Below are 72,089 nucleotides of genomic sequence, written 5' to 3' on the forward strand. Positions count from 1 at the left end.
CCGAGGCCACCTATGTTTGAGATAATGGTATGACACCGCGAAGAATTATCCTTGGGTTCATGACCAATGCTCGTCTTTGAAGCACAAGTGCCATGTGACAATGGCTAAAGTGAAAGACTAGATTGATTTACGCATAATGGGGGGAGGGAGAGTTCATTGAGAGAACAACACTCCCCCTATGTCCATGCCTACATCTAGACCAAGATGAAATGTAAAGTGAGGTGCAACATGCCTAGTTTCAATCCACATTACTTGAATCAATGATATTTAGCTCATGCCTTAACTCCCGGAACCTTGCTTCATCTAGTGGCTTGGTGAAAATATCTGCAAGTTGCTCTTCAGTGTGGATGAAGTGAACCTCAATATCACCTAGCTTGATATGTTCACGGATGAAGTGATGACGAATATCAATATGTTTGGTTTTGCTATGTTGCACTGGGTTGAGGGAAATCTTGATGGCGCTTTGGTTGTCACATAGAAGAGGCACTTTGTCACAAGTGACACCATAATCCTTTAAAGTTTGCCTCATCCATAGCAATTGTGCACAACAACTTGCAGCTGCCACATACTCAGCTTCGGTGGATGATAAGGAGACACAGTTCTGCTTCTTTGAAGACCAACTTACCAAAGAGCGACCAAGGAATTGGCATCCTCCAGATCTTGACTTCCTCTCCACACAATCTCCAGCCCAATCTGAGTCAGAATAGCCAACTAGATTGAAGTTTGCTCCTTTGGGATACCAGAGGCCAAAGTTTGGGGTATGAGCCAAATATCGAAAGATTCGTTTGAAAGACATGTAATGACTTTCTTTTGGTGCGGATTGAAACCGTGCACATATCCCTACACTCAACATAAGATCCGGTCTAGATGCACAGAGGTAAAGGAGGGATCCAATCATGGAGCGGTATACCTTTTGATCCACTGCTTTACCATTGAGATCACTGTCAAGCTTGCATCTGGTTGGCACGGGGAACTTGACCGGTTTGACATCTTCGAGCTCGAACCGTTTGAGCATGTCTTGGGTGTACTTGGCTTGTTTGATGAATGTCCCTTCTAGACCTTGTTTAATCTCGAACCCGAGGAAAAACTTCAACTCTCCTATCATGGACATCTCAAACTTCCCAGTCATTAGCGCAACAAATTCTTCATTGAATGAAATGTTAGGAGAGCCAAAGATAATATCATCAACATATAGTTGGCATATGAACAAATCCCCTTTAACCCTCTTAGTAAAAAGAGTGGGATCAATCTTCCCAATTTCAAACCCACGATCTTGTAACAACTCAGTAAGGTACTCATACCACGCGGGTGGGGCTTGTTTAAGGCCATAGAGTGCCTTATTGAGTTTGTACACATGATTGGGGAGCTTGGGATGTTCGAATCCCGGGGGTTGTTTGACATATACCAACTCATTCAAAGGACCATTAAGAAATGCACTTTTCACATCCATTTGCTGTAATTTGAAGTTATGATGAGAAGCAAATGCAAGTAACATGCGAATAGATTCTAGACGAGCAACAGGGGCAAAGGTTTCACCGTAGTCGATACCCTCGACTTGGGAGTAGCCTTGAGCCACCAATCTTGCCTTGTTTCGAATCACAATTCCATTTGCATCTTGCTTGTTCTTAAATATCCATTTGGTCCCAATGACATTATGTTCCTTCGTTTGTCGAGGCACTAAATCCCAGACTTGGTTGCGCTCGAAGTTGTTAAGTTCTTTCATGCATGGCCATAAGCCAATCCTCATCATCGAGCGCTTCCTGTACCTGTTGAGGTTCACAATACGAGGCAAACGCGTGATGCTCACAATAATTCCAAAGCTGTTGACGGGTAGATACTCCCCTTTTTAAACTGCCAAGAACATTCTTCATAAGATGTGACTTGGCTCTCAGCTTGTTCGCATTCTTGGCTGCTCGACGCTCCAAGAGTTCTTCATTAGATAACGGAGGAGCATCGACTTGTTTCTTTTGTTTGCCCTTGCATCTTGAGCCGGTTGTTGGAGCTCCAGACGGGAATTGTGAGACGGTCTCCTGATCATCTTGTCCTTCGACTTGAGAAAGTTCACTAGTTTGATCTTGTATTAGTGGTTGCTCTTGATCTTGATCTTGTGCTGGTTCAGGGTCTTGGAGTAGTGCTTGAATATCATGGGGCATATCACCATTGTTAGGCAATTGATCTTGACTGTGAGCTTGATCAACTTGTTGAGAGTCTTCTCTTTGTTCATCGGAAGCGTGTGGGGCTTGTGGGGGTGATGGCTCCACTTGAGTAGAGCATTGTCCTTCTCCTTCGGCCACAAGGGGTTCCTCAATGGGGAGTATTTGACCAATCCCCATTCTTCTTATGGCTTCGGGAGGAATTTCATCACCTATATCACAAAGACCACTTTGCTCCACTTGGGAGCCATTATTTTCGTCAAACTCTACGTTACACGTCTCCTCAACTAGTCCGGTGGACTTGTTGAGGACACGGTAAGCATGAGAGTTTGTAGCATAACCAACAAAGATACCCCCATGTGCTCTAGAATCAAATTTAGCTAACCGAGCTCCCTTTTTAAGAATGAAACACTTACAACCGAATACCCGGAAGTACTTGAGATTGGGTTTGTTTCCAGTTAGAATCTCATACGGAGTCTTCTTCAAGCCTTTGCGGATGTAGAGCCGATTGGACGCATGACATGCTATGTTGATGGCCTCTGCCCAGAAGTTGTATGGAGATTTGAATTCTGCCATCATTGTTCTTGCAGCGTCTATCAAGGTCCGGTTCTTCCTTTCTACCATGCCGTTTTGCTGAGGGGTATATGGTGCAGAATATTGGTGCTTTATTCCCTCATCACCTAGAAACTCATCTAGGGTGTAGTTCTTGAACTCGGTGCCGTTGTCACTCCTAATCATCAAGATCTTTGCTTCATGTTGACGTTGCGCTTCATTAGCAAAGTTGATGACCGTTTGTTGAGTTTCACTCTTCCTTTTGAAGAAATATGCCCAGGTATATCTTGAGTAGTCGTCAACAATCACTAAGCAATATTTTCTGCCTCCAAGACTATCAAATGTTGGAGGACCAAACAGATCCATATGGAGAAGTTCCAATGGCCTCTTAGTGTAGATAAGAGTCATTGGACGATGAGCAGTTTCATGAATCTTTCCTTCAATGCAAGCACTGCAAACACGATCTTTACCAAATCTCACATTTGTTAGTCCACGAACATGGTCCCCTGTCAGAAGACTTTGCAAAGATCTCATATTGACATGAGCTAAACGGCGATGCCAAAGCCAACCCACGTCAACTTTAGCCATTAAACATGTCGCAGTCTTAGTGGGTCGCTTTGAGAAGTTCACCACATAGAGACCATTTTCGACATGTCCAACATAGGCTACTTTAAGAGTCTTGCTCCTTAGGAGGACCACAGTGTCGATATTAAAGAATGTGGAAAAACCCATGATTGCAAGTTGACGAACCGAAAGTAAATTGTAGGCAAGTGACTCAACAAGCATGACCTTCTCAATAGATAAATTTTGAGAGACGACCACCTTACCAAATCCCAATACCTTTGACGAGGATGCATCGGCGAATTGGACATGGGTGGGCATAGATGGAGAAGGATGCACATCCACCACTAAGTCCTTGCTTCTGGTCATATGATTTGTTGCTCCACTATCGAGCAACCATGACACCCCACCGGAAGCAAACTCCTGCAATAGATCAAGGCTTGGTTTTAGGTACCCATTTTTTTAATGGGTCCTTTCATGTTAGAGACAAGGGTCTTAGGAACCCAGATAGCCCATTCAATATCTTCATCGTAGGAACCAACAAATCTGGCATAAACATGCCCATCACTAGCACAATATAACACATAAGAGGAATTGAGTTTGCCGGCTGTGTTAGTAGGAGCGGTTTTGCCCTTCTTGGGGTTCCCATAGTCCACCTTGTTCCTGTTCACCTTCTGAGTCCCCTCACCCTCTTTGACAAATATGTCCATGAGGGTGAGAGATCGTTTGTCCTTGTTCTTCCTTTTACCTTTTGACTTGGAGGTAAGTCCAAGTCCTTCCTTTCCTACAACACCCTTTTGAGTGCTCAAAAGATCGTTCAGACTCTTCTCACCTTGTCTGTATGCCACAAGGCCCTTCTCAAGTTTCTCCTTTAACTTGGCATTTTCCTCCCCAAGATGAACATGCTCACAACAAGGGTTAGTTGCACAAGTATTATCAATTAACACAAAGGGAGGACAAGTAGAGATCTCCTTGGTAAGCTTTGCTTGGAGTTGATCATGAGACTCTTTCAGAGAGAAATGAACACCTTTCAAGGCTTTGTGGGCCTTGTCAAGTATGTCAAACTCTTCCTTGAGTCTGTCACGGCCAACTTCAAGAGCATGCTTTTCAGATTTAAGCATGCGAGTAAGAACAACATCATGATCTAGTTTCTTTTGCATTTTAGCGCAGTCATCGTTATATGACTCCTCAAGAGCCAAACGAAGAGTGCGCTCTTCTTCTAGAGCACTAGATAATTCGGCAATTTCATCGGCATAGTCACGGCTATGTCCCTGAAGCTCGGAGATGGTCTCCTCATGAGACTCAATGAGGTCAGTGGCCTCACCCAGTTGTTACAAGAGAGCAACAAAGTGCTTCTTGGGTTCTCCCTTAATAGTGCATAGAAACTTATCAAGATCATGCTCATTAAGTTCTCCAACATCACTACCTTCTACACAATTTAACAATGAAGGAGCAGAAGCAATGTTGGTCTTAATGATGGGACTTACCTGATTGGTACCTTTTGCCATGAGGCACTTGGTGATGTGGTTCTCATTGGGGGCGTTGAAGAGAGACACCTTCTGGGAAGAGGTAGTGGCGATAGCAACAGTTGCCGTTGCCACTGTATCATCACCATCGCCATCATCGTCAGAAGGATACTCCTCTAGGGCCACCATTCCTTTTGGGTGAGGTTTCTTCACAAAGTTGTTCTTGTTTGGAAATGATTTGGTTTTGTCTTTGCGAATGAGCTTGCCTCCGTTGTCTTCCCTCTTCTCATAGGGACATTCTGCCACAAAGTGACTCACGTTGCCACAGTTATAACATGTCCTCACTCGTTGTTTAGGTTTGAATCCACTCGAGTTGTTCTTGTTGAAGGTGGGTCTTGAGTTCCTTTTATTTCCCCAGAATTGCCTTGATGCAAGAGCCATGTGCTCATGATAAGCATACTTTGTGTCTTCAGGGCAGCTCTCCTCTTCCTCATCTTCTTCTTCTTCTTCAAGCATTGCTCTTGCTTTCAACGCAAGGTTGGGTGAAGTGGTTTTTGATCGGACACGAGCAAGTGCATTGTCGGCTGTTTCGTTCATGATTGACATTGCAATGAACTCATCCAACACTTCACTGGAAGACAAGGAGTGGAAGTCTGGCCACTGACGAATGACAGATGACATGGCTTTATTGAAAGGCATGATGGCTTTGAGAAACTTGCGCTTGACCCATGTATCATCCACATCCTTACTCCCATGATCCTTTAGTGCCACAGCAATAGCAGTCACCCTCCGATAGAGATCACGAGGGTCCTCGTCTTCCTTCATCACAAACTCATCGGCCTTATCAAGTATCACTTCATAGTTGGATCGTTGAATACTTGAGCTTCCCTTGTACAGTACCATAATATGCTCCCAACAATCCTTGGCCAATGTGAAGGGACGCAAGTGGGGAAGATCTTCAGGTGGCACAACAGACTGGAGAATAAACAATGCAGAGTGATTATATTGATTGTCTGCATCTTCTCTTGGAGTGAGGTTGCTTGGGTCATGGGGATAATATCCTTGCTCGATAATTCTCCACAAGTTGAAGAAAGGCCCCTTCCCAAGAAGACCCAATCCAACACTCCTCATGTTGAGAAATCAATAGGGAAGAAATTAAAGGGTAGATGTTGCTACTTATGTCGTCAGAAGGGTCACTTTGCTTCTTCTTGCACGAGAGGTAATTTATCCAACCCAATCATTATTGATGATATCTATTCTCTTGGGAAGGATAAGGTTGGCAATGTGTTTGCCAAGTTTGTTGGTACTCAAAGTGGTGTTAAGAAAAGTACCATTTGGGTTGCCAAGCCTATTGTGACTAACCTCTTAGGACCCAACGTGGTTGGGGACCAACAAGCTCAAACTTGATCAATAGGTGAACTTGGAGGACATTAGAGACTTGGATACATAATGAAGAATTAAGGGGTCTTCATCATTCATATTTTCTCAAGCCAAGTCATTTGGATTATCGAGTTTCTATCTTATATCCAATGTGCCTCCTTACGGTAACTTGTACTTAAACTGTTTACATTGTTAGTTGCTTGCCCCTTTGCATGTTGTGGTTTTGTACCTTGCATGTGTCTGTACATGTTATGCTTCCAACTTGCTTATGTTAAATAACCAAGTATGTGTATGTTGGTTTGCTTATCATGTACATGTGAGTCTTGTATTGAGCCTTGTTGCATCTTGTTTGTATCTTTGATTGGCTCTTGTGAGAGATTAATGGATTATTTCACTATGGGGGAGTGATGTGCTTTGCACACCTCACGATCCTATAAATGTGTATACATGGGGAATACCACTTAGTATTGATATTTCAACATTATCTAGTTTCTATGTGGTATGTCTTACTCATGAGAAATTCAAATTCTAAATGGTCCATTAATTATCTCTTGTTGGTTTTTTCGTTTGCCACTTGTTAATATTGTTGGGTTATCACATTATGGGGGAGTAATATGCTATGTGCATATTACAAGCCTAGAGAATGTGTACATTTGAGGTATTGCCACTTAGTGTTGATTTTGGAAATTATCTTGTTCCTAGGTGGCATGTTTGCTCTACAAGTGTCATTTGCTTGCGTTTTATGGGTAAAGATGATCTTGGATATATTTGCGATCTACCAATGAGTATCATTTCCAAAATACTCCTTGTCCTTGACAATTGGTATTCCCATCACGTGGTAGGAATTGCTAATCGTCTTTACATTGGATCTTGTGTTTCGTTTGTCTTCCTTGCCTCTTGTGGATCTATTTTAACTTGTCTAGTGTTTTTATAATTATAGACAAAGTGATGATCCCATCTTGTGCATTTTGTATCTAAATGCAAATTCTATATAATGTACAACCCTTGGGGGAGCTATCCTATTTTCTTTAGAACACTCTCTTTATACGCCCATCATAAAATCTTTTGATCCCCATCAAGTGTATGTTGATGAGAGGCAAGTCTTGCTCTTTATGATGCTTTGTGCCATAATGAAAATTAGTCGAGGGTTTGGTTTGTTGGAACCTAGCTCTCTTTTGGAAACTAGATACCTCGTGTTTCTTTTCCTTCAATTGGTATCTTGATTCCTTTTTATTTGGCATGTGTCAATGGATATCTCATACCTTGTTGAATATTTTAATTGATATCCCTCAAGTGATAGTTTTTCATTTGCTATCTTATTATCACTTGATACCTTGTCTTTTGGTATCTTATCAACTATATGTTGATTGGATTCTTGAAAGCCTTGAGCATGCATATTTACTATATGTATTTCCTTTGGCATGCTTTCTTTCTTTGACCCAATATATAGGGGAAACTTCACCTTCTCATAAAATGGCTAACGTGTGCATGAAATTCAAATTCATATCTATATGCACATTTGTATGTGGAGTTTGTCCTATGTATTGTCGGTTTTTCTAACTCTTTGGTCCCAATGAGTTTGGCACCATTTTGTTTGTTTTGTTGTTCCAGGAACAATTGGAGATGCATTGGATGCTCGGCTCACCTATAAGGAAGGTGTTGAGACTATGTTATTATTGGAGCCAAGTTAGGATGATCAAAGAACAACTATCTACTACATCAATCCAATGTTGTCTCGGTAACAAGTATCTACTTCATGCATTCTTTTCTTGCAAAGGCCCCTGTCTTTTCTTTACTGGGTGCATCATGGCATGAATCTCTTGATTCGTTCTTGTAGTACTTGTTTCCTTTCTCAAAGCATCCTAACGATGATGTCTTATTACTAGTTGGGATGTCTTTGATGTTCGTATGTTGGAAGTTCATATTGTACAATAAGAAAACATTAGTCCATGTGCTATGTTTCCAAGCAAAAGATCTTATTAATATATTTATGACTTCCTTCTGGATATCTAGTTTGTTCCTTCTTGTAACCATTTCGTGTGTACATTCTTCTTTGTGGATATATATCATCATGATTGTCTTCTACTTAGAATCTTTTACACATGAGAGAAGTTACATCTCTAATTGATATCCTCTTTTTTACGTCCACCGTTGCATTTCCTTTTTTAGTTTTTGGTGGCTTCGTGAAAGGATTTGTCTTGAGTGCGTATCTTATTTTCCTACTTCTTGATGCACTCTTTGGCCGTGAAGATAATTTTTCCTCATGCCTGTCTTGATGAGGGTTTTGCCATTTCGGTTGGTATCTCTCCTCTCTTGACAATATGCACTCTTTGGCCGTGAAGATAATTTTTCCTCATGCCTGTCTTGATGAGGGTTTTGCCATTTCGATTGGTATCCCTCCTCTCTTGACAAGGTTCTTATTTCCTATCTTCACCATGGGTTGTCACAAGCGTTGGTTCTTATTTTGTTTATTAGTAAGCTTGTGAACCCATTTTCTAGTAGGTGTGTGTGGGAATGATATGTCTTGCACTTTGTGTCTCATTTCATCAAAACTATGTTGATGAGTAATGTTCATCCTTATCTTAGTCTTCTCAAGTGCCTTGCCATGACTCACACACATTATTTTGGTTGAGCATAATCTTAAGTTGCTTGTTTTACATATGGCTCAACCACTTGTTTTGTGCAAGAGATTTGCTTATTGTCTCATCTTTCTTCTTGCACCCGTTGTGTGTTTTTATTAATTTTGGGGGAGCAACGATCCTATTTTGTGCACTTGTATCATATACGAAAATCTCTTATTAGTGCACAAATCATGGGGAGCTTCTCTAGTTTTGATAAAACACTCCGTTGCTTTTATCATAATATCTTTTATTCATGTGGTTCGAAGGACCATATGATTGTTTGTTCCATCCGGTATCTTTTGATTGCTTGCCTCTATTTTGGTATGTCCTTGTGGCATACGATTCCTTTATTTGCAATCTTTGGGTCCTCAATATAGTTTGTTTTCCTCCAACTACTTATCATTGTATTTGTGTATTTATTTGCACTCATTTGCTCAGAAGTACACACTTTTTGGAGGACCACCAAATATATTGGCTTTCTAAACTTTTCGTCCATTTTGGCAATCGATGCCAATGGGGGAGAAGTTTAGAGAGTTTAGTTTACTTTGGATATGTTTAGAGGGGTTTGCTTTTATTGCGTAAGCATTTACATCTTGCACGCATGCATTATTGTTTTGTATGTTGCGGTTGGTTATGCTTATTTCCTTATATAAACTCTCTTGAAGTAGTTGTCATCAATTACCAAAATGGGGGAGATTGTTGGAGCATATATCTCCATATGTGGTTTTGGTACTTGATGACAATTCCTATGGACTAATGGTTGCCTTAAGTTACATTTATAGGATTTGTCCATAGGCACTTCTTGAAGTCCATCTGTTGGGTTCAAGGAGTTTATATGATGACCAAGATGGTATTCAAGGTATTATCCAAAGAATGGTCATAGAGACACATGGTTGATCAAGATCTCAGACAAAGAGTAAATCAAGATGATCAACACACAAAGCGTACAAGATGTACCGAGAGGGATCAAGTGATCCCATGGTATGGTAAGCATTGTCCATTACGTGTTTGTGTACTAACCCATGGTATTCGTGAGAGTTCTATGTGGGGGTTAGGTGTGTTTACATGGGCTTGCGTCAAAGGGAAGATCTCATACAACCCATGGAGTATGACGTCAAGTTGTGATCATCATCAATGGTTGATCAAGATCTTAGACAAAGAGTAAACCAAGATGATCAACACACAAAGCGTACAAGATGTACCGAGAGGGATCAAGTGATCCCATGGTATGGTAAGCATTGTCCATTACGTGTTTGTGTACTAACCCATGGTCTTCGTGAGAGTTCTATGTGGGGGTTAGGTGTGTTTCCATGGGCTTGCGTCAAAGGGAAGATCTCATACAACCCATGGAGTATGACGTCAAGTTGTGATCGTCATCAAGATTGCGATGTGCAAGTTCAAGTGGATCAGCACGAAGATAGCATGCTTGAAGCTTGCCGTCCATTGTGGTGGCAATGGACTTGTGAAGATATGCTGAAGAGTGGCTCACCCATAGTGAGTATGGGGGAGCAATCAACTAGTCTTCATCAAGCAAACACAATCAAGAAAGGTGGTCCATCTTGAGGAAGCCAAGATCATTATCATCTAGCTCAAGAGGACGAGGTGCAAGGTATAGGTTTGCCCTTGATAGGTTTTCTGGTTAGGATAGATTGCTGTTCTATCAAGGGGGGCTCTCAAGTGAGTAGCTTGATTGTATCATTCGTTGAGAGCTCAAACCATTTTCATCCTTGCATCATACTTCTTGGTTCTTGTTTGGTGTTTCTCTTTGTGAGTTTTAGAGCTTATGGTCATCCTCGTGACAAGCTCGAGTTCATCGAAAACGGAGTCCATATGCATCTACTATGATGTTTTCGATGTTGGAGTTTTTGCCGGTTATTCATTCATAGAGATCTCACAACTCTATATCTTTGGCATATTCATAATTCATGGTCGCTGTTTGGATAGCCCTTGTCGTCCTGAATCCAACAAGCTTGGGTTTGCTCGATTCGGAGCTCGTATGCGAAAGTTATGGCTGTTTCAGTGGCGAGCGGTAGTACCGCTGGACCTAGCGGTAGTACCGCTGTACCTAGCGGTAGTACCGCTAGAGTTGGCGGTAGTATCGCTGGACCTAGCGGTAAGTACCGGTAGCTCGCGGTAGTACCACCCCTGGTCAGCGGTAGTACCGCTCCAGGAGCTTAGTACCGCCTGCCTAGCGGTTGTTCGTGGACGGACCTTTTTGCGAAGACTTTCTTGGCGGTGGTAGTGCCTTTGCACTACCATGGGCCCAGCGGTAGTACCGCTGGAGTGCCAGCGGTAGTACCGCTGCAGCTGGCGGTAGTACCGCTAGCTGGCGGTAGTACCGCTGGAGTGCCAGCGGTAGTACCGCTGCAGCCAGCGGTAGTACCACTGGAGCTCGGGCAGAAAGTGGGGGTAACGGTCTGATTCCTTCCCCCACTATATAAAGGGGGTCTTCTTCCCCCTTGGTCTTATCTATCCGTTGAGCTCTTGTTCTACCTCCATTGTTGACATTCTCAGAGCTTGATTACTCTCAATCCCTCCAATGATTCTTGCTTGTTCTTGAGGGAAAAGAGAGAGGAGATCTAGATCCACATCTCCACCAATCACTTTCTCCTCTATGTGAGGGGAACCCCTTGGATCTTGATCTTGGAGTTCTTTGTGAGCTCCTTGTTCTTCCTCTCATATTTCTCCATAGCTTTTGTTGTTGTGGAGGGATTTGAGTGTGAGGGACTTGACCACTTCGTGTGTTCTTGCCATTGCATTAGTTGCATCGGTTTGAGTTCTCCACGGTGATATGTGGAAGTGAGAAGTTGAGAAGCTTACTACCTTTGGTACTTAGTACCCTTGATATTGTTCTTCATGGATGTTTTGGCGTCCTAGAAGCTTGGTGGTGTCTCGGAGCTCAATCATTGTGGTGTGAAGCTCCGGGAAGTGTCGGGGTCTCCAATAAGGTTGTGGAGATTGCCCCGAGCAATTTGTACGGGTACCGGTAACCGCCCCCAAGGGTTTCCACGTGTACGGGTTCGGTGACCGCCCCCAAGGGTTGCCATTTGTACGGGTTCGGTGACCGCCCCCAAGGGTTGCCATTTGTACGGGTTCGGTGACCGCCCTCAAGGGTCCCTTAGTGGAATCATGGCATCTTGCATTGTGCGAGGGCGTGAGGAGATTACGGTGGCCTTAGTGGCATCTTGGGGAGCATTGTGCCTCCACACCGCTCTAACGGAGATTAGCATCCGCAAGGGTGTGAACTTCGGGATACATCATCGTCTCCCCGTGCCTCGGTTATCTCTTACCCGAACCCTTTACTTATGCACTTTACTTTGTGATAGACATATTGTTTATTGTAATATATCTTGCTATCACTTAGTTGTTTATCTTGCTTAGCATGAGTTGTTGGTGCACATAGGTGAGCCTAGTTGTTTGTAGGTTTTGTGCTTGACATATTAAACGTTAGTTTTATTCCGCATTTGTTCAAGCCTAAACCTTATCTATTTTAAAGCGCCTATTCACCTCCCCCCTCTAGGCGACATCCACGTCCTTTTCACAAGGAGTGGAAGTCTGGCCGCTGACGAATGACAAATGACATGGCTTTATTGAAAGGCATGATGGCTTTGAGAAACTTGCGCTTGACCCATGTATCATCCACATCCTTACTCCCATGATCCTTTAGTGCCACAGCAATAGCAGTCACCCTCCGATTGAGATCACGAGGGTCCTCGTCTTCCTTCATCACAAACTCATCGCCCTTATCAAGTATCACTTCATAGTTGGATCGTTGAATACTTGAGCTTGCCTTGTACAATACCATAATATGCTCCCAACAATCCTTGGCCAATGTGAAGGGATGCAAGTAGGGAAGATCTTCAGGTGGCACAGCAGACTGGAGAATAAACAACACAGAGTGATTATATTGATTGTCTGCATCTTCTCTTGGAGTGAGGTTGCTTGGGTCATGGGGATAATATCCTTGCTCGATAATTCTCCACAAGATTGTTGAGCTGTGATTCAAATGAGACTTAATAGAAAATACCTAGTTAGCAAAGTCACCTTTCACAAGTTTAGGAGGAGGACCAACAGGATTAAGACGAGGTGCGAGAACGGGTCCTCCATATGTCATGGGAGGTGGAACCGAAGCATATGTTCCAGTCCCATCCTTTTCGTGAGGTGAAGCAGGTTGCATACCTTTAGCCGCTTCCTTAGAGGAGTTGGCCTCCGAATCGGAAATGGTGGGTTTAACCACTAAAGCCGGTTCGGGTGAACTTTTAAGACCATCAATTAATTCTTTAAGCATGGTTTTGACTTCGCTCGTCAAGGACGTCTTGAGGGCTGCCATAGCCGTATTCAAGTCGTCCATTGTGACTGAAGTCAAGTCCATGTCCTCGGGTTGCCCATGGTTAACTTCCTCTCCGCCTTCCATACTCTTCGGATGGTTAAACCCTTAATAAAGAGACGTGGCTCTGATACCAATTGAAAGGATCGATATGGTTGGCTAGAGGGGGGGGGGGGGTGAATAGACAACGACCACTTTTTAATTAATCTTAACAAGTTAAGGTAAACACTATACGGATTCACAAATAATATGACAATGAGGTGAACCCTATAGAAGCTAACAACGAGAGCTATTAAGACAAGTAAGATATAGTCACAAGCATAAGCAAATACAAAGTAAAGGGTAGAGATAACCACAAGTGGAACCGATGGAGACGAGGATGTGTTACTGAAGTTCCTTCCCTTTGACAGGAAGTACGTCTCCGTTGGAGCGGTGTGGAGGCACAATGCTCCCCAAAAAGCCAGTAAGGCCACCGTATTCTCCTCACGCCCTCGCACGATGCAAGGTACCGTGATTCCACTATAGGTGCCCTTGAAGGCGGCGACCGAACCTTTACAAACAAGGTTGGGGCAACTCCACACAAAGCTTGGAGGCTCCCAACTAAACCACGAAGCTTCACCACAATGGAATATGGCTTCGAGGTGACCTCAACCGTCTAGGATGCTCAAACACCCAAGAGTAACAAGATCCGCAAGGGATTGGTGGGGGAATCAACTTTTCTCTTGGTGGAAGTGTGGATCTAGGCCTTCTCAACCAATCCCTAAAGAATCAACAAGTTTGATTGGCTAGGGAGAGAGATCAGGCACTTTAGAGCTTGTGGAGCAACAATGGAGCTTAGAGAGGTAAGAGATAGGGTTCCTCAGCTAGAAGAACCCTTTATATAGTGGGGGGAAAAATCAGACCGTTTTCCCACTCTCTGCCCGAGCACCAGCGGTACTACCGCTGTGCCGGAGCGGTACTACCGCTGGCTGCAGCCGTACTACCGCTGGGCCTCCAGCGGTACTACCGCTGACACCAGCGGTACTACCGCTGGCCCCTTGGTAGTGCACAAGCACTACTACCGCCGGGAAAGTCTTCGCAAAAGGGTCCGTCCACGAACTACCGCTAGGTAGGTGGAACAAAACACCTGGAGCGGTACTACCGCTGACCAGGGGCGGTACTACCGCTGGCTAGCGGTACTACCGCTGGCTGCAGTGGTACTACCGCTAGCAGTCGAGCGGTACTACCGATGGAACCAGCGGTACTACCGCTGGGGACCATTTTGCAGAAAAACTCAAGACGAATAGGCGAGGGCCGCTCCAAAAGATAAGGAAAGGGAGAATGTGAAGTGTGCGTGTGTAAAGATAGATTCCACCCAAACCTTTCCACTACGGATCCCCTCTTAATAGTACGGCTTTCCTATGACTCAAATAAAGAGAATCGTAGAGAGCACCGTGCTTCCGTTCCAGAAGAGAGGAGACGTGTCGTCTTGTGCCGTTGACGAGTGTTACCTGAAACCTTGACACACACGATTAGTCCTGTACGGTACTGTCATCAATCACCAAAATTACTTAGGCATAAACTATGCTCCAACAATCTCCCCCTTTTTGGTGGATTGATGACAATACCGGATTTGCACAGAGAATAATATGAGAACAAAAAAATAGAGATATATGACAATACGGGACATATGACTCACAACATATGATGGAAATAAATCTCACATAAGATCATGTCTCACAAAAGATAGCAAACGAGAATCAAACCAAGTTCGAAGCAAACCATACGAGATAAAGCAAAGCAATGCAAAGTTCGAAATGAAAGCAAATCCTAGACTCTCTCCCCCTTTGGCACAAGACACCAAAAAGGGGCACACATAATGCAAAAGGTAACTACTCCTCGTCTTCAGGATCACCAGACTCGTCTGTCCCCTCCTGGTCGGTCTGCTCCTCCTCTTCAGCCTCATCGCCAGACCACTGGTACCCCTGAGCCTGCATCCAAGTGGCCTCAGGAGTGATGTTGTCCTCTGAGCCGCTGGAGATGTCCACATCCAAGGTCCTGAGAACACGCTTATGTCTCTGGCGGCTCTGCTTCTGAGCCACATGTGTCTGGTACTGACCCTTGGCCTGCATACAGAAAAGTGTCTTCATCTTGTCCTGCAGTTTGATAGCCCAAGATGGCATGGCAGACGAGCGGGACTGAGAGGCAGTTCCTCTGTCAGCAGCGGTCTCTGTATCAGTATCCATGTGCTGAGAGGATGTAGATGGGTTGGCCCACTTGTCCTTGACGCGAAGCCTGATTGGGTCATGCACAATGTAATCAGACTGTGCGTAGAGCACCTCATTCGGAAAAGCCACTTCCCACTTATGGCAAATGTATGCGAACAGGTAAGGCCCGTAGATGGGAACCTTACGATTGATGATGCAGTTCCAGAGCTCTGTGAACATCACATCTGAAATATCCAGCTGAGCAGACTCCTGAGACATAGCCTCCTCACACAGTAACAGCATCTCAGCCAAGTAGCCATGGACCTCATCAAAGTTACCACTCCGAGGGAAGAGGGTGTTGCGAAAGATCCGATGCATGATGTCTAGGTGCTTGGGAAGCACCCCCTTCCTCAGATACAGTGACTGCAGTCTGTCCTTTGCGGGGGCCCTATCGGTGGGGGCTGCAGCATGAGGACGCAGCCCAAGAGGAGTGTCAGCACCCTGAAAGTCAATGTGAAGGAACTGCATGAACTCAGTCCAGGAACCGGTCATCTTCTTTGACCCAGTCATCCAGATCATGGAACGCTGTGCATCAGGAGAGAAATGGAGAATGTGAAGTGTGCGTGTGTAAAGATAGATTCCACCCAAACCTTTCCACTACGGATCCCCTCTTAATAGTACGGCTTTCCTATGACTCAAATAAAGAGAATCATAGAGAGCGCCGTGCTTCCGTTCCAGAAGAGAGGAGACATGTCGTCTTGTGCCGTTGACGAGTGTTACCTGAAACCTTGACACACACGATTAGTCCTGTACGGTAGTGTCATCAATCACCAAAATTACTTAGGCATAAACTATGCTCCAACAAATGGTTCAGGTTCAACCGTTGAGCTACTATAGCGCCCAAGCTATAAGTCTTATCGTTATAAAGGCCTTCGCGCAACACCGCAAGGTCTGGAGAACTAAGTGATCCAGCCTCCCCACGGCCAATCAAACATTTTCCCACAAATAGTGAGAAGTACCGAAGCACATGAAAATGTATGCTAGCAATTCCAGCGCGAGACACTCCTCTCTCCTCTCCAACAGCAATAGAACCAATGAAATCCTCCAAGTCCCGTGGATGAGGGTCACGGATATCCCCAACATAAGGTAATTTGCATACATTGCAAAAATCCTGCAGCGTCATGCACTGGGGGACATCGTATATCATGAACTCAACCATGGGAGGATTCTTCCTCGGATAAAATTTGAAGCTTTGAACGAAAATATTGGTGAGGAGGAGGTATTGTGAGCACTTATCTTCAACGAACGCAGTAAGACGTGCGTTCTCCACCAAGTAATAAAAGTCTTCATAAAATCCGGCGGCGCGCAAAATTTCATCACTTGGCCACTCGCACGCTCGAACTTCTGTGACTCGAGGGACTACGTACTTGGGGTGGTTCTTGTCATCCTCCTTGGGGTTACGGCTTGAGGAGCCTCTCAAGAACCTCCTCATCTTTTCCTTTTTCTAGCTCTGAAAAATTCTGAAATTTTAGAGACTTCGAAAGGAAAGTGAATAAAGATTAACCCAACTTGTAGCAACTATTCCTACTAGTGCCTAGAGACCATATCACACACTAAAACTACTTGGGACCAGCTAAAATCAACATTTCTAGCTCAAGAACAGGGTCACCAAGGTAGCAAGAATACGTGAAGGATAAAGCACTAGAGCAAAAACTAATTCGACCAATGGAGGAGTCACTTACCAAGGAGTAATTTCCCCAAAACGGTTCGGAGAATGGTGCTTTGAGCAAGGAGATCAAAAACCACAGCCAAATGAGCAAGAACATGGGTTTGAGCTGCGAAACAATTTTTTCTGGAGGTGGAAGAAGAGGCTGGGAGCTGGAATGAGTGGAGGGGTGCCTGTGGACCCCACAAGCTTGCACCTCGCCACCACGGGGGTAGGTGGCGGTGGCAGGGCTTGTGGCTCACTGGTCTGGCCCCCAGGCCAGCTCTCAGGCCCAGAAATTTTCAAAAATTCCAGAAAAAATCATACTAAATTTTCAGGACCATCGGAGAACTTTTATTTTCGAGGTATTTTTCTTCGGGATGCTAAAACAGAAAACAGGAAAAACTAAACTAATTCTATCATTTTTCTTCTAAGCAACAGAAAAGGAAAGCTCAAAACAGAGGTATGTGACTCTTTGATTCATCTGTTTCATGGTCATTGAAAGAAATCCGTCAGTGGGATTGATCAAGTCCTCATGACAAAACCTTCTCGAATCGCAAGAGAGAGCGGAGAATTTTCGAATAGCCACTAAGTCACCTCAATGGGGATATGTATCTCCCCAACAAGCAAATCATACTTCATCTTGGCACGAGGAATAGGGCATTCCAAGCTCCCAATGAGAATCGATGAAGTTTTTTCGATAGCATTGATGCAATGTACTTGATATCGTTTCTTCGGGAAGTGCAATCTGTGCTCATTACCGTTGACATGGAAAGTGACATTGCCTTTGTTGCAATCTATAACAGCCCCTGCAGTGTTTAAAAAGGGTCTTCCGAGGATGACAACCATGGCATCATCCTCGGGAATATCCAAGATAACAAAGTCTGTTAAGATAGTGGTGTTAGCAACCACATCAGGCACATCCTCACAAATGCCGATAGGGAAAGGAGTTGATTTGTCGGCCATTTGCAGAGAAATTTCAATGGGTGTCAACTTATCCAACTCAAGTCTATGATAAAGAGAGAGAGGCATAACACTAACACCGGCTCCAAGGTCACATAAGGCAGTTCTTACGTAGTTTCCTTTAATGGAGCAAGGTATAGTGGGCACTCCGGGATCACCAAGTTTCTTAGGAGTTCCACCTTTGAAAGTGTAATTGGCAAGCATGGTGAAGATCTCAAGATCTGGTATCTTCCATTTATTAGTCACGATATCTTTCATGTACTTGGCACACGGAGACATCTTGAGCATATCAGTTAACCGCATCTGCAGAAAGACGGGTCTTATCATCTCAGCGAAGCGCTCAAAATCCTCATCATCCTTTTTCTTGGATGGTTAGGAGGAAAGGGCATAGGTCTCTGCACCCATGGCTCCCTTTCTTTACCATGCTTCATAGCAGTGAAGTCATTCTTATCATATTTCTTAGGTTGTGGGTTATCAGGATTAACTGTAGGTTTAATCTCCACATCCTCATCATTGCTAGGTTGAGCATTATTATGAACATCACTGTCCGTATTGTCACCGGGTTCATGTTCATCACCAGATTGTGTTTCTGCATCAGACGCAGAAATATCATTAGGTTCTTCAGGTGTGACCGTATCTGGTGAACTGGCGTGTATGTTTCTACCATCCTTCTTCTTCTCCTTAGGATGACTAGGTGTATCAGCATTGTTTCCTTGAGAATCTTGATTAATTCTCTTAGGATGACCTTCAGGATACAAAGGTTCCTGAGTCATTTTACCTCCTCTAGTAATGACTCTGACAGAGTTGTCATTTAGTTCATTGAGCAAGTCATTCTGAGCTTTAAGTACTTGTTCTACCTGAGTAGTAATCATAGATGCATGTTTACTCAGAAGCTTCAGATAGTTGACATTTCTGTCTACACAAGCACTTAAATGGCTAAGCATACGAGTACTTTGTTCCAAATGTCTGCTAACATAATCATTGAAACTCTGTTGTTTGGCAACAAAGTTGTCAAATTCATGAAAGCATATGCTAGCAGGTTTATCAAAAGGAATATCACTCTCATCAAACCTACGCAGATAATTCACTTCTACTACCTGTATCAGGTTATCGAGACCATGGATCTCTTTGATAGGTGGTAGATTTTTGACATCTTCGGATCTAATGCCTTTCTCTTGCATAGATGTCTTGGCTTCTTGCATATCTTCGGGACTGAGGAATAGAATACCTCTTTTCTTAGGAGTTGGCCTAGGAGGTGGTTCGGGAATAGTCCAAGCATTATCGTTGACCAAGATGTTATCCAGTAGAGTCTCAGCTTGTTCTACAGTTCGTTCCCTAAAAACACAACCGGCACAACTATCTAGGTGGTCTCTAGAGGCATCGGTAAGTCCGTTATAGAGGATATCAAGTATCTCGTTCTTCTGAAGAGGGTGATCAGGGAGAGCATTCTGTAGCTGGACGAGCCTCCCCCAAGCTTGTGGAAGACTCTCTTCTTGGAGTTGAGCAAAGTTGTATATTTCTTGCAAGGCAGCTTGCTTCTTATGTGCAGGGAAATATTTCTCACAGAAGTAATAGACCATCTCCTGGGGACTACTCACACATCCAGGAGCAAGAGAAGTGAACCAGGCTTTAGCATCATCCTTTAGAGAGAAAGGAAACAACTTAAGGATATAGTAGTGGCGGATCTTCTCCTCATTAGTGAAAAGGTTGGCTATATCGTGTAGTTTGGCAAGATGGGCTATGACCGTCTCAGACTCATAACCGTGAAAAGGATCAGATTCGACTAGAGAGATTATCTCAGGATCAACAGAGAATTCATAATCCTTATCGGTGATAAAGATAGGTGAAGTGGCAAACTTCGGGTCATATTTCATCTTAGCTTCCCAAGATTTTTTCCTTCCACTTGAGAAGTAATTTCTTAGCGTCATAGGCATCCTTACACGCAAGAAAATCCTCAACTATCTCTCCCTCCATAACGTAACCCTCAGGTATATCATGCATTTCATATCTAGGAGAGCTAGATCTAGCAGGAGCAAAAGCAGGTTCTATCTCAATAGTATCGGCAGTTTCAGAAGCATCACGAGCATTGGCAGTAACTCTAGCAATATGAGCATCAAGGAACACCCCTAGTGGAACAATAGGCAAAGTGGTATCTCTAGCAGTATCAAGCATAGCATCATCAGGCAAAATAGCATCTCTAGCAGCATCAGGCATAGTATCTAGCATAGCATCTCTAGCAGTATCAAGCATGGCATCTCTAGCAGTATCAGACATAGTATCAAGCATAGCATCTCTAGTAGTAGCATCATAAGCATCATCATGCACAGGCGACATATCAAGATTTCTAGCAGGAGGTGATGTCGCAAACTTACTCATAACTGAAGGTCAATCAAGTGCAGAGCTAGATGGCAATTCCTTACCTCCCCTCGTAGTTGAGGGCAAGACTTTGGTCTTCGAATCCTTTAGATTATTCATAGTGATCAGCAGATATAAATCCCAAGTAACTCAGAGAATATAGAAATACCTCCCCGGCAACGGTGCCAGAAAAATGCTTGATGTCAACTGTTCTTCCTCTTTGCAATGGCACCAGAAGAATGCTGTTAGCACTCTCCGGCAATCGAAACTAGAAGAATGTTGTTGACGCCCACCAGCGCGTGGGATCGTAGCAGTTTTCGAGGGTAGAGTATTCAACCCAAATTTGCTGGTTCGCACGACGGGAGGTGAGACAATACTCTCAAGTATTAGCAATTGAATTTGTCAGATTCAACCACACCAGAAAGATTAGTATCTGCAAGCAAAGTAGTAACAACAAAGTAGCGAGTAACGACAGTGGCAAGGAACATCGGTAGTGACATCAGTAGCAAGTAGGAACAGTAGCAAGCGACAGTAGTAGAAACAGTAGAAGCAGAGCAAGACAAGTAACAACAGTAGCAACAGTAGTAGCAGCAGCAGCAGAGCAAGACAAGTAACAGCAGTAGCAACAGTAGTAGCAGTAGCAGAGCAGAACAAGTAACATTAGTAGCAACAGTAGTAGCAGCAGTAGAGCAAGACAAGTAACAACAGCAGTAGGACAAACTCGTAGGCGATGGGTCGGTGATTTGTTTGGATGATATTCATCATGCAACAACTATAACACGGAGAGATATGTGGCTAGCTCCCGTTCGTCAATGTGATGTAGGCATGCATTCCGTGTGTTGTCATACGTGCTTAGGGAAAAGAACTTGCATGTCATCTATTGTCCATCCCTCCCGTGGTAGCGGGGTCCAAAAGGAAACTACGGGATATTAAGGTTCTCCTTTTAATAAAGAACCGGACCAACACATTAGCACTTGGTGAACACATGAACTCCTCAAACTATGGTCATCACGGGGAGTGGTTGTTGGAAATATGCCCTAGAGGCAATAATAATTAGTTATTATTATATTTCTTTGTTCATGATAATCATTTATTATCCATGCTATAATTGTATTGATTGGAAACACAATACTTGTGTGGATACATAGACAAAACACTGTCCCTAGTAAGCCTCTAGTTGACTAACTCGTTGATCAAAGATGGTCAAGGTTTCATGGCCATAGGCAAGTGTTGTTACTTGATAACGGGATCACATCATTAGGAGAATCATGTGATGGACTAGACCCAAACTAATAGACGTAGCATGTTGATCGTGTCATTTTGTTGCTACTGTTTTCTGCGTGTCAAGTATTTGTTCCTATGACCATGAGCTCATATAACTCACTGACACCGGAGGAATGCTTTGTGTGTATCAAACGTCGCAACGTAACTGGGTGACTATAAAGATGCTCTATAGGTATCTCTGAAGGTGTTCGTTGGGTTAGTATGGATCAAGACTGGGATTTGTCACTCCGTATGACGAAGAGGTATCTCGGGGCCCACTCGGTAATACAACATCACACACAAGCCTTGCAAGCAATGTGACTTAGTGTAAGTTGCGGGATCTTGTATTACGGAACGAGTAAAGAGACTTGCCGGTATCGAGATTGAAATAGGTATGCGGATACCGAGGATCGAATCTCGGGCAAGTAACATACCGAAGGACAAAGGGAATGACATACGGGATTATATGAATCCTTGGCACTGAGGTTCAACCGATAAAGATCTTCGGAATATGTAGGATCCAATATGGGCATCCAGGCCCCGCTATTGGATATTGACCGAGGAGTCACTCGGGTCATGTCTACATAGTTCTCGAACCCGCACGGTCTGCACACTTAAGGTTCGACGTTGTTTTATGCGTATTTGAGTTATATGGTTGGTTACCGAATGTTGCTCGGAGTCCCGGATGAGATCGCGGACGTCACGAGGGTTTCCGGAATGGTCCGGAAACGAAGATTGATATATAGGATGACCTCATTTGATTACCGGAAGGTTTTCGGAGTTACCGGGAATGACGAATGGGTTCCGGGTGTTCACCGGGAGGGGGCAGCCCACCCCGGGGAAGCCCATAGGACTTGGGGGTGGCGCACCAGCCCTTGGTGGGCTGGTGGGACAGCCCAAGAAGTCCCTATGCGCCATAGATAGAAAATCAAAGAGAAAAGAAAAAAAAGGAGGTGGGAAAGGAGAGAAGGACTCCACCTTCCAATCCCAGTTGGACTAGGATTGGAGGAGGACTCTTCCTCCCTTGGTGGCGCAGCCCTTGGGGCTCCTTGAGCCTCAAGGCAAGCCTCCCCTCCCCTCCTCCTATATATATGGAGCTATTAGGGCTGATTTGAGACAACTTTTGCCACGGCAGCCCAACCACATACCTCCACGGTTTTACCTCTAGATTGCGTTTTTGCGGAGCTCGGGCGGAGCCCTGCTGAGATTAGATCACCACCAACCTCCGGAGCGCCGTCACGCTGCCGGAGAACTCATCTACCGCTCCGTCTCTCTTGCTGGATCAAGAAGGCCGAGATCATCGTCGAGCTGTACGTGTGCTGAACGCGGAGGTGCCGTCCGTTCGGCACTAGATCGGAGCGGATCGTGGGACGGATCGTGGGACGGTTCGCGGGGCGGATCGAGGGACGTGAGGACGTTCCACTACATCAACCACGTTTCTTAACGCTTCTGTTGTGCGATCTACAAGGGTACGTAGATCGGAAATCCCCTCTCGTAGATGGACATCACCATGATAGGTCTTCGTGCGCGTAGGAAATTTTTTGTTTCCCATGCGACGTTCACCAACAGTGGCATCATGAGCTAGGTTCATGCGTAGATGTCTTCTCGAGTAGAACACAAAAGTTTTTGTGGGCGGTGATGTGCGTTTTGCTGCCCTCCTTAGTATTTTCTTGATTCCGCGGTATTGTTGGATCGAAGCGGATCGGACCGACATTACTCGTACGCTTACGAGAGACTGGTTTCATCGCTACGAGTAACTCCATTGCTCAAAGATGACCGGCGAGTGTCGGTTTCTCCAACTTTAGTGGAGTCAGATTTGACCGAGGAGGTCCTTGGATGAGGTTAAATAGCAATTCATATATCTCCGTTGTGGTGTTTGCGTAAGTAAGATGCGATCCTACTAGATACCCATGGTCACCACGTAAAACATGCAACAACAATTAGAGGACGTCTAACTTGTTTTTGCAGGGTATGCTTGTGATGTGACATGGCCAACGATGTGATGTGATATATTGGATGTATGAGATGATCATGTTGTAATAGTTAATATCGACTTGCACGTCGATGGTACGGCAACCGACAGGAGCCATAGGGTTGCCTTTAAACTAACGTTTGTGCTTGCAGATGCGTTTACTATATTGCTAGGACGTAGCTTTAGTAGTAATAGCATGAGTAGCACGACAACCCCGATGGCGACACGTTGATGGAGATCATGGTGTGACGCCAGTGACAAGAAGATCGTGCCGGTGCTTTGGTGATGGAGATCAAGAAGCACATGATGATGGCCATATCATGTCACTTATGAATTGCATGTGATGTTAATCCTTTATGCACCTTATCTTTCTTAGAATGACGGTAGCATTATGAGGTGATATCTCACTAAAATTTCAAGACGAAATTGTGTTCTCCCCGATTGTGCACCATTGTTACAGTTCTTCATTTCGAGAAACCACGTGATGATCGGGTGTGATAGACTCAACGTTCACATACAACGGGTGCAAAACAGTTGCACACGCGGAACACTCTGGTTAAGCTTGACGAGCCTAGCATGTGCAGACATGGCCTCGGAACACATGAGACCGACAGGTCAAGCATGAATCGTATAGTTGATATGATTAGCATAGAGATTCTTACCACTGAAACTATCCTCGACTCACGTGATGATCGGACTTCAGATAGTGGATTTGGATCATGTACCACTCAAATGACTAGAGAGATGTACTTTTTGAGTGGGAGTTCTTAAGTAATATGATTAATTGAACTAATTGTCATGAACATAGTCTAATGGTCTTTGCGAATTACGATGTAGCTTGCGCTACAGCTCTACTGTTTTTATATGTTCCTAGAGAAAATTTAGTTGAAAGTTGATAGTAGCAAACTTTGCAGACTGAGTCTGTAAAACCGAGGATTGTCCTCGTTGCTGCGCAGAAGGCTTATGTCCTTAATGCACCACTCGGTGTGCTGCACCTCGAGTGTCGTCTGTAGATGTTGTGAACATCTGACATACACGTTTCTGATGACTATACGATAGTTCAGTACAAAATACTTAATGGCTTAGAAGCAAGGCACCGAAAACGTTTTGAAACGTCACGGAACATAAGAGATGTTCTAAAGAGATGAAATTGTGATTTCATGCTTGTGCCCTTGTTAAGAGGTATGAGACCTCCGACAAGATTCTTTGTCCACGAAGTAAAGGAGAAAAGCTCAATCATTGAGCATGTGCTCAGATTATCTGAGTACGACAATCGCTTGAATCAAGTGGGAGTTGATCTTCCAGATAAGATAGTGATGGTTCTCCAAAGTCACTGCCACCAAGCTGTGAGAGCTTTGTGATGAACTATAACATATCAAGGATAGATACAATGATCCTTGAGCGATTCACGATGTTTGACACTGCGAAAGTAGAAATCAAGAAGGAGCATCAATAGTTGATGGTTAGTAAAACCACTAAGTTTCGAGAAAGGCAAGGGCTAGAAGGGATACTTCATGAAACGGCAAAGCAGTTGCTGCACTAATGAAGAGACCCCAGATTAAACCCAAGCCCGGGACTAAGTGCTTCTGTTATGAGGGGAACGGTCACTGAGGCGGAGCAACTCTAGATACTTGGTAGATAAGAAGGCTGGCAAAAGTCGAAAGAAGTATATTTGATATACATGATATTGGTGTGTACTTTACTAATACTCCTAGTAGCACGAGGGTATTGGATACCGGTTCAGTTGCTAAGTGATTGGTAACACGAAATGAAAGCTACGGAATAAACGGAGACTAGCTAAAGGCGAGGTGACGATACGTGTTGGAAGTGTTTCCAAGGTTGATATGATCAAACGTCGCACGCTCCCTCTATCATCGGGATTGGTGGTGAAACCCAAATAATTGTTATTTGGTGTTTGCGTTGAGCATGAACATGATTGGATCGTGTTTGTTGCAATACGATTATTCATTTAAAATAATAATAGTTATTCTATTTGCTTGAATAATTACCCTCAATGGTTTATTGAATCTCGATCGTAGTGTTACACATGTTCATAATATTAGTGCCAAAAGATAAAAAGTAATAATGATAGTACCACTTAGTTGTGGCACTGCCACTTGAGTCATGTTGGTTTAAAATGCATGAAGAAGCTCCTTGCTGATGGATCATTTGGACTCACTTGAGACATGCAAAACATGCCACATGAAACAAGTAGAGTAACTTGTTGGGAGTAATGCATTTTTGATGTGTGCAGTCCAATAAGTGCTAAGGCACGCAGTGGATATCATTATGTTCTTGCTTCACTGACGATTTGAATAGATAGAGGAGTATTTACTTGATGAATCACAAGTCTGAAATGTTGAAAAGTTCAAAGCTATTTTAGAGTGAAGATCGTCGTGACAAGAGGATAAACAGTCTACGATATGATCATAGAGATGAATATCTGAGTTACAAGTTTTGGTACGCAGTTAAGACAATGTGGAAATTGTTTCGCAGTTCATGCCACCTGGAACACCATAGTGTGATGATGTGTGTGAACGTCTTAGCCACGCCCTATTTGATATGGTGCATACTATGATGTCTCTTATCGAATTACCACTATCGTTTATGGGTTATGCATTAGAGACAACCGCATTCACTTTAAATAGGGCACCGCGTATTTCCGTTGAGATGACATAGTATAGACTGAGGTTTAGAGAAATCTAAACTGTTGTTTCTTGAAAGTTTGGGGCTTCGACACTTACGTGAAAAAGTTTCAGTCTGATAAGCTCGAACTCAAAGCGGATAAATGCATCTTCATAGGATATCCAAAACGGTTGGGTACATCTCCTATCTCAGATCCGAAAGCAAAGTGTTTGTTTCTAAAACGGATCCTTTCTCGAGGAAAGGTTTCTCTCGAAAGAATTGAGTGGGAGGGTGGTAGAACTTGATGAGGTTATTGAACCATCACTTCAACCAGTGTGTAGCAGGGCGCAGGAAGTTGTTCGTGTGGCGCCTACACCAATTGAAGTGAAAGCTGATGTTGGTGATCATCGAGCATCAGATCAAGTTACTACAAGGCTCGTAGGTTGACAAGGTCGTGTACTACTGCAGAGTGGTACGGTAACCCTGTCTTGGAGGTCATGTTGTTGAACAATAATGAACCTACGAGCTGTGGAGAAGCGATGGTGGGCCCGGATTCCGACAAATGGATGGAAGCCATGAAATCCGAGAGAGGATCCATGTATGAAAACAAAGTGTAGACTTTGGAAGAACTACTTGATGGTCGTAGGACTATTGAGTAAAGATGGATCTTTAAAAGGAAGACAGACGACGATGGTGATAAGTCACTATTAAGAAAAGCTCGACTTGTCGCAAACATGTTTCCGACATGATCAAACAGTTGACTATGGTGAGACTTTCTCACTCGTAGCGATGCTAAAAGTCTGTTAGAATTATGTTAGTAGTTGTTGCATTATTTTTGAAATATTGCACATAGGATGTCAAAACATTTTTTCCTCGACGGTTTCCTTGAGCAAACATTGTATGTGATACAACCAGAAGGTTTTGTCGATCCTAAAGATACTAACAAGTATGCAAGCTCCAGCGATCCTTCAATGGACTGGTGCAAGCATCTCGGTGTTGGAATATACACTTTGATGAGATGATCAAAGATTTTGGGTTTGTAGAAGGTTTATGAGAAACTTGTATTTCGAAAGAAGTGAGTGGGAGCACTATAGAATTTCTGATAAGTATACGTGGTTGACATATTGTTGATCAGAAATAATGTAGAATTTCTGTGCAGCATAAAAGGTTGTTTGAAAGGAGTTTTTCAAAGGAATACCTGGATTGAGCTACTTGAACGTTGAGCATCAAGATCTATGGAGATAGATCAAAACGCTTAATAGAAGTTTCAACAAGATGCATGCCTTGACAAGTTTTTGAAGGAATTCGAAATAGATCAGCAAAGGAGTCCTTGACTGTGTTGTAAGGTGTGAATTTGAGTAAGACTCAAAACCCGAGCACGGCAGAATAAAGAGAATAGACGAAGGTCGTCTTCTATGCCTTAGCCGTAGACTCTAAAGTATGCCATGCTGAGTACCGCACCTGATGTGTGCCTTGCAGCTAGTCTATTAAGAGGTACACAGAGTGATCCAGGATTGAATCACTGATCAGCGGTCAAAGTTATCCTTAGTAACTAAATAGACTAAGGAATTTTTCTCGATTATGGAGGTGGTTAAAGAGTACGTCGTAAAGGGTTACGTCGATGCAAGCTTTGACACTAATCCGAATAACTATGACTAGTGAAACTGATTCGTATAGTAGAGTAGATATTTGGAGCATTTTCGAATAGCACGTAGTAGAAGCATCTATAAGATGACATAAAGATTTGTAAAGAACGCACGGATTTGAAAGTTTCAAAACCATTGACTAAAACCTCTCTCACGAGCAAGACATGATGAGACCCGAGAACTATATGGGTGTTGGATTCGTTGAAATCACATGGTGATGTGAACTAGATTATTGACTCTAGTGCAAGTGGGAGATTGTTGGAAATATGCCCTAGAGGCAATAATAATTAGTTAATATTATATTTCTTTGTTCATGATAATCATTTATTATCCATGCTATAATTGTATTGATTGGAAACACAATACTTGTGTGGATACATAGACAAAACACTGTCCCTAGTAAGCCTCTAGTTGACTAGCTCGTTGATCAAAGATATTCAAGGTTTCATGGCCATAGGCAAGTGTTGTTACTTGATAATGAGATCACATCATTAGGAGAATCATGTGATGGACTAGACCCAAACTAATAGACGTAGCATGTTGATCGTGTCATTTTGTTGCTACTGTTTTCTGCGTGTCAAGTATATGTTCCTATGACCATGAGATCATATAACTCACTGACACCGGAGGAATGCTTTGTGTGTATCAAACGTCGCAACATAACTGGGTGACTATAAAGATGCTCTACAGGTATCTCCGAAGGTGTTCATTGAGTTAGTATGGATCAAGACTGGGATTTGTCACTCCGTATGACGGAGAGGTATCTCGGGGCCCACTCGGTAATACAACATCACACACAAGCCTTGCAAGCAATGTGAATTAGTGTAAGTTGCGGGATCTTGTATTACGGAACGAGTAAAAAGACTTGCCGGTAAACGAGATTGAAATAGGTATGCGGATACCGACGATCGAATCTCCAGATAAACATACTCAAGGACAAAGGGAATGACATACGGGATTATATGAATCCTTGGCACTGAGGTTCAACCGATAAAGATCTTCGGAATATGTAGGATCCAATATGGGCATCCAGGTCCTGCTATTGGATATTGACCGAGGAGTCACTCGGGTCATGTCTACATAGTTCTCGAACCCACAGGGTCTGCACACTTAAGATTCGACGTTGTTTTATGCGTATTTGAGTTATATGGTTGGTTACCGAATGTTGTTCGGAGTCCCGGATGAGATCATGGACGTCACGAGGGTTTCCGGAATGGTCCGGAAACAAAGATTGATATATAGAATGACCTCATTTGATTACCGGAAGGTTTTCGGAGTTACCGGGAATGTACCGGGAATGACGAATGGGTTCCGGGTGTTCACCGGGAGGGGGCAGCCCACCCCGGGGAAGCCCATAGGCCTTGGGGGTGGCGCACCAGCCCTTGGTGGGCTGGTGGGACAGCCCAAGAAGGCCCTATGCGCCATAGATAGAAAATCAAAGAGAAAAGAAAAAAAAGGAGGTGAGAAAGGAGAGAAGGACTCCACCTTCCAATCCTAGTTGGACTAGGATTGGAGGAGGACTCTTCCTCCCTTGGTGGCGCAGCCCTCGGGGCTCCTTGAGCCTCAAGGCAAGCCTCCCCTCCCCTCCTCCTATATATATGGAGCTATTAGGGCTGATTTGAGACAACTTTTGCCACGGCAGCCCGAGCACATACCTCCACGGTTTTACCTCTAGATCACGTTTTTGCGGAGCTCGGGCGGAACCCTGCTGAGATTAGATCACCACCAACCTCCGGAGCGCCGTCACGCTGTCGGAGAACTCATATACCTCTCCGTCTCTCTTGCTGGATCAAGAAGGCCGAGATCATCGTCGAGCTGTACGTGTGCTGAACGTGGAGGTGCCGTCCGTTCGGCACTAGATCGGAGCGGATCGTGGGACGGATCGCGGGACGGTTCGCGGGGCGGATCGAGGGACGTGAGGACGTTCCACTACATCAACCGCGTTTCTTAACGCTTCTGCTGTGCGATCTACAAGGGTACATAGATCGGAAATCCCCTCTCGTAGATGGACATCACCATGATAGGTCTTCGTGCGCGTAGGAAATTTTTTGTTTCCTATGCGACGTTCACCAATAGTGGTTCCGGTTATTGTCACTCCGGGGTTGCCAGATCATAACACATAGTAGGTAAGTCCAACTTGCAAGATCGGATCTAAAACAAACATATATTGGTAACAACATAATAATTTCAGATCTGAAATCATGGCACTCGGGCCCTAGTGACAAGCATTAAGCATGGCAAAGTAGTAGCAACATCAATCTCAGAACATAGTGGATACGAGGGATCAATCCCCATCAAAACTAACTCGATTACATGATAGATCTCATCCTACTCATCACCGCCCACCGAGCCTACGAATAGATTACTCACGAACGATGAAGAGCTTCATGGAATTGGAGAGGGAAGAAGGTTGGTGATGACGATGGCGACGATTTCCCCTCTCCGGAGCCCAAGACGGACTCCAGATCTGCCCTCCGTATTGCAAACGTGATGAAAACTTCTCTTTTTATTTTTTCTGGCACGAAAGTGAACTTATAGACCTGAGGTTGGGGGCGGCAGAGCCGTGTGGGCCCCACAAGCCTGCCCACCGCCACCAGGGGGTGGTGGCGGAGCAAGGGCTTGTGGCCCACCCCCTCAGGTGGAACTTGGCGCAAATATTTTTTATATTTTCCAAAACTGCTCCACGTAAATTTTTAGGACATTTGGAGAACTTTGGTTTCTGCACAAAAATAACACCAAGGCAATTATGCTGAAAACAACGTTAGTCCAGGTTAGTTCCATTCAAATCATGCAAATTAGAGTCCAAAACAAGGGCAAAAGAGTTTGGAAAATTAGATACGATGGAGACGTATCAGGAAGCAGGGCAGATATCAAGTCACCCATGACAGGCCATGGAGAAAAAGTCGCTTTGAAATATGTTGTTCAAAACAACAGTTCCTTGTAAGAGCTGCCTTGGCGCCATGAATTACAACAAATATCATTCACATACTCTTCTACAGTATCTTTACATATATATATGTCCTGCTTATTGGCGTCGAAGGGTAAATTTGTTTAATAAATAACAAGTTTGATCGGCTAATAGACTAGGGGCTTGGATAAATACCGCCCCGAGCACTACCCCGTCACTACCTTATTTTAAGTGTTCGATTTCTTGGATATTGCTTGATATGCATCGATTCCAAATTATGTCTTGGGTCAATAGTTGGGTTATCCCTTTCCTATGGTTACCCCCTTATGTTCCGCTAGTTTGTTTAAAGGGGTAAAGGGAGAACCACTCCAATTGTATTCCCAGTTGGACTAGCTAAAAATACATCAGTGGAGAAAGCCGAAAACTGACTGTCATAATAAACGAGAACATGTCAGCAATCCGAGCTTAAGTACTAAAGACCGATGGAGGTTTTATTCTGTGCCATATGGAGGGGTTTGTTCCTTTACGAACCTTGTGGTAACTATTTCCAAATCCGATTTATCCGACTACCACAAAAAACTGGGGGCTACCCCCCTAATTCAAGCTCATAAGGCTAAGTGAAAGCACTAAAGCCGAATAGTCCGACTACCTTGTTTCCTTCACACACTACTGCCTTCGGGCACAGATATATCGGCTAAGGGTCATAGTGCGGATGTCGAAGCACCCCTTGTAGTCTCTACATGGGGGCTGAAGCCGACGACTGGAAACTTTCAGATTAAACGGCCGAACATGAGTCAAAAAATAATTCAAAATGCATTACATCGAGACAAGTTTCATAATGATAGATTGTTCCAAAGCACACTACAATATACCTAATCAGAAATTACATATTTGGAACATCGGACTTCGATCACTCGAGCACCCTCTGTCGCGGCACAAAAATATAGCTCTAGACGTCGATGTTCCATTCTAGCACGTGGAGGTGTGGTTGCCATCGTAAGGGGCTTCACCCCTGGCCAGTGCATCATGGTCCTTGCAAAAGCCATCTGAGCTCCCTCTATGCTTGCAGAGCGCTTCATGACGTCGAGCTGAGGCACTGCATCGTACAACTTCTGCTCTAAGCCGAAGTAGCTGCTCGGAAGAGGCGGGGCGGGCCACAGCCGGATACAGAGGTCCTTCATGGCCGGCTCCGCCATCCTATGTAACTCCATGAGCTGCTTCATCTGATTGACAAGAAGGGCTTTGGGCTCGGGACTCTCGAACTGCGCCCAGAAAAGCCTCTCCTCGGCGTCCCCGCCGTGGACCGTGTAGTGCTTGGGCGCATCTGCTACACTCTGTGAGAGGTTCGTAAAGTCATCTAGGGAACGCCATAGCCGTGTAATAAAGGCAAACCTGTTTCCAACAAAGGCACTTTGCAGTAAGTATGGCTTACCATCTGAAATCTTCTTGGCCTGGCGCACTTCTTCTTCAAATAATCGCCTCTTTGCCCGCTCTGATTTGAGTTTGGAGGACAGCTTGGAGAGCTCGGCCGCTTGTTCCTCGAACTTTCGTTCCAAGGCCTCGCTTTTAACGCTCGCATCTTGAAGCTCGTGCTGGACATCGGCTACTCTAGCCTTGTGCCCGCCTCTCTCAGCCTTAAGGGAGCTTATCTCGGCAGTCTGCTCCGCCACCATCTTATGAGCGGCGACCTTGTAACGCCCAAGATGCTGTCCTATCCTTATTTTGGCGCGAGGGCCTCGACAGGGATAGAAACGCATCTCGTCGTTTTGCAAGAATGGATATCGTTACAAGTACATGTAGTGAAAGGATGAGTATATGGAATTGGCTTACACTCGCCACAAGCTACATGAATATCACATCAATACAACAATATACAGTCATCATGAAGAAAAGCAGGGTCCGGCTACGGACGAAAACAAACGATAAAAGAATGGCGTCCATCCTTGCTATTCCAGGTTGCCGGCCTAGAACCCATCCTAGGTCGATGATGAAGAAGAAGAAGAAACTCCAAATAGCAAAATCATCGTGCTCACATCTGCGTATTGCTTTACCTGTACCTACAATTGGTGTTGTAGTAATCTGTGAGCCACACAGGACTCAACAATCTCATTTCCAAAGGTATCAAGACTAACAAAGCTTAATGGGTGAGGTATGGTTAAGTGGTGAGGCTACAACAGGGGACTAAGAATTTATTTGAGGTGGATAACTTACGAGTACCAGAATAAGAGGGAGATGATCTACGAATAATCGGACGTGAACTAATGATGATCAAATGAATGATCCTGAACACCTACTTACATTAGACATAACCCCACCGTATTCTGATTCGGAGAAGGAGCTCACGAAAGAGACGATCACGGTTACGCACAAAGTTGGCGTATTTTAATTAAGTTTACTTCAAATTATCTAGAACCGGATGTTCAACAAATTTTCCAAGTTTGCCATATAACCATGGGCACGGCTTTCCGAAATATTTAACCCTGCAGGGGTGCTCCAACTAGTCCATCACAAATTACCACAAGCCGCATAGAAAGCCTTGATCACGAAGCTCATGATCTTCTCGGATTACTTAGTGGAAAACCTCAACTCTGAGATAGCCCAAAGCATCATCGGATCCCCAAGAACAAGATATTTCGTACAAGGTAAAACAAGTCCAGCAAGGCCACCTGCTTGTCGATGAACCCGATAGGAGCCGCGTATCTCGTTCTCAGGACACGACGGATGGGAAAGCTTGAGCCTGCGAATTATGGAGAAGCAATGGTGGGCCCGGATTCCAACATATGGTTAGTGTCACATCCCTGACACCTTAAGCAAGACAACTTTGTGCTCACGTTTTCTTTGCATTGCATCTAGGAAATTTTCAACAAGAACAAAGCAAGTGGTGAAGGCAAATTCTAAAACCCTAGCCACTTCTCAAATTAAAGGAAATTCCAAACTAGTTAAAATCAATGAACCCAAAATGGCCTCAAGAAAAGTTCAATTTTTCTGATAATTCTTGGAAACAAATAATCAATAAGGGAAACCATTTATTTTATACTCTTGACATTTTAAATAAATGCAAAAGCTACTGGTTTCAAGTTTTAAATTTGAAATCAGAAACTTTAAACTTTCAAAAAATGTTGAAAACTTTAGGAATGGTTGGAAATATTCCAACAAATATTCTGGGGTGTTCAACATAGTTTTACAAACTATTTGGGAGCTGAAATAAATAGCAAATCAATGTCAGTAATTAAAACAGAAACAAAACAGAAAGAAAATGAGAAAAATCTTACCTGACGCTCACCTGGCCCGGCCCAGCTTCTTCTGCCGTCTTCGTCCCCCGCCAATGGGCAGCAGGAGGTGGCCGCCGCGTACTCCGGCGCGGCCACGCACCTGTGCGCCTGCCTGGCCACCGCTTCGCGCTGGCAAGCACGGGGATAACCTCCCCGAGCTCGTAGCTATCCATCCCCGTGCTCATTCTGCCCCTCTGCCTCGTTTCTTTCTGCCGCCATTGGAGCCCGAGCAGAGCTCGAGCTCGCTGTCGTTCTAGCCTACCCTTCTCCCTCCTGAGCCGCGCAGTAGGTCCGCCACAACTCCCTGAAGCTTTCTAGACACGAGCCCGACGCCGAGACGCAGTGAAACGACGAGACGCAGTCGTCTTCTTCCTCGGGTCACCGAAGTTCGTCGTCGGCGTGGATCTCAGCTGAATATGCCACTGAATAATCCTAATCTAAAACTGACCAGAGACACTGACCAGTGGGTTCCACTGGTCAGGTTTGACTTTCAACGGCCAGTTGGACCTGCTGATGTCATGCTGATGTAGTAAAGGGGTTTTCGAGTATAAAAATAATTCCAGAAATGTTTAAAACTTCAAAAATTCATAGAAATTAATCTGTAACTCCAATGAAAATAATTTATATATGAAAAAGTATGAGAAAAATTCAAGGAATCTGAATATGCCATTTTCAAACATGTTTGAAAATATTACAGAACCCAAACATGTAGATTAATGAATAAGTCAATTCTTATAAATACTTTATAAATGGAATATGGAAAATATTTAAATTTCACTATGATTGACATGATCAAATACTGTCCTAATTACAAACCAGCAACCTAACATGTCATCCCATGCATGTTAACATCAAGTTGATCTGAGCATGAGGTCGAATCAATTAAAATGGTATCCAAGAATACCTCGTTTGAAGTGATATTTGAATGTGATTCCAATCAACTTCAAACCTAATACATGTTAGTTATAATAGTATATCACCTTGCATCTTCATGCCATGCTCATGCATCATCTTGATTGCATATGTTTGTTCTTGATTGTTGTCATTCCTTTCGGTAGGCTCCGCTCCCCCGGATTACACCGAACATCCGTCTGACGGATATTGTCACTCCTCTGAGCAACAAGGCAAGCAACCATTTTTGATCATCCCGATAAATCCCATGTTCTTGCTCCTCCACTTACTTATTGCATTAGGATCAAATGCTTGAAATGCTTTTGCCACATTAGTTGAACCCACTTCCTTTGCATGACCTATCCTTGTCACAGTAAATAGCTGAACCTTGCAACCTAGCATACCTGGTAGTTGCTTGAGCCATGATGTGCCCTATCCTGCTATGCATGCTATGCTTAGAGTTGTGTATGGTCTGTCATCTGGGAGATGAACATAATTGTGAGAATGTGTTCGGCAAGCAAAGGTTGTGTGTTAAACCTGATTTGGTAAAGGTACCGGTGAAAGGCTGTGTAGGAGTACATGGCGGGTTGTTTCATTGGAACCGTCCTTAGGAACTGAGTTCCGTGTATGTAATCCAAGACTAGATACTACCACATGCTGGGCCCTGAAATATGACCCCGCTAGACTTATTAATCGCCTAGTACTCGGTCCAGGAGTTGCAAGTAGTTTCTGGTGTTTATAGTCATGCCGGAGGCCGTGCATAGCGCTGACCTGAGAGGTGGGCTGTGATGCGGTAGGCAGTGGCATGGTGTACCAAGTGGCACCCGGATGGTGGGCTTGGGAACCCTGCGCACATCGTTTGAGGCCATGGCGGAAACCTCGGCCGGACTTTCGTACGGGTTACTCTCAGATAGGCGATAAACCTGGACTAGGTACTAATGTGGTTAACGGTTGTGGCTGACTCCCTCGCTGGGGTTCCGCTTGAAGGTTGCCGAGGTGCATGACGTGCACATGGCGATAAGTGGTGAGAGCGTGTGTGACGAAGTACACCCCTGCAGGGTTATGATCTATTCGAATAGCCGCGTCCGCAGATATGGACTACTTGGAGACATATGTTGTTCATAGATAACTTCAATGGCTACTCATAAAATTGTGAAGATAAGCGTGAGTGTCATGGACGGCATTTCCGTGTGGATACGGAATGATTCCACGATGGTGTATTGTTGTGGTGTTAGTGGACTCGTGTGCGAGGAATCAAGTCGTCAAAATTATTTAAAAATGCAAGTTGTCTAGCCACGAGTCAAATGCTGGCTTTCCGCATGAAACCCCACAATACCTTATTGATACATTACATGAGTAGATAGTTATGCTAAAGTCTTGCTCAGTACCTCCGTACTCATGTTTGCTTAATAATGTTGCAGAGGCTACTAATGACCCTAACGGAGGGTTCTTCATAGACATCGACGACGACGAGTAGCTGGTGTCCCTGCTACGATCTGGCCCTAGGTTGGGTCTGTAGTATAGTCAGGCCATGTGCCTTCTAGTTGCACCTGTCTGTACTCAGACAGTTTTAAACTCTTCCGCTGGCTTGTAACTGAATGACTGCTATTATGGGTCGTGAGACCCTTAATGTGTAATATTATGTGTGTGGCTCTTCCGAGCCTCTTAAATAAAGCTTGTATGTTTATGGTTATGTTGTGATGCCATCGATGTATCTATACATATTGGTATGCCATGCGTACGTGTGTCGTACTTGATATGTATGGGGTTCGATTACCTAGTCGTGAATTTTAGTAGCACTCCTTACAGGGAAATGCCCCTTTGTGATCCAACGAGCCATGGTAGATCGCTACTGCTCCGGACACATTGGTTGACCGGCATGTGTCCTTCTTAGCTGCTGTGTCTGTCCCCTTTGGGGGAAATGTCACGCGATGTAATGGAGTCCTTGTAGCCTGCTACGACTCGTCTACACTCGCTGGTGACCGACACCTGCTTTGTTGGGTCATGTATGCCTGTCCTTGTGCGGTACTGCCACTTTGGTTTATGACTAGACTTGTCGATCCGGGTTCTTTGACATTGGAATGCTAGCGACACTATTGCATGCGTGAGTCAAAAGACGCAAATGGTCCCGGCAAGGTAAGGCTGCAGCCGTGGAGTTAACCGTGCGTGAGACCGCAAAGGAATGCGATGTGTTACAGGCTGGATTCCTATGGCTTAGGATCGGGGTCCCGACAGTTAGAGGCCATGAAATCCGAGATATGACCTATGTATGAAAACAACGTATGGACTTTGGTAGTATTACCTGAACGTAGAAAGGATATTCAGAACAAATGGATCTTTAAGATGAAGACGGATGCAGATGGTAATGTGACCGTCTATAAAGCTCGACTTGTGGCAAAGGGATTTTCACAAGTTCAAGGAGGACTACGATGAGACATTCTCACTCGTAGTGATGCTTAGGTCCATGTGAATCATGTTAGCAATATGTGCATTTTTCGAATATGAAATTTGGCAGATGGATGTCAAAACGGCGTTCCTTAACGGGTTTCTTAAGGAAGAGTTGTACATGATGCAACCCAAAGATTTTTTCGATCCAGAGAATGCTAACAAAGTATGCAAGCTCCATTGATCCATTTATGGACTAGTGCAAGCATCTCGGAGTTGGATTCAGCGTTTTGATGAGGTGATCAAAGCGTTCAGGTTTATACAAGTTTTTGGAGAAGCTTGTATTTACAAGAAAGTGAGTGGGAGCTCCATAGCGTTTCTAATATTATATGTGGATGACATATTTCTGATTGGAAACAATATAGAATTTTTGGGGAGCACGAAGGATTACTTGAATAAGGGTTTCTCAATGAAGGACCTGGGAGAAGCTGCTAACATATTAGGCATCACGATCTATAGATATAGATCAAAGCGCTTAATAGGACTTTCACAAAGCACGTACCTTGATAAAGTTTTGAAGAAGTTCAAAATGTAAGAGTCCAAGAAGGGTTTCCTGCCTATGTTACAAGGTATAAAGTTGAGTAAGATTGAATGCCCAGTAACTGCAGAAGATAGAGAAATGATGAGTGTCGCCCCCTATGCTTCAGCCATAGGGTCTATCATGTATGCAATGATGTGCACAAGACCGGATGTAAGCATTGCTATAAGTATGGCGGGAAGGTTTCAAAGTGATCCACGAGTGGAGTACTGGACATCGGTAAAGGATATTCTGAAGTACCTGAAAAGGACTAAGGAAATGTTTCTTGTTTATGGAGGTGACGAAAAGCTCGTCGTAAAGGGTTATGTCGATGCAAGATTCGACACTGATCCGGATGCCTCTAAGTCACAAACTGGATACATATTTATTCTTAATGGGGGTGCGGTAAGCTGGTGCAGTTCCATGCAAAGCGTCGTAGCTGATTCTACATGCGGAGAGGAGTATATAGCTACCCTAGAGACGTCTAAGGAGGGTGTCTGGATGAAGCAGTTCATGACATATCTTGGAGTTGTGCCGAGCGCACTAGATCCAATAAATCTGTTATGTGACAACACTCGTGCCATTGCTCTAGCCAATGAAGCAAGGTTTCACAAGAGGACAAGACACATAAAACGACGCTTTAATGCCATCCGCGATTACATCAAGGAGGAGGACATAAATATTTGCAAAATGCACACAAATCTGAATGTGGCAGACCCGCTGACTATGCCTCTTCCACGAGCTAAACATGACCAACACCAAAACTTTATGGGTGTTAAATGTGTTACATTGTAAAACACATAGAGATGTGATGCTAGATTATTGACTCTAGTGCAAGTGGCAGACTGTTGGAAATATGCCCTAGAGGCAATAATAAAATAGTTATTATTATATTTCCTATTTCATGATAACCGTTTATTATCCGTGCTATAATTGTATTGAATGGAAACATAAATACATGTGTGGATATATAGACAAAATACTATCCCTAGTGAGCCTCTAGTTGGCTAGCCCGTTGAGCAAAGATGGTTAAGGTTTCATGGCCATAGACAAGTGTTGCCACTTGATAAAAGGATCACATCATTAGGAGAATGATGTGATGGACAAGACCCAAACTATAAACATAACATGTGATCATGTTATTTTGTTGCTACTATTTTCTGCATGTCAAGTATACATTCCTATGACCATTAGATCATGTAACTCACTGACACCGGATGAATGCCTTGTGTGTATCAAATGTTGCAGCATTATTTGATGACTATAAATGTGCTCTACAGGTATCTCTGAAGGTGTCCTTTGAGTTATCATGGATCAAGACTCGGATTTGTCACTCCGTATGACGGAGAGGTATCTCGGGGCCCACTTGGTAATACAACATCACAAACAAGCCTTGCAAGGTATGTGACTAAAGAGTTAGCCATGGGATCTTGTATTACGGAAGGAGTAAAGAGACTTGCCGGTAATGAGATTAAAATAGGGATGGGGATACCAGCGATCGAATCTCGGGCAAGTTACATACCGAAGGATAAAGGGAATGATATACGGGATTAAATGAACCCTTGACATAGAAGTTCAACCAATAAGATGTGCATAGAATATGTAGGATCCAATATGGGCATCCAGGTCCCGGTATTCGATATTGACCAGGGAGTGTCTCGGTCATGTCTACATAGTTCTCAAACCTGCAGGGTTTGCACACTTAAGGTTCGGTAATGTTTCGATATCGCTGAATTATTGATGTTGGTAACCGAATTATGTTCGGAGTCTCGGATGAGATCACGGATGTCACGAGGGTTTCAGGAATGGTCCGAAGAAGGTTGACATATAGGAAGTATCCATTTGGCTTCCGGAAGATTTTTGGGCATTACTAGTAAAGTACAGGGAGTGACGAATGGGTTATGGAGTTATACCGGGAGGGACCACTCACCCGGGAGGAGACCAAAAGGGGCCCAACGGTGGCACACCAGCCCCTAGTGGGATGGTGGCCAGCCCAAGAGGGCGTAGGTCCGCCAAAGTAGGAGAAAAGGCAAGGAGAGGAGGCCAATCTGATTTGGGGAAGGAGGACTCCTCCTTCCAAGTGGAGTTGGAGGAGGATTCCTCCCTCTCCCTCTTGTGTCGGCTGAAACCCTAGGGTTTTCCCTAGGGTGGCTCCCCCTCGCTCCCACCTATATATAGTGGAGGTGAGAGAGGCTTTTGGCGTTCAAGCCAAAGTGCACCCTCTCTCCCTCCACAACTTTGACACCCCGTAGCTAGATTAGTATGGCACGGCAAAGCCCTGCAGGAGCAGCTCCACCACCATCACCGTCACGCTGTTGCGCTGCCGAAGAATTCAGCTGCCTCTTCGCCCATCTTACTAGATCAAGAAGGCAGAGATCTTCACCGAGCTGTACGTGTGTTGTACACGGAGGTGCCGTCCGTTCGATACTAGATCGGGACGGAGTTCGTGGGACGGATTGTGATTGGATCGCGAAGACGTTCGACTACGTCAACCGCGTTTCTTAACGCTTCCCACTTAGCAATCTACAAGGGTATGTGGATCCAATCTCCCCTCTCGTAGATGATCATCATCATAATAGGTCTTTCGTGTGCGTAGGAAATTTTTGTTTCCCATTTAACATTCCCCAACAAATCTAATTCTTCTTCCACCATAAATCTTGTAAACATATGTAGAATTTAATAAAATTATTTGTGTAATTTTTACAAAAACTTTTATACATAGTTTTATTTTAAAAACTAGTTTGAGTCTATTTAGCCTGTGTTAAAATAGATTTAAAAACCTTTTTCACACCAAAGGAGGAACTAATATTTTTAGATGTGATGTTAGTATTTTACAGAATAGTGTAACATTTTAGAAGTGAGTTTGGTGCTCGGTTTTTGTTATGGTTCTTCTTATTGTTATTACTATCGCGATGATAGATCATGTGGTTGACGAAGGAGTTGGACCCGGAGACTTCGAAGACCCCCGAGACTTTGCTGACCAAGGCTAGCATCCCTTTCACCATGCCTAATAATCTTTTACTTGCATGTCATATGATGCCTTACTTATGCATTTATTCTTGTTGAATCAGAGACCCCCCTTGTTTGGTTGTCCCCAAAGAACACCTCGTTGAAACGTGCACTTGGGCATGACCATACCACCTATGAGGGTTGTGCATGTGGGATGTAGTTAGTTGCTAGTAGTTGCTACGCAAAATGGGATGTGTATATGCATGATGATGATGAAGGGTGTGTTACAAAGGATTTTCAATAAAATCTTTAGGTGCCACTAATGCTCAAGGGTGATGGTGTTGAGATAGATGACCACATGAGAAAGAAGTGGTGTACCAAGAAAGGTTTTGTGTGTGTGGTTTCAGAAATGGGATTTGATTTAAGATGTGTCGACCGTCCCAACCTTACATGTGCGACCACGATACCCCTTATGGGACGGGGCTTTGCTGATTACCTTGGTCGATACTAGCAGAGAGCCCACATTACTAGTGGATGGAGTGGCGTAGTCACTCTCGTGACGGGGTCATGCCAAGTAGGGCGGCCATGATGTCTTTACAGGTTCCGGGCACACCGTTGTGTGCCCTCATGGATGATATGATCTAGAGCGAGGCTTGTATGATATACATCATGAGGGATGGAACTAACGAGTGGACTCTTTGTTTAGTGTCTCCATGGGAAAGGCATTGTTCGGGTGCTTACCTTGGGTATGTTATATACCGTGAGTCGTGGATGACACGGAAGTTCCTTGAGTCTTGTGGGTACAGTGCGCAACCTGTGCAGAGTGTAAAATTATTAGAATAGTCATGTCCATGGTCAAGTACTATTGGGTGGTGCTGCTTAAACTTCATCTAGTCATTTCCGCATAAATCAAGTGTGTGTGTGTGTGGGGGGGGGGGGGGGGGTAAATGAGAAAAGATGGCGACATGGGAAACGCGATGATCAAGCTAAGTTAGGAAGCTTGGCATGATGGGCGGACATGGGATGTACAACCCCCAATTGATATTGATATATGTAACATGTTTATCGGGCTACTGCTATGCCTTGTGGTGCTTGTCGCCCAAGAATTTGACCATGTTGTTGCACTAGGAAAAACCAGCTTTCTGCAAAAATCAGCATACTAGTATTATGCCTTGTTCCATATCATGGGTTGCTTGCGAGTACATTCAAAGTACTCATTGACTTGCCACTGGTTATTTAATTGGCCAAGAATGGAAGAGCCGAAGTTCGGAGAAGAATTCGTTGGGGACGAAAATGTGATCTAGGACGCTTCCCAGTCAGAATGCGTGTAGGTTAAGGCAGATGTCATGGGTTCACGTTATCAACCTAGTTATCCGCTCCTAGTAATATGTGTTGGTGTGCCGGCCTTTGGGGCCGTATTTATGTAATGACTCGGCCTTACTGGTCCTATTTGTATTCAGACGTTATGTATGGATGTAAGATTCTTGTTATTCAGTATATGTGTGTTTAATGAGCATTGATCTCTCGAATCACTGTACACGTTCATTCGGCGATCTCAACCTACAAGTAGGGGTCCCCACAGAGCTGGTATCAGAGCCATCCTGACTGTAGGAAGTCTTAGCTAGCACGAACGTCAGATGAGTCAAAACTATACCTAGCCTTTACAATTAGGGTTTTACACATCCATCACCTCTCCCCCTATACCATTCAAATCCTTTTTACTAACACCTCTCCCTAAACCTTGTAGATGGCCGTCATACCTGAGAACCTCCTAGAGTGCGGCTTTTCCCTGCTCCTGGAGGACAACATGGAGAAGTGTCGTGTACGCCGGTCACCAGCCTTTCTCTACCATGAGCAGTGGGGCAATGCCACCACGAAGGAGTACCACATTTATGTGGTCTTGAAGGCAAATTCCTCACTCACTAGTTGGTTCTTTGAAGGGCCATAAATGGAGACTCTGGTATTAGCAGTTGAGAGAGCAGCGTGGAAGGCGCTCATCCACCTTCACGACATCGTCCCTGAGATGGCCAATGAACCGGCTACCCGTCATTGCCTTTCGTTAAGGATGAGGTTGGCGGGAGTTGGATGTTGACCCTATCCCCAGAAGAAGGAACACTGCTCAGGTTCGAGACCTACTTCAGCCTCTCTACGGTCAGTTTGGTTCGCAACCCGACCAAGGAGTCAGTGAAGCTCCGTGAGGAACATCACCACATCCGCGAGCTACTCCGTCAAGCGAAGATGAAGTCGGGCAAGATCAATAAGGATGGAGCACCCGAGGGACAACCTGTTGTCGCATACAAAGGAGGAATACCACTACTTAAAGTCACCCCATTCAGAGTCGTCGCATGAGTGCCAAGGAGTATTGAGACCTCTTCACCACTCCCCCGACGAAGCATCGTCGGGATGGACCTCTTCGTTCCCCCACACCCTCGACAAGAGATGATGCCCGCATAGATGATGACGAGGATGAAGACCCAAAGGAGCGTGAGTACGATACCGAGCACTTCACTACTTAAGTCCATGAACCCCTAGGGTAGGACAAGCTAGGAACCCCTCATGCGAAGTCGAGTCCGTGTAATGGTTCAGATGAAACCATGTGTGCTTGTTGTTTACTTTTCTGTTTTTGTCTGGATGCAAGCCATGCTTTTTCCCTAGACAGCATGTAAACGGCTACATTGCTTATCTTGCTTAATGGTTATGTGATGGGTCTGTTGGCCCTTTTGTTTGACACACTTACACCGTACCAACCCCTCCCCTATTTAGGCATGTTTTCCTCTTGTCTTGTTCGTTCGTCTATTCCAGTTGTTGACTTGGCTGCTCCAAACAGGATGGTGACTGCTATCCACGCCGGTACCTTTGACCACCCTAGCACTCGCGACTCTAGTCAGCAACCAGGAGCTGGTGGGTCTACTCAAGGTGGAGCTCACCAAGAGCAGCCACAAGGCGACTATTTCGTGCCACCGCCTCCTCCGAAGTTCCTAACCATAGCTCAGTTTCTTCAAGCTCTTCGAGAGGAACAACAAGCCAACAATGCTTCTATCCAGTAGATGGCTCAAGTCCTGGTGAACAACATGCAACAGGGCTGGAATGGCATGGTCGCTCCACTCTGTCAGAATTCATGAGGACTTCACCCCCGACTTTCACTGAGACAACAGAGCCTTTGGATGCCGATGACTGGATCCGTACCATCGAGGACCTCCTCGCACTGGTCAACTGCACTGATCACCGTGAGAAGGTTTTGTATGCCTCTCACTGTCTCGGAGGTACAATCAGGGCTTGGTGGGATGGATTCAAGGTCATGCAAGGCGAGCGTGTTGTCACCTGGGCTGCGTTTAAGGAATGATTCCGCATTACCCACATTCCCTCTGGGATGATGGCTATAAAGAAGCTGGAGTTTCACGTGCTAAAGCAAGGAAGTGGCTCAATTAATGAGTACCTGCAGAAATTCAACCTCTTATCGAGGTACGCACGTGATGATGTCAGCATTGAAGCCGCCAAAATAGAACGCTTCATGGAAGGGCTTCAACACTCGCTACAATACCAACTTGTTGTGTGTGGCTGCCGAACCTTCTGCGATCTGGTGAACAAGGCCCTCATGCTTGAATACATCTGTCATGCCATGGAAGACAAGCGCAAGCGTAAGCTGATCAACAATGGTGGTTCCAGCAACCAGAAGACTCGCCCGTGGCAATCGGCCCTGGCAAGTCCAGGCTATTAGCCTCAGCACTCCAGGACTCCGGCACCTCGGCCGAGCTACCAGCCTCAGCCGTATAACAACACCAGGCTGGCATATAACCCTCCCGACAACATCAATGGCAGCAAGACCAACAACTTCGGGCAGGTCACCGAGTTTGGGTGTGGTCAGCCCAGACACATCTCAAAGCAGTGCCCCAACAAGAAACCCGATGCACCGCGCCCCTATGCGCCAAATCAAGGACAAGGCCATGGAGCACAAACCAGGAACCAAGCTCCCCGCAACCCGCCTTACAACATCAAGGGTCGTGTGAATCACGCCATCGTAGAGGAAGCCCGGGAGGACCCGGATTGCATACTTGGTACGTTCCTCATCAACTCAACTCCAGCAACAGTATTGTTTGATTGTAGTGCACACATTCTTTTGTCACCAAATTTTTTGTGATGGACAGTGTCTTAAAGCCTACATTTCTAAATGGTCATATGTCGGTATAAACCCCGGGTGCAGTATTGAGGACCAATATAGGATGTACAGGAGTTGGGATCAACATCAATGGGGTAGACTTCATAGCAGATCTCATCGTCCTTAAGTCGCAAGGCTTGGACGAAATCCTTGGTATGGATTGGGTAGCCAAGCACCAAAGCATGTTGGATTGTGTCAAGAGGACTATTACTATGATCAGTGACCAAGGAGTTGAGGTCAAGTATTATCCCAAACCCGCCTCCACTCAAGCTCCTCAGGTTAATTGCCTTTCGGGAAATGGGTTTGACGAAGTGCTAGTGGTATGTGAGTATCCAGATGTCTTTCGTGACGAACTGCTCGGGATGCATCCCGACTACGACATCGAGTTCATTATGGAACTAATGCTCGGATCAAGACCCATCTATAAGAAGCCATATATGATGGGGTCCGAGGATTTGGCACAGTTGACGAAACAACTGGCTGAGCAGCTGAGGAAAGGATTTATTCGCCCTAGTGCCTCTCCTTGGGTTCTATTCGTGTCCAAGAAGGACGAGACTATCACACTCTATGTTTACTACCGTTCCCTCAACGTGGTCACAATAAATAACAAGTACGCACTCCTCAAGATTGAGGACTCGTTCGATTAGTTGAATGGTGCCAAAGTATTCTCCAAGATCGACCTTTGGTCTGGGTACTACCAACTAAAGATCCGACCTGAAGATATTCTGAAGACGACATTCGTAACCAGATATGGTCTGTACGAGTGCGCGGTCATGTTGTTTGGGTTAACCAATGCTCCAGCCTATTTCATGTACCTCATGAAAAATGTCTTCATGGAGTATCTAGACAAGTTTGTCATCATCTTCATCGATGATGTACTCATCTTCTCCAAGTCTGAAGAAGAGCATGAGTAGCACTTGAGGATGGTTTTAGAAAAACTTCGAGAGAACCAACTTTATGCCAAGTTCAAAAAATGCAAGTTTTGTCTGCATGAAGTTGGATTCTTGGGTCATGTCATGACGACACATGGGTTGGCAGTCAATCCCATGAAAATTACATCGGTAACAAAGTGGGGGTCACCAACCAATGTGAAGGAAGTTAGAAGCTTCCTCAGACTTGCGGGATACTACCTCAAGTACGTTGAAGGATTCTCTTGCATTGCCCGACCTATGACTCAACTCTTGAAGAAGGGCAAAAAGTTTGAGTGGACGCCGAAGTGCGAAGAGAGCTTCGAGGAACTCAAGAAAACATTGACGACAACCCCAACTCTGGAAACTCTTGATATTCACAAGGAGTTTGTGATATACTGCGATGCATCAAGGAGTAGGCTCGGTGGTGTCTTGATGCAAGAATGCAGGGTCGTGGCATATCTATCTCGACACTTGCGTCCCCATGAGGAGAACTACGCCACCCAGGATCTTGAGTTGGCAGCAATGGTTCATGTCTTGAAAACATGGCGGCATTACCTTCTGGGGAAGCGATGTGAGATATACACGGACCACAAGAGTTTGAAGTATATATTCACTCAAAAGGAATTGAATATGAGGGAATGAAGGTGGTTCGAATTAATTAAAGATTATGACCTCGGTATTCAATACCACCCCGGAAAGGCAAACAGAGTAGCGGACACCTTGAGCCAGAAGGCTTGCACCTCGAATGGTGTGATCATGGAAAGGCTACCCGCCCTATATGAAGAACTTGAGAGCTTTGGGTTGGAGCTAGTTGCACCAGGATTCTTGGCAAACCTCGAAGCAAAGCCTACGCTGATGGTCGATATTAAGGAGGCCCAGAAGGGACACAAGAGCATCCAAGGTATCAAGAAGAAGATCAAGAATGGCAAGGCCCCATGATTCTCCATAGATGAGTAGGGAGTCATGTGGTTTGAGAGCCGCATTTGCATTCCCAACAAAGCTGACCTCAAGAACCTGTTCTTGCAAGAAGCACTAGACACCCCATATTTCATTCATCCTGGATGAACCAAGATGTACCAAGACCTCAAGGCAAGGTTCTGGTGGCATGGCATGAAGAGGGAAATATCTACGTATGTTGCTAAATGCGACATATCCCATAGGGTCAAAGCTGAGAACCAGCGACCCGCTGGGCTGCTCCAACCTCTCAAGGTGCCAGAATGGAAGTGGGACATAGCAAGATGGACTTCATCACCGTTCTGCCAAGATCAAACAAAGTACATGACTCCATTTGGGTCATTGTCGATCACCTGACTAAGGTGGCCCACTTCATTCCCGTCAACACAACCTATGATGGTAGCGAGCTAGATAACCTCTACATCAACCGCATCATGAGTCTTCATGGAGTTCCAAAGGAAATCGTGTCCAACCACGACATGCGGTTCACCTCAAGATTCCGGAAGAAGTTTGAAGAAGCCATGGGAACGAAGCTCTCCTTCAGCACTGCCTTTCACCCTCATACCGACGGACAGACAGAACAAGTAAATTAGATACTCAACGATATGCTCCGCACTTGTGTTTTGGCATATGAAGCCAAATGGAAGGACTGATTTCCCTTCGCCGAGTTTTCACACAACAATAGTTATCAGTACAGCCTCGAGATGGCACCATTTGAAGTGTTGTATGGGCGCAAGTGTCACACTACCCTCAATTGGTCCAAGACTCGAGATCTTTGGGCCGGACATCCTTCGTGAAGCCGAAGAGCAAGTCAACTTGTCAATGAACGTTTGGAAACCGCCAAGTCACGACAGAAGAGCTACGCCGATACCACCATCATGAAATGGAAATCAACACAGGCTCAAGGGAACAAAGCGTTTGCACATCAAGGGGAAGCTCGCACCAAGATAGATTGGCCCCTTCAAGATCATCGCAAGGCAAGGAGAAGTTGCTTACCAGCTGGAGCTACCTTCCGAGCTTTCGGGTGTGCACAAGGTTTTCCATGTGTCACAACTCTGAAAGTGCCTCCAGGTTCCCAACCATCCAGACCGCTACAAGAACATCGATCATCACGCCATCGACCTTCAACCAGACCTTACTTATTGCGAGAGACCAATCCGCATCTTGGATGAAGCCGAGTGTCACACTCGAAGCCGCACCATCAAGTACTTTAAGGTTCAATGGAGCAATCACACCAAGTCAGAAGCAACATGGGAGCATGAAGACTGCGTGAGATCCGAGTTCCCTTATCTTTTTAGCGCTTAGCCTAGGAACCCCGGGGACTTATATGACAGTAAGCATAATTTGAAGAGAAATTATAGTTGTAGAGCTGAACTGATTACTGCTTGTAAAGTACAAAGGGCATGCACCAAAGTGAATTAATATTGGTGTGTTGGATATTACACGGCAATTAATCAACACGTAGGTATAGAAAGCACTAGAGTAGTAGAAATTCCTTATACAGTACTGCTATTGCTACATGGTTTATTTATAGAGCCCTTCCAGTGTACATCATGAGCTTAATTAATCCTAGCTAGCCACTAACCGGAAAAGGTTGATAAGAAAAGTAAGACATTGAATCCATGAATTGATCCACTTAATTTGGTGGTCCTAGTCTTTTTTAGTCGTTGGAAACCAGGATCGGTAGACTAAGGATTGACTAACTAGTGACAATACGGGTGTTTCCCACTCAGAACAAGTAGTATGTTTGAAGGGTATCAATCAAGAGATTGGTTCATAGATCTGTTTGGCATGTTCCCATCCATGTGGCTGAAACGAAAGGCAATCAGGAAGTGGTGGAGTTGATGATAAGGTGATGTTTACCAATGATATGGAATCAAATCATATATCCTTTTTTATAAGAAAATACTGTAGAAATTATTCCTTTGGTGCCTCCATCGATTTTTTTCAAGTAAGAGCTTATGAGCAGCAACCATAAGTACTCTCTTCTTAAAAAGAGTATGTCAAACTTAATAAAGGCAACATACATCATTGTCAAATCCCGCAATCAGGAATTTGGCAGCGACACATGTAGCCATTGGTTTAGTCATATTTGTCGCATGTTCACACCTAACAACAGCCTCAATTTTCTCCGTGGTCTGACTCAAGATTCTGACAGATTGTTGGATGAACTCGATCGATCTGCCCACACTTGACAGCACAAGTTGTAATTGTGTAGTAGCCTGGCGGTGTTGCATAACTTTATCTAAAAATGACTTTAGATATTAAGTTGATGCACAAGCTGCAGTTGGTTGCTGATATTTTTCACATAAATGAAAAATGGTATCGTCCATCGGGGCTGTCGGATACCATGAAATAAACAAGAAATACTATCAAACCAATCACGCACAGGATATACCATCAAATGGAATACTCTACTGCAATGTTAACTTATGTCAAGAAAATTTATGTCAGATATTAGTGCATGTGGGCAGTTGATGTTATTCTTTCAGAATTTACTTATATGATGTTATTCTTTCAGAATTTAATGCTTCTCAGTATGTGCTTTGTGCAGGCCATATATCTGAAGGAAATTACAATTTCATATCTTATGAACCATCACATCAAGCTGGGCTGTCACAAGTACCAGGTATTACACAAGTGGAGGATGAGACTGAAGAAGAGCGGGTAGAAGAGGTAGATGCTGATGAATTGCAGATCTTGGAGGAAGAGGATATTGCTGCTGCTAGAGTTGGTGAAAAGAGGGTGGGAGACGTTGATCCTGTAGGAACTGATGAACAATTTAGCGAAAAGAGGGTTCCTGCTGCTGCAAAAATGAAGCCTCGGAAGGAGGCAAAGAAGGCAAAGAAGACTGGAGATGCGATGGTGGAAGTGATGCAGCAGTACGTGAACATAAAGAAGAAACAAGCGGATGATGAAATTGCCCTGCTGACAAAAGAGAGTGCTGGATCAACAAATGGGCATGAATTCTCCATCAACACGTGCATTTCTCTAGTGCACAAGATGGGAGACATCGCACGCCATGAGAGAGCCAGAGCATATAAGGTGTTCAAAAATGTTCAGAACCGTGAAACCTTCATCACTTCCGCTGCCGAGGATGAAGCGAGTGCAGTCGAGTGGCTTCGGAGCGAAATGGATGAGTTGGCTACCTAGAAGAGGTAAACTTTCTTGGAACTTGAATATTGGATCAGTTCATAATGTTCTTGCTTGCTTGGTTTGGTTCTTGAATATTGCTTGATATTAGAGTTTCTTGCTTGCTTAATTCAGCCAACACATGATTGGTGAACACCATATTAAATTTTTTGAAGTTTAATGTATATGCCACTGTTGGCTGAACATGGTTTTCCCTGGAGGAGCATTTATCTATTATTCAGCTAAAGCTGTATGCACTGGTAGTGCAGCACAATGCTAATTTTCAGTTAAAATTTGTATGCATTGGTAATGCGATACAAAACTACTCCCTTCATTCTTTTTAGGAAGACTTTTATTTAGGAGCTGGGGTATTGTTTGATATAATTTCCTTTTTTGCATCTAAAACAAGCATGCTTTAGATGGCATCTGCACTCCACCACAATCTCCACTGCTTGCTTAAAGTAAATCCAATACTTGCTGTAGGAGTACGTGCTGTCTAATATAACTCCACTACTTGTTACATATTTGTTACTCCAAACATAGTTACATATTTCTAAATCCACTGCTTGTTACATATTTGTTACTCCAAACATAGTTGTACATCTGTCTAATATAACTCCACTTCTTGCTGTAGGAGTACATGCGTGCATCTTGTTTACAAAATCAGACTGGTAGAATACGTGCAAACCTATATTTATGTTTCCTTTTTTTTCTTTCCCTTCCTTGCTGGCATCTGCACTGCACCACAATCTGCCTACTATTTATTTGGTGCCCGTATTGATACTCCCACGCTTGCTTAACAATACTCCTAGTACTGGTATGGTATGCCACTGGGTCTAAGATACTGCCACTATGATACTCTACTTGTCAGAACAAGATGCAAAAGAAAATGCACTAGTAGAACGGAAAGTACATCATTCATCATCTTCTTCTTTTCAGAGAAAACATAGTACATAGTACATCATGCACTAGTAGAACCCGATATTTATGTAAGTTTTACTAAATCTATTAATGCACAACCCTTTGCTTTGTTTTTGTAGGTATGTCCCTTCAGCCTTCATGTTCATGAGTTCAGAACATCACGACGATTCTTTGCCTTTGATGGAAGTTCCACCTCGTATGCGCTGCTTCCATACTCGACTTCTTATGATGGCATGATCTTTTTCTTTAGCCCAGATGAGATATTCTTGGTTTATTTGACTCAGCCCCTTTGGGGCTTGAAAACCTCTAGCGCCTTTGGGGCTTGAAAACCTCTAGCGCCAAACAAGGCCTAAGGCCTTGTTTGGCACACAGGGATTGAGGGGGTTCTTAGTGGATTTTCCCCGTTGGGCTTAAAAGCCCCTAAAATTCCAAAAGGAGTGTTTGGCATACCGGGCCTCAACCGGCCCAGCCCCAAATATCCCGTCACATCCCCCCCAATACACGGGGCTTTCCAGCATTGAGGGATTCCTCGCGGCTCACACACCCCGCGTGAGAGGGAGACGCAAGAACCACGCGCCGTCGCCGTCGCTTCCTCCGCCTCCGTCACCGTCACCTCCTCCGCCTCCGTCGTCGTCGCCTCCTCTGCCTCCGCCTCCGTCGCCGTCGCCTCCTCCGCCTCCGTCGCCATCGCCTCCTCCGCCTCCATCGCCATCGCCTCCTCTGCCTCCGTCGCCGCCTCCGCCTCCGCCTCCGTCTTCGTCGTCATCATCGGGGGATTGCTTCCTCTTCTTTCTAGGGCAAACTGACCTTCTCCCCAAGGTACACCGCCCCCTCCCCTCCCACTCCCCTCCACTCCATCTCGATCTAGGGTTTCTCAATATTGGCGTCGGTGGTTGGTCCGCCGTTCGCCTCGTCATCATCGGCGAGCTCATCCTGTTGTTCCTGTTGTTCCACCATCGGCTCCTCTTCCCTTTCCAGCAGCTCTGGCATGAGAGGCCCTTCCTGTTATTCTTATTGTTCCACCATCGGCTTCTATTCCTTGATTAATTAGTCACTGCTAGATCTGGACTACTATTTAAAATTATACATGTAGATGCTCAAGTAGGATCTCTACCTTTCAGTACTGGTATTATTAGCATATATAGTATGTATGATAACAAAGTAACATGATACAGCCAACCACTTTGTATTAGATATTGATAACTGGATGTAGTGCAAAAATGTGAGGGGAGAATCATTGTGCTGCACATAAGTTTCATTTGTATATCATCAGTCTTATTATTTCTTAATTACTTACAGTCAAAATGAATTCACGGAGCCTTGAGAGAATTAGGAAGAGGAGGGAAGAGGATGAAGATGACATGATCTTCTTTATTTGGCCAACACTGTACCAGATCCTTAGTAGGATCGACAAAAATCAGCGACATAGCTCTGTCCTGTATGGCAAGAGGCGTGTTAATGAAATCCTTCAAGGTCATGTCAAGAATTGCCTGGTAGCTTTTAGGATGGAGCCCCACATCTTCAAAGTGCTAGCATCATATCTTAGAAGGGAAAATTTGATGAAGGACAAGACAATCAAGGTGGAGGAGAAATTAGCCTTTTTCCTTTACATGTTGTCTGACAATGCGTCTTTTCAAGATCTACAACTAGAATACCAACATAGCGGGTGGATCTTCCATGAATACATAAAGTATTTCTTCGACATCGTCCCGACTCTATCTTGTCGATTTTTAAAGCATCAAAGCATCGATGAAGCTCACCCAAAGATTGCTGGAGATCCAAGATTCTTCCCATACTTTGAGGTTTTCACCTCGACACTTTCACTTCTTGTCTTATCTATATCTTCAGATTTTGTATATTGACTTGCAATCAATCTATTCGCAGAATTGCATAGGCGCCATCGATGTAACTCATGTTCCTACGAGTGTAACGCCTGACAAAGCCGCTCCTTTCCGGAATAGGAAGGGAACTCTCAGCCAAAATGTCATGGTTGCATGTGACTTTGACTTAAACTTCACATTCATCTCATGTGGTTGGGAGGGGTCGGCTACAGATGCTAGAGTGCTCCACTCGGCCTTGAACCGCGGCTTCAAAGTACCTAAAGGAATGTTCTATTTGGTTGATGGTGGTTATGCAAATACCACATATTTCCTTGCACCGTATCGGGGTGTACGATATCACCTCAAGGAGTTTGGGCATGGGTGCCATCGACCATAGAACTACAAGGAGTTATTAAATCTTCAGCATGCCGTGTTGCGCAACCATGTGGAAAGGGCCATAGGAATTCTTAAGAAGCGTTTCCCAATTCTTCGCGTTGGTACATTCCATCCAATCGAAAACCAAGTCAAGATCCCAGCAGCTGCAGCCGTCTTTCATAATATCATTAGGATGCATAAGGGCGATGAAAATTGTTTTGATAATCAACCCAATAACATACCTCCCACTAAATTTGTTGACCTTCCAGATGATAATGATCACCAACACGTTAGCAACCAAGAGAATAACATCCCAGGCGACAACTTGAGGGACGAGATTGCTAGGAGGATGTGGGATGATTTTCAATGATGTGGGATGAACTTTTTTGTTATGTTCTTCATGTTGTAATGAGCTCTTTTGTTATGTTTGTCATGTAATAGTGAAACCTTTGTTATGAATACTTCAATGACGTAAGATTGAATCCATTGATAATAGGTTTCATTTCTTCATGTCAATAATGAGCTCTTTGTTATGTTTGTTATGTTTTATGATGCTCTTTGTTATCATGTAATAATGAGCTCTTTGTTATCTTACATGTTCATCATGTAAGATATGTATGATAAAGGTTCTCCAAAGTTCAACTTGATGCAAAGGAAAGGTTTGCAGAAAAAACCTTCACCAAAGGCAATGAAAAGGGTTACTTCACCAAGAGGTATTTTCCATATTACCTGCGTCTCAACTTGTATCTTTTGAAACATATTTCTTTCATCTTCACTTCTCTAATACTTGTGCTTGTGTAGTTGACAAGCCAAGAGCCCAATGGAACCGAGGACTTGAGAAGTCTTTGGTGGATTTGCTTCATGAGCATGATGATCCCTGTTCTAGAGGTGACAATGGCTGGGGAAGTGAAACATGGAACCAGATGGTCAAGCTATTCAATTCTAGGAATGGTGTGAACTTTACTAAGAATCAGATCCAAGAGAAGCAGAAAGAAATGAAAAGGGACTACAGGGCTCTAAAGGAGGCTCGAAGACAAAGCGGTGTTAGCTCGGATGATGTTAGATGCACACTAATTGCCGATGAAAACCTTTGGAAAAATATGATCCAAGTAAGTTACTTTACCAACATTGCAATGATAGCTCCATGCTTGAAGTTGGTATTATTGTGGTATTAATCATTTTCACTATTCTTGTTTGTGGACATTGAAAAGAATTGGAAAATTCAGGAGAGGATGTTTCCCCCTATATGACAGACTAGGCGACTTATATGATGGTAAGCATAATTTGAAGAGAAATTATAGTTGTAGAGCTGAAATGATTACTACTTGTAAAGTACAAAGGGCATGCACCAAAGGGAATTAATACTGGTGTGTTGGATATTACACGGCAATTAATCAACACGTAGGTACAGAAAGCACTAGAGTAGTAGAAATTTCTTATACAGTACTGCTATTGCTACATGGTTTACTTATTGAGCCCTTCCATGGTACATCATGAGCTTAATTAATCCTAGCTAGCCACTGACCGGAAAAGGTTGATAAGAAAAGTAAGACATCGAATCCATGAATTGATCCACTTAATTTGGTGGTCCTAGTCTTTTTTAGTCATTGGAAACCAGGACCGGTAGACTAAGGATTGACTAACTAGTGACAATGCGGGTGTTTCCCACTCAGAACGAGTAGTATGTTTGAAGGGTATCAATCAAGAGATTGGTTCATAGATCTGTTTGGAATGTTCCCATCCATGTGGCTGAAACGAAAGGCAATCAGGAAGTGGTGGAGTTGATGATAAGGTGATGTTTACCAATGATATGGAATCAAAACATATATCCTTTTTTTATAAGAAAATACTGTAGAAATTATTGCTTTGGTGCCTCCATCGATTTTTTTTCCAAGTAAGAGCTTATGAGCAGCAACCATAAGTACTATCTTTTTAAAAAGAGTAGGTCAAACTTAATAAAGGCAACATACATCATTGTCAAATCCTGCAATTAGGAATTTGGCAGCGACGCATGTAGCCATTGGTTTAGTCATATTTGTCACATGTTCACACCTAACAACAACCTCGATTTTCTCCGTGGTCTGACTCAAGATTCTGACAGATTGTGGGATGAACTCGATCGATCTGCCCACACTTGACAGCACAAGTTGTAATTGTGTAGTAGCCTGGCGGTGTTGCATAACTTTATCTGAAAATGACTTTAGATATTAAGTTGATGCACAAGCTGCAATTGGTTGCTGATATTTTTCACAGAAATGAAAAATGGTATCGTCCATCGGGGCTGTTGGATACCATGAAATAAACAAGAAATACTATCAAACCAATCACGCACACGGGGTAGGTCTCTCACACCCTGTGCTTGTACCACTTTGTCACTTCCTGTTCTACAAAATTTCGAACCAATTAAATTTTTTAGAGTGATTGAGATGATTTATTTGATTGCAACTTGCTTGTGTGCTTAATTGTGTTTTAGCTCAACAAATCAACTTTTTTTTCAAAAAGCTTCTAACTCTAACCCCAAACCTTTGCCCAATGATCATGCCATGTGTATAGGACTAGAAACTATTTTTATAAAATATTATTTTAACAAAAAGGTCTTCATTTGTTTTTAAAGCTTCAAAACCCCTGAATTGGGATTTGCACTACAAGTCCCTAATTTTGGAGAGATGTTTTGCCCCAAAGATTTTCTTTCGATTCTATTATTAAAATGACTTTCCAAAACCACAAAATAATTATTTTAAAAGTTATTTTCCTATTTTATTTAAATACCCTTTTCTGAGGCAAGAAATGGTATTCCATAGGGAAAAATTATTTTCGTGCCTTCAAATATTTGAGAAACTTTAGGGAAACTAAGAGGACATATATTTTCCATACATATGAGTTTCAACACATGGTCATGTTCAAAGTAATGGGCAAACCCCCTCAAACCCCTTTTTGCCTATTCTAAGCTTTTGAAATATTTCCAAAGGAAATATTCTCAATAAGTCGGAGGAAAATTCTAGCATGTCTCACATGTTATATGAGATCACTTTGTAAAGTTTCTTCCTCTTCCAAGTTAATTTGATCCACCCAATAAACTCAAAACCCTTCCTATCTAGAACCAAGTTGGAACAACTCTACATTGCCAAGTCTGCCCAGTTGCTCTCAAACTTTGCAAGAGCGATCCAACCACCAAATAAGGATGCCATGCCAAATTGTGCATTTGTGGGAGTTGGTTTACTCACCTTGGTTTATAGAAACCCGATTGTGCCATTCCTAGGGTTTTCCATGTCTACATTGCCAACCTTTCTCAAATGAGCTCAAACTTGGTGAATCCTACTATTTCTAACCCTCATTTCATCCTCTTAATTCTCACTACATTTGGTGGAGTTTAACTTACTCAAAACAACATCAAACACCTTCTAGTGATTTAGTAAAACAACTACTTTCATCCCTTCTACTTACTTACTTCACTCCAAACTTTAATCACAGGTCTGTGGGTTAGCCCCACATCTACAGCCGAAAGCTCCATCTGTAATTCAATATGGAGAAAGATAAAATCCCTAGTTTCCTTTCTAGTTCATCACTGGCAGAGGCTGCCCCTCACTTTTGCTTTGACCTCCACGTCCCCCTCGGCTCCAAAGTATCCCATGAGTATCTACAAAGCACCCAGGCACTACTAGACACGCTGGGGGCGCACCAGAGCACGCCAGCATGCCGTGGCATGCCAAAACTGCGCTCTGGACGCGCCAAAGTGCACGCCCGAGCCACAGGAGGCCAGCCCGGCCAAGCCTCACCCCCACATGATGTTTGGCTTTGACTGCCTCGACGACCGGAGCCAGTGCCGCGGTGGGCACCTCCTCTCTCCCTTTTTGCTGCCCTTGGCAACACATGCACGCGCGCGCCCAAAGCAGTCAACTGGCGCTTGCAACCGAGACACGCCACAGAGCCATTCCCGCTCCTCCTCGGTCCTCCATTAGGGCGTAGACCACACCCACGAAGTCCATAGACTCATTCTCGAGTTGTTTCCCCTGCTGTAGTCGTTGCCATGTCCTCGCCGGCGCACCACCCTTCAATGGACTGCGCTCCACTTATATAAAAGGCCACCCCGACCTCTCTCTCCCCCTCTGGAACCCCTCTCCCACCTTCAATTGATGACCCATTCACTCCACTCGAGCTCCCCAAACACAGTCCTCGAGATCGACCGAGGCTCCGCCGCATCGGGGCTCCGTCCATCTTGAGACACAGGCCTGCTCCGGCCTCCATTCCACCTCCATCGTGACCTTAGTAGGCTCTAGCTTCACCTCTGCCACTTCCCTACTTATTTACCATCATTGAGCATCGGCACCAACCACCTCCCGACGCCCTCTGTCGCGGCCCTCTCATCACCAGCGACTCCGACCACTTCTGCCACTCCCTCAACCCTCAACTGAACGACGGAAGCACGAGGTGTCCATTCCCATGCTCATCTCCCCTCGCCATCGACGGAGCTGATGCCGGTGAGCTCCTCTCCTTCTATCGTGAGGTTGAAGACGACCTTGACAGGGTGACCCCACCTGTCGGCATCAATCTCTCTCGCGCTCTCCCTCGGGCAGTCATTGCCCACTCGGCCCCGTGCGTGAGGTTCAAACTTGACGGCACGCGCGTGCGTGGGCTGGCTGGTTGGCTGGCTGGGCCGGCCCAGCTGCTGGTCGTGTGTGGCCTAGTGTGTTAGTCCTTTTCTTTTTTCCATTTTTTGGATCTTGCAAAAATTCCACACAGAGAAATATTCCCCCAAATCTAATTATTCTTCCACCATAAATCTTGTAAAAATATGTAGAATTTAGTAAAACTATTTGTGTAATTTTTACAAAAACTTTTATACACAGTTTTATTTTAAAACCTACTTTTAATTATATTTAGCCTTTGTTAAAATAGATTTAAAAACCTTTTTCACACCAAAGCGAGGAACAAATATTTTTAGATGTGAAGTTAGTATTTTACAGAATAGGGTTACATTTTAGAAGTGAGTTTTGTGCTTTGTTTTTGTCATGGTTCTTATTATTGCTATTACTATCGTGATGATAGATCACGTGGTCAACCAAGGAGTTTGACCCTAAGGCTTTGAAGACCCCGGAAACTTTGCTGAGCAAGGCAAGCAGCCCTTTGACCATGCCTAAGAAGCTTTTACTTGCATGATATGATGCCTTACTTATGCGTTTATTCCTATTGAATCGGAGACCCCCTTGTTGGGTTGTCCCCGAAAAACACCTCGTTGAAACATGCACTTGGGCATGACCCTACCACCTATGAGGGTTGTGCATGTGGGATGTAGTTAGTTCCTAGTAGTTGCTACACAAGAGGGGATGGGTCTATGCATGATGATGATGAAGGGTGTGTTACAAAGGATTTTCAAAAACCCTGTCGGGTGCCACTAATGGCCGAGGGTGATGGTGTTGAGATGGATGACCACTTGACAAAAAATTGGTGTACCAAGAAAGGTTTTCTATGTGTGGTTTTGGAAATGGGATTAGATTTAAGATGTGTCGACAGTCCCAACCTTACATGTGCGACCACGATACCCTTATGGGATGACACTTTGTTGATTACCTTGGTCGATACTAGCAGAGAGCCCACATTACTAGTGGCGCGAGTGGCGTAGTCACTCTCGTGATGGGGTCGTGCCAGGTAGGGCGACCATGATGTATTTACAGGTTCCTGGCACACCGTTGCGTGCCCTCATGGATGATATGATCTAGAGCGAGGCTCGTATGATATACATCATGAGGGATGGCTCCAACGAGTGGACTCTTTGTTTAGTGTCACGATGGGAAAGGCATTGTTCGGGTGCTTACCTTGGGTATGTTATATAGCGCGAGTCATGGATGGCAGGAAAGTTCCGCAAGTCTTGTGGGTACAACAGTCAACCTCTGTAGAGTGTAAAACTATTCGAATAGTTGTGTCCATGGTCAAGGGAAGTTGGGTTGTGCTGCTTAAACTACGTCTAGTCATTTCCGCATAAACCAAGTGTGTGTGGGGGCTAAATGAGAAAAGATGCGACATGGGAAACGTGATGATTGAGCTAAGTTAGGAGGCTTGGCATGATGGGCGGACATGGTATGTCGGACCCCCAGTTGATATTGATATATGTAACTTGTTCATCGGGCTACCGCTATGCCTTGTGGTGCTTGTCACCCAAGAATTTGATCGTGTTGTTCACTAGGAAAAACCAGCTTTCCGCAAAAATCAGCATACTATTATTATGTCATACTTTTTTATGCCTTGTTCCATATCATGGGTTGCTTGTCAGTACTTTCAAAATACTCATAGGCTTACCATGGTTATTTAATTGGCTAGGCATGGAAGAACCGGAGTTCGGAGAAGAGTTCGTTAGGGACGGACATGCGATCTAGGATGCTTCCCAGTCAGAATGCGTGTAGGTTAAGGTAGATGGCATGGGTTCACGTTATCAACCAACTTATCTGCTCCGAGTAGTATATGTTGGTGTGTCGTCCTTCGGGGCCGTATTTATGTAATGACTCGGCCTTAATGGTCCTACTTGTATTCAGACGTTATTTATGGATGTAAGACTCTTGTTATTCAGTATCTGTGTGTTCAGTGAGCATTGATGTCTCGAATCACTGTACACGTTAATTCGGCGATCACAACCTACAAGTTGGGGTCCGCACAACTCTGCTTTTGTCTGTGGCCTGCCGAGCCTCTTCCCAATAGTTACTTCTACTTAGGGCGAAAGTTGTATGATGACGTGCCTCAACTCGAGGTCTTGAACTCTCTGTCTACATAGAGGGAGCTTTGATGGCTTTTGCGAGGACCATGACACACTGGCCAGGGGTGAAGCCCCTTATGATGGTGACCGCACCTCTACCTCGTGGAAAGGATCACATGCGTGTAGAGCTTTATTTTTGTGTCGCGATAGAGGGTGCTCGGGCGATAGAAGCCCAACATTGCAAAGATGTAATTTATAAGAAGGGATATTGTAGTGTGCCCTTGAAAAATTAATTATTATAAATATCGTCCCAATGTAATGCACTTTGTTTTATTTTTTATTCCTGTTCAGCCGTTTAATCTAGAAGTTTCTAGTCATCGGCTTCAGCCCCCATGTAGAGACTACAATGTGTGTTTCCACATCCGCATTATGACCCTTAGCCGATATATCGGTGCCTAGAGGTGGTATTGTGTGAAGGAAATGAGGCAATCAGACTATTTGGCTTTACTGCTTTCACTTAGCCTTAGGAGCTTGAATTCGGGGGCGAGCCCCCAGTTTTTTATGGTGGTCGGATAAACCGGATTTTGAAATAGTTACCACAAGGTTTGCAAAGGTACAAACCCCTCCGTATGACACGGAATGAAACCTCCATTGGTCTTTAGTACTTAAGGTTGGATTGTAGACCAGTTCTTGCTTATTATGACAGTTAATTTTTGGATTTCTCCACTGAGGTATTTTTAGCCAGGCCAACTGGGAATACATTCGAAGTGGTTTTCCCTTTACGCCTTTAGCCGAACTAGCGGGACATAAGGGGGTAAGCACAGGAGCGGGGCAACCCAACTATTGACCCAAGACATAATTTGGAACTAATGCATATAAAGCAATATCCATGAAACCGAACACTTAAAAAAAAGGTATGGATGGTGTAGTGCTCGGGGTGGTATTTTCATCCAAGCCCCGAGTCTATTAGCCAATCGCACTTGATATTCTATTGAAAAAATTAACTCTTTGGTGGCGGTGAGCATGAAACATATATATGTGAAGATATTGTAAAAGAGTAAATGAGTAATGTTTACTAGGAATTTTTATAATTCATGGTGCCAAGGCAGCTGTTACAAGTAACTATTGTATTCAACAACATATTTTAAAGCTACTTTCTCTCCACGACCTCCCATGGGTGACTTGACGTCTGCCCTGCTTCCAGCTACCCAATTTCTCCTATGCTTCCTAGAAGGGAGGGGTATCTTTTAAAGGTGGTTGTTGTCGGCAGACGGACCTTGAGCCGGAGCTGTCTTCTGGGGATCCTGTTGAGCTCGGGCTCGCATGCCCGCCTGCCATGCCTAAATGGTTAGCTTGTAGCCTGATGCTTCGTTGTTGTATTGGCATTTAGCTGCCAAGGCCGTTTTGTCCTCCTCGGTCCGGAGGGAGCGTTCTGTGTTGCCGTTGACGGTGATAACTCCCTTGGGTCCAGGCATCTTGAGCTTTAGGTAGGCGTAATGAAGCACAACGTTGAAGCGGGCGAATGTCGTGCGACCGAGTAGTTCGTGATACCCGCTGCAAAAGGGGACGGTATGGAAGATCAAGTCTTCGCTATGGAAGTTACCGGGTGAGCTGAACACAACCTCCAGCATTACCATGCCGGAGGAGCGGGCTTTGACGCGTGGATCACTCCTTTAAAGGTAGCGTTGCTGGGTTTGATTCTTGATGGATCTATGCCCATTTTTTCACCGTATCTGACTAAATCATGTTAAGGCTACTTCCTTCATCAATATGGACTTTGGTGAGGTGATACGCATCTATGATGGTGTCTAGGACAAGGGCGATCGACCCTTCATGACAGATACTTGTCGGATGATCCATACGATTGAAGGTGATCGGCAAGCCGACCATCGGTTGCACTTCAAGGCTATGGGCTCAACGGCGTATACCTCCCGAAGTGGTCTCTTCCTCTACTTCTTTGGTATGTGAGCAACATAAATCATATTCACAGTTTTCACCTCTGGGGGAACTCTTTCTAGCCCCGAGTGTTTAGACCGCGTGGATTTTCGTCGTCCTGGCTTCGTGGGCCCTTGCCTTGTTCATTGGCTTCTAGTTTGCTGGCATGTTTGAACACCCAAAAATTATGGTTGGTGTGGGTGGTGGCCTTGTCTTGGGTGCCGCATTTCCAGAATTTTATCTAATGGAGTTGGTCCATCCCCGTTCCCTTTAAAGGGTTTCTTCCGTGGTTTGGATTTTGAGCGGCGGAAGCCAACATTTACGGCTATATCATCGGTGTCACTGTTATGGTGGCGACGTTTGGTCTTGTTTCGCCTTGGCTTTCCATTTCAATCCTAAACTTCATAGGTGTCGGGGTCATCCGCATTATGGCCGCACCGAGCTATCCAATTGTCTTCGCCCGCGAGAAAGCGGGTCATGAGGGAAGTGAGAGCTTACATTATTCTCGGCCTGTCCCTGCCGAGCTCGCAAGCCAGCCATTCGTCCCGGATTTTGTGCGTGAAGGAGGCTATTGCCTCGACATCCGAATAATCCATGATCTGGTTCTTCTTGGTTAGGAACCTATTCCAGAATTCTCTCACCGTTTCACCCGCCTTTTGGACGACATTGCTTAGGTCGGAGGAGTCAAATGGTTAGACATAGGTTTCTTGAAAATTAGAGAGGAAGGCTTCTTCGAGCTCTTTCCAACTTCCGATAGAATTTTCGTGTAAGCTGTTTAGACACTGTCGTGCTAGCCCTTTTAGTTTTAAGGGAAGGTAATTGATGGCGTGGAGGTCATCTCCTATGGCCATATGGATGTGGAGAAGGAAATCTTCTATCAACATGGCGGGACCCGTAGTACCATCATATTGTTCTATGTTCACGGGTTTAAACCCTTTCAGGAATTGGTGCTGCATGACCTCACTTGTAAAGCATAGTGGGTGGGCGGCACCTCTAACCTAGGCTATACTGTGCCAGATATCGGCTATTGTTTGTGCCTGGTATGATTCCCGGTCTCTGTTATTGTGCGTAAACCAAGGTCGGTATCCATCCCATCGAGTGGGAGAGTACCTTCTAGATCCATAGATGGACCTGTTGCATCTTGTTCAGTTGTCGAAGTCATGACGTAGGTCGTGTCTGCCCCTGGGTTGCATATGTTCCTTTCGTTTCCTATGGGGAGGGTCGGGTCTATACTCGGCTTCTCCGACCGCTCTGTCGTGCCCTCGAGGTGGGTGATCGGGCTGATCATACTATGTGCGCCTAGGGCACACGTGCACTGGGACCTCATCGTCGAACTGAGGCAACAAGTGCCGGTGTGGGTAGCTTTTATTTTGATCCGGCCACTCGGTGCCATATCCCTCTTTGGCTGCGAGTAGTTTCGTCCATCTGTTGTTGATGGTATCTTCTTCGGCGTGCAGCCGCTGTTGTTTCGCGTGGAGGATGTGGGCGGTAGTTATGAGCTGCTACCTGAACCATTCCTGACCCTCAAGGTCCTCGGAATCTATGAAGTCTTCGGCCTCCAAGCTGTCCTCCTTGCCGTCAGGAGGGAGGTAGTTGTCATCGTCTGAATCATTGGGGTCGTTGGGATTGGACGGGCCCTCAGGCTTCTTTGGATCCTCCAATGGCTGCTGAGGAGCATCAAGCTTATCGGGATCCTCCGGAGTTGTGTTCTCCTCGGTGACCTGTAGGTCCCCCCTTCCCTTGTTCGCCTTGGCTTGTCCCCGAACTTATCGCCGTTTTGTGGTATGGGGTATGATCGCCATTGCCGTTGGGTCTGTCCACCATGTAGACGTCATAGGTGGAGGTGGCACTCCACCGCCTGGTATTTACGGGGGCGGGGTCATCGACCTCATAATCCATGCCTTCAACCTCCTCAAAGGCGTAATCCAACATGTTGGTTAAGTCCTCGATAGTGGCTACTAAGTGGGTGGTTGGTGGGCCATAAAAGTTCTCATAATCTACCTCTCGACTGGTCCGAATATAGGCTGGGTTCGGGCCATTTGTGATTTTCATGGACTAGATCTAGTCGAGCGTCTCGTTTAACAACGAGAGGCTGTCTTGATCGATATCTTGATGGTTTTAGGAGTTGACCTCCATAGCTTGTGTGACAGACACATGTTCGGCAATGGCCATTTTCTTTTCCCCGGGCACTGAGGTCGGATCCGGACTCCAAGACAAGTCTCCTACGAAGGGGGGACAGAGGTCATGGCCGGGAAAGAGACCTGAAGTCAAGGCTTTGGGATTTTTGAGCTCATCAGTCAAAACCGTGATCTTGGCAGGGAAGAGATCACCCTGGGAGTCTGTGGAGAACTCGAGATTCCTGAACCTTATCTCCTGACCGACGATGAAACTATGATCTGTCCGAGGCGACCGGTCGATAGCAGCGTGCAATGTGAAGCTGCCGAACGTAAGAATCTGCCCGGGGACGAAGATGTCCCCATTGCTAATTTAATCGCTTACAATTAAGCGCGCCATCAATCCTTTCAGTGATCCTACAGCAGAACTCTAAATTAAAGCAACAATGTCAGTGTCAAAACCAGTGGATCTCATGTAGGGGGTCCCGAGTTGTGGACCTTCGGTCGATGGGTTGGACAGGACGAAGGAGAAAATTTTCACCTAGGTTCGGGACCTCTTGAGGAGGTAAAACCCTACATCTTGCTTGATTGTATTGATGTGTATGAGAATTATAGAGTTGATCTACCTCGAAATCGTATGAGCTAAAACCCTAGATGAGTCAACCTTCCTATGGATATGAAACCTACTTATTTATATAGATACTAGAGGTCCCTAGGGTTACATACAACTGACCTCCAGCCGGGGATAGATGCGCCGATCTCGCCTACACAACTTAGACAAGAGGCCAGTCTTCGAAGATTTCCTCCTTGTCCACAAGGTTGTCACGCAGTCCGATCTTCAACAATGCGGCCCATTAGGTTGGCCTGTAATAAATAGACTAACCATCCGAGGACCCCTTAGTCCAGGACTCCCTTACTCAGCACTAGTGCGGATGTTTTCGATATTAATGTGGCATTACTGAATCTTGTCACGAAAGAGCAATTTTCGAGAAGTCCTAATGAGGATGCTGCTTCACACCTCAATACCTTTGTTGAACTTTGAGATATGCAAAATAAAAAGGACATGGATAATGATATTGTGAAATTAAATTGTTTCATTTTTCAATAAGAGAGAAAGTTAAATCTTGGTTTTCATCTTTACCACGTAATAGTATTGTAACATGGGATAAGTGTAAAGATGCTTTTATTGCTAAATATTTTCCTCCTGCTAAGATCATATCCCTTAGAAATCAAATAATGAATTTTAAACATCAAGATCATGAACATGTTGCACAAGCTTGGGAGAGGATGAAATTGATTATAAGATATTGTCTAACTCATGGTTTAAACTTGTGGATGATTATCCAAAATTTCTATGCTGGACTAAACTTTGTGTCTAGAAATCTTCTAGATTCTACCACTAGTGGTACCTTCATGGATCTAACCTTAGGATAGGCCATCAAACTTCTGTACAATATCATGGCCAACTATTCTCAATGGCATACCGAAAGAGCTCCAACAGGAAAGAAGGTAAATTCTGTTGAGGAAATTGCTACCTTGAGTGAAAAAGTGGATGCTCTTATGAACTTGGTTTCTAAGAAAAATACTCATGTTGATCCTAATGATATGCCCTAGTCTACCTTGATTGAACAAAATAATGATGCTATTCATGTGAACTTTCTTTCGTGAAATAATTTCAATAACAATGCTTATAGCGATAATTTTAATACTAGGCCATATCCCTGTAATAATAATATTGGTTATGTAAATTCTTATGCAAATTCCTCTACAAATTCTTATAGGATACCCTCTGATCTTGATAACACAATAAGGTAATTCATTAATTCTTAAAAAGTTTTCAATACTATGGTAGAAGAAAAATTGCATGTTGTTGATACTTTTACTAAAAACATGGATATGATTGTTCTTGATGTAGAGAATCTTAAAAAATCTTTCCTCCTAATCATGATTTTAATGATACTATTAAATTTATCCAAGTTTCTATTAATGAAAGTAAGGAGAGGACCGCTAAGTTGAAAGCTAAGTGGGAATTCCTAGAAAAAACTCTTCCACCCGTTTTTCACCGAAATCATGATGAAGATGTTAAAATGATTTGTTCTTCTCCTATTGAATCTTTATTGAGTTCACTGAATTTTAAGATAAAGGGACTCAAGATGAGTCAACCCTTGTAAAGGAGCGTCCTGTTTCCTTGGGGGTGATGATTTTAATGCTAAAACTGGAAAAAGTGGGTTTGGAGAAGTCAAAACTTTAACGAGTCCTTATGTAATAACTGGTCCTTATTGTAATGACTTTCCTTGATGCAATCCATTATTAGCTCACCGAATGCTTATGAACTTACTCAACATATAGTGGAAGCTATAGTGAAAGCTTATGATGAAAAACTTGAGGTTGTAGTTTCTATTTCTAGAAAATTGCATGATGAGTGGGAACCTACTATGAAAATTAATATAAATAAGTATGAATTCAATTCTTTGTGTGACTTGTCGATAGTGTTTCAACCTAAAACTTTATGTGATGTGCTTAGTCTCACCTATACTGAAGAATGTTCCCTAGAATTGCATCTTGCAGATTATACCATCAAGAAACACTTGGGAAGAATAAATGATGTGATGATAATTGCAAATAAAAATTGTGTTCCTATAGATTTAATTGTGCTTGATATTGATTGCAACCCTACTTGTCCAATTATACTTGGAAGACCCTTCCTATGAATTATAGGTGTAATCATTGACATGAAAGAGGGAAATATAAGGTTCCAATTTCCATTAAAGAAAGGAATAGAACAATTCCCTAGAAATATAACTATTCCACCGTATTAATCCATCATGATAGCCACTTATAGTTTGAGTGTCAAAGATGAAAACACTTGAAACTATGCAATATGCCTTGCTAGGGGCGTAAAACAATAACACTTGTTGGGAGGCCAACCCAATAGTTATCCTTAATTTTTTGCTTTTTATTTATTTTAGTGTGGTAACATGATTATTTCCTCCTTATATATTGTGTTTTTTATGTTTTATTTAGTATTTGTGCAAGTAAATCCTTTGGGATGATTTGCATGATGAGTAGAATTGATATGGTGCAAAAGCAGAAACTTTGACGCCCAGTGCAGAATTTCTCTGATTTTACTCGAACATTTTTAAGATGAATTTTGTACATAGTATTTCTATACCAATTTCTTCTGTCTTCCTAATGTCTCTGAATTGTTGGTGTTACATAAGTATAGGTTCATTACATATTACTACACGTTGTTTAGTTTCAGTGAGATTGTGTTTTTGCATGTGTAGTTTGTTTGTTTTGATGATGCTATGGATTTGCATGGAGGAGTTAATATACAGTACCCTATGCTAAATAAATAATAATCAATATCTAACAGCTCCTAAAATTATTTTATATGTTGCTTATACTAACGGATCTCACGAAGTTTTGTTGAGTTTTTATGTGATTAAAGTTTTCAAATTTTGGGTATTGTCCTGATGGACAAAGGATTGAGGAGCAGCAAAAGCCTAAGCTTGGGGATGCCCAAGTCACCCCAAGGTAATATTCTGGGAACACTCAAGCGTCTATGCATGGGGATACCCCGAAAGTCATCGCGTCTTTTCGTCTCAATCCATCGGTATCTTACTTGGAGCTATATTTTATACATCACATGATATGAGTTTTGCTTGGAGCGACATTTGCTTTTATTTTCTTTTACTTTCAGTATACCACAATAATTGTTTGCTTGCACACCTATTTGAGAGAGAGAGATCACATCATCACAATTTGTTAGAATACTCTATGTGCTTCACTTATATCTTTTGAGCTTAGGTGTTGCTCTAGTACTTCACTTATATCTTTTTGAGCATGGTGGCATGTAGATTTTGTAGAAATATTATGCTATCGTTCTTCACTCATATTTATTTGAGATCTGTACAAATAGTGATGGTAAATTTTATGGGTCATAACACTAGATCAAAAATAATGAGTATCCAAAGAATGATGATAAAACAATCATGTAGCACATATAGAGAAATTGTGGGTTAATGATATTGATGTGGTAATATGAAAAGGGTGTGAGTGAATTATTATTAATTCAGATAGGTGTTGATATTAAGATATGTTAAACTTCTTGCTCATCAAAAAAAATTAAAAAGTCATGGTGATAATGTGCGAGCATTTCCATTCCTTGTTGAAAACCGTGTGTTGTTTTGAGTCGGAGTCACGCGATGGTTAGCTCCTACTAACCTTCTCCCTCAGGGCATGCGAGTTGTACTTTGATTTGTGATAAAACTAATAAATTTTTTCAATAAGTATATGAGTTCTTCATGACTAATGTGACACCATGGACATACTCAATCTCACCTCCTCATATTTGCTAGCCTCTTCGGTACCGTGTATGGCCCGTTCTGAGGATCGGTGCAACTTTCGTCGATGCATCGAAACCCCGTGACATGACACACTTTGTTGCACATAAGCCTTTTTATATCCCGCTCAAAACAGACACCATACCTACCTACCTTGGCATTTCCATAGCCATTCTGAGATATATTGCCATGCAAATGCCATCGTCACTTCACATGACTAGTTTGTTCATCATCATAATGCTTTGCATGATCATATAAAGCTGACATAGTATTTGTGGAAAATCTACCGTTCATCATATTTTGGACACATGTCATGCTAGATCTTTTCACATTCTAGTACACTACCAGAGGCATTCATTCAGAGTCATATCGTCCTATCAGTTTTCATGATGAGTTGTAAGTAAATAAAAGTGTGATGATCATCATTATTGGAGCATTGACGTAGTGAGGAAAAAAAATGGGGGAGGACAAATGGGCCCACGATAATAAAATAAAATATGAGAAAAAAGAGAGAAGGTACTTTGCTACCATCCTTTACCACACTTTTTCCTCAAAGTGGCACCTTGTTCTTCATATAGAGAGACTCATGCTATATCATTCTTATGCTAGTGGGAATAAATTTTTCATAAACTTCGCTTGTCTATTCCAATGACGAGCATTCTCAAATGCCCGAGGTCTTCATGAGCAAGCAAGTTTCATGCACACCCCACTTAGCTTCAGCGGAGCTTTCATACACGTATAGCTCGTGTGCATTGTTTTCATGGCAATCCCTACTCCTCGCATCGATATTTATCGACGAGCATCTCCATAGCTCGTTGGTACGCCTAGTTGATGAGTGATGACCGAAAAGTATAGGGCATCAATCGTAGTCCTTTCGATAAGTAAGAGTGTTGAACGCAACGAGGAGCAGAAGGATCTGACAAGTGGTTTTCAGCAAGGTAAATTCTTTAAGCGCTGAAATTGTCGGTAACAAGTGACTGTGTGGTGAGATGATTCGTAGCAAGAAACAAGTAACAAAAGTAGCATCGGTGCAGCAAGGTGGCCCAATCCCTTTTGTAGCAAGGGACAAGCCTGGACAAAGTCTTATAGGAGGCAAAACGCTCCCGAGGACAGACAGGAATTTCTATCATGCTAGTTTTCATCATGTTCATATGATTCACGTTCGTTACTTTGATAGTTTGATATGTGGATGGACCGGTGCTTGGGTACTGCCCTTACTTGGACAAGCATCCAAATTATGATTAACCCCTCTCGCAAGCATCCGCAACTACGAAAGAAGAATTAAGAGAAAGTCTAACCATAGCATTAAACTAGTGGATCCAAATCAGCCCCTTACGAAGCAACGCATAAACTAGGGTTTAAGCTTCTGTCACTCTAGCAACCCATCATCTACTTACTACTTCCCAATGCCTTCCTCTAGGCCCAAATAATGTTGAAGTGTTATGTAGTCGATGTTCAAATAACACCACTAGAGGAAAAACAACATACAACACATCAAATTACCGAACGAATACCAAATTCACATGACTACTATTAGCATGACTTATCCCATGTCCTCAGGAACAAAAGTAACTACTCACAAAGCATAATCATATTCATGACCAGAGAGGTAATGAGTAGCATCAAGGATATGAACATAAACTCTTCCACCAAGTAATCCAACTAGCTCAAAAGAGCAAAAGTATCTAGCTCAAAAGATATAAGTGAAGCACTAGAGCAAAAGTATCTAGCTCAAAAGATATAAGTGAAGCACTATGAGCATTCTAGAAAAATCACGATGAGTGCATGTCTCTCTCTCTCAAAAAGGTGTGCAGCAAGGATGATTGTGAAACAAAAAAAATAAAAGACTCCTATGATACAAGACGCTCCAAGCAAAACACATATCATGTGGTGAATAAAAATATAGCTCCAAGTAATGTTACCGATGGATTGAAGACGAAAGAGGGGATGCCTTCCCGGGCATCCCCAAGCTTAGGATTTTTGGTGTCCTTGAATTTGGCTTGGGATATCTTGGGTATCCCCAATCTTGAGCTATTTCCACTCCTTATCTCTTTGTCCATGAGAACATCACCCAAAACTTGAAAACTTCACAACACAAAACTTCAACAGAAACTTGTGATAACATTAGTACAAGAAAACAAACTACCACTTCTTTTGGTACTGTAGAAAACTTGAATTCCATCTATATTGATGATCGGCTACTGTATTCTCACTTTTCCATGCCTAGTACCCCCCAATACTAACCATAGTTTCATCAAAACAAGCAACCAACTCAACAAAAACAGAATCTGTCCAAAACAGACCAGTTTGTAGCAATATGTATACTTTGTATACTTCTCGTACCTCAACAAATCTGAAAAATTACGACTGTATGGGTAAAAGGCATATCAACCAGCAGCAAAAAGAATCAACTCAAAATCACTTTCTGAATAAAAATGAAAAATCATCTCGTGAGCGAAAAGTTTCTGTCTTTTTCCAGCAGGATCAAACAACCATTACCAAGATTAGTCATAAATGTTTTGCTTGGCTCAAACACAAAAATAAACACAAAAAACACAATGAAAACAGAATTATGATGGTGTGGACGCAACAAAACAGAAAGAAAAAGATAAATTCATTAGGTTGCCTCCCAAGAAGCGCTATTGTTTAACGCCCTTAGCTAGGCATTGATAATTCAATGATGATCACACAAAAGACAAGAATTGAAGCACAACGAGAGCATCATAAAGCATGTGAAAATCACATCTAAGTCTTACATACTTCCTATGCATAGGCATTTTATAGGAAAACAGATTATCAAGAAAACCAATAGTTACCATAAGCAAGGAAGAAGAAAGAGACAATAGCAATCTCAACATAACGAGAGGTGATTTAGTGATATGAAAATTCTACCACCATATTTTCCTCTCTTATAATAATTAAATGTGGGATCATATTCGAATTCAACAATGTAACTATCACATAGGATATTCTTTTCATGATCCACATGCATGCAAAGTTGACGCTCTTCAAAAATAGTGGGATTATCATCAACTAAAGTCATGACTTCTCCAAACCCACTTTCAATAATATTGCAAATATCATATTCATCATGAGGCTTAAAAAAATTTCAAGATCATAAGAAAAATCATCGCCCCACTCATGATCATTGCAACAAGTAGTGGACATAGCAAAACTTGCATCCCCAAGCTTAGGGTTTTGCATATTTTTAGCATGATTGTCACTAATAAAATTTATAGTGAAACCATTGTAATCATGCTTTTCATCCAAGGAGCCCTCGTGAATCACTTCATAAATTTCTTCCTCACAATTTTCAGATTCACGTATCTCAAGCAAAACTCCATAAAGATAGTCAAGTGCACTCAACTCACTAGCAATTGGATCAACATAATTAGCAAGTGGATGAGGATCCATATCACTAGATTTTCAGCAAGCGAAGATGCAAGCATATTGAAGGCACATGGCACACAAGCGAACAGAAAGCAAGCGAGAGAAAAGGGCGAACGAAAAAGGCAAACGAAAAAAAGGCAAATTGTGAAGTGGGGGAGAGGAAAATGAGAGGCAACTGGCAAACAAAGTAAATGCAAGAAATGAGTTTGCGACACTTACTTGGATGAGTTCTTGACTTGATCCTCCCCGGCAACGGCGTCACAAATTCTTCTACTATCCCACTGACAACAGCGCCAGAAATTGACACGTTGACAGAGGCTGGACTTGCGTTGGTTTTTCCCTTGAAGAGGAAAGAGTGATGCAGCACAGGAGCATTAAGTATTTTCCTCAGTTTGAGAACGAATGTATCGATCCAGAAGGAGGGTCTCGTCAAGTCCAGAGTACCTGCGCAAACACAGACAAGCTTGCACCCAACACTTCAAAGGGGTTGTCAATCCCTTCAACATTGTTTGCAAAGTGAGATCTGACAGCGGAAAGTGCAACGAAGGAAAGAGTGTAAGGCTGAAAATATGGTGTGGAGTAGACCCTGGGGG

This window comes from Hordeum vulgare, chromosome 3H (assembly GCF_904849725.1).
Source record: "Hordeum vulgare subsp. vulgare chromosome 3H, MorexV3_pseudomolecules_assembly, whole genome shotgun sequence".
NCBI lineage: Eukaryota > Viridiplantae > Streptophyta > Magnoliopsida > Poales > Poaceae > Hordeum > Hordeum vulgare.